The sequence below is a fragment of the Diceros bicornis genome, assembly GCF_020826845.1.
Source record: "Diceros bicornis minor isolate mBicDic1 chromosome 32 unlocalized genomic scaffold, mDicBic1.mat.cur SUPER_32_unloc_2, whole genome shotgun sequence".
Lineage (NCBI taxonomy): Eukaryota > Metazoa > Chordata > Mammalia > Perissodactyla > Rhinocerotidae > Diceros > Diceros bicornis.
This window is the reverse complement of record NW_026690908.1, coordinates 80,216-145,036: the sequence shown is the minus strand read 5'-3', so window position 1 is coordinate 145,036 and position 64,821 is coordinate 80,216. Positions and strand designations below refer to the sequence as shown.

Below are 64,821 nucleotides of genomic sequence, written 5' to 3'. Positions count from 1 at the left end.
TAACATGGTTCACTGAATACTTTGAGCCCACTGTTGAGACTACCACTGAGAGAAAGAGCTTCCTTTCAAAATATGACTGCTCACTGGCAAGTGCTGTGATTCCCATGGAGAGACTGATGCTGGTGTGTGCCCCCCTCCACACACACACAGAAGTTAGGAAAAGTCTTATGACTCACATAATAGAGGTCTCCGAGGAGAGCAGGGCCAGAATCTCAAGCAGCTCTGAAATGGCTTGAGAGAGCAAGGAAAGGAGCCTGGCTTGGGTTTTTATTGTGGTTGGGGGTTTTAAAGAAAACTATTCAATGACACTTGTCAAAGATGGTAAGGCATATTTTATTCAGAACCACTGTGATACGTAGAGACCACCACGATGGGATTTACAGTGGGGGAGAAACGAGATTGGGCTCGACTCTGAATGCAGCATGGGCGAGTGGGAATTCACGGCGGAGGCAGCATGGTGGGGGTCAGGGGATGGAAAATTACTAAGAGAAAAAACAAGTGTTGGGTTACTGGCTAACCTGACCTAAAAGGATTCTTACCGAACACAGGCCAGAGTGATCAGACAACACCTGAGGGATGGTGGAGGAAGAGGAGGAGCCTGAGCAGATGGCCAGGGCGATCAGACATACGGGTGTGGGTTCTGGTTAAACTGATTTAGCAAGGTTCTTGCTAAAACTGGATTTTACAAGGAAGTGCACAGACAGGCCTACAAGAAGGTTCAGGACCCTGACTAAAGTTTGGTCAAAGCAAGAAATCTTTGCCAGGGGTGAGACCAGGGCAAGAGTTCTGCACACAGACAGGGGATTGTGTGGTTGGATCCAAAGCCAATGCCAGAGAAGGGAGCCTCTGGACTTTCTCCTCAGCTTGTCCAGGTGTGGACACGAGGGGAAGAGGGAGAGGAGAGGCGTAAGCTGTCAGCACACATCAAAACGTGTGGAGTCTGACCGCTCATTACAAGGACTAACATGCGTACAAAAATATGCATTCTCAATGGCTTGTTTTTATATAAACATTTTTTTTGGTTTTCATATAAGCATTCACAATGGCTTGTTTTTATATAAAGAAACACCAACAGGAAGCTCAAGAATGATCAGAACTGTGTACTGGGGGTGGCTGGAGTAACAGCGCTGGAGGGGACCCAGAAGTGTTGGCAGTGACTCTTCTGAAGTTAGACTTTTCTATCTTACAGATTTATCTAATATAAACAGAAATTTACACATACCATGTTTTCCCATTTAATAGTTTTTCTTTAATTTTAAACTTTTGTACATAGGAAACCATTCTAAGATTTAATTCCTTTAGCACACTAACGGTTACAAAAGAGTAAACCAGAGGAAATGAAATTTTCATATCGCTTGCTAACTAAAAGGGCAAGGTGCATCCTAGTTTGTCCTTCCACTGTATCTCACACAGGCAGTATTTTCAAGAATCAGTGGCATATTACAACGCAACAGGGGTTTGGGTTTAGCTCCTTAAACATAGTAGGATTAGTTTGATTAGTTTTCTTCACATCAATTAAAATAGAAATTCCATTGCTTTAGTTTTTTAAATCTCAGTGTTCTCTAGGGACATGCACACGCAAACACTGATGTAAAGACGAAAACTGCACCTGAAAACTTCAACATATTCATTTCACATCTTGAGAGTCTCTTGCCTAAAAGGGACAAAAATTCTATTTAGTTCCACAATTTTCTTGCCTTACTGACGTTAGATCTCTCCATCAATTCACATTTTTAAGCCCAAGAAACTTGAAATGTTATTTGTTATACAGGAAATAAAATTACAAGGTGCTAAGGGAAACCAGAGGCACAGGGCTGCACTGTTCAATCGACACAGGAATTAAAGCAAAGAAACACAAATATTGGATTCAGCACAGATAAGCAGCCTGCTTCCCAGGGACAGAAGGAAAGCCACATTCAGAAAGTTAAACACATTCTAAACTCTCCTGGTGGGGACAGAAGCCCTGAGTGGGTCAGTCCCTGGTGCAGGAGGGTGGGGACACATGAGCAGCCACAGGAATGGACTCTGGGAGCTCACACACCCTCCTCTGCCCGGGGAGGAAGAGAAGGGCTCCCTCTCTCAGCTTCCACTCTCACAAGTGAGGAGACTCTCGGCAGGATGCAGTTTAAGGTTGTGACCCAAATGAACCCTAAATTCATAAACCCTAATCCAGACACAGAACACCTGATTTCACAGACTTTCCCAATGTGCATAAATTACCCTCTGCAGGCACCTGCACTGTGGGTGCAAAACTCCACCCTACGTGTACAGGCCCAAGGGGAGCACAGGGACAACCTCAGGAAGGGCAGCAACTCCCTCCCCCTGTGCAGGTGCCTTCCCAGCTTTCCAGGGCTCTGCAGCTTCTCTCAGCAGAAAGCCTCCTTCTGCAGTGGGTATGACCAGGGAGGACACCCAGGAAGAACGTGTGGGCCCTCAAGTACTTCCCTGTGCAGGCTCAAGGGGGCTTAGCTTAGAGACCCTGACCCCAGGCTTCTGCTCCCAGTCACGTCACTTTGGACCACAATGATCTTGTAAATGGCACAACCCAGTGTTTGAACAATCCAGCAAAGTCACACAAACCCACAGTTTATGTGGAAAGGAGGGAAGAAAGTTACAAAGCATTTTTCTGGTACAATGAGAAAAACCACATGTATTTATTACTTTCAGAAAATAATATTAATTGTTATTTCCATGGCAAAACACTGTTTTATAAACAATTAATCATACTTAACACTTTTGCTGTTCAAATGTAAGCTCTGGAATTCCATTTGGAACACCCCATCCCAAAGAAAAGAACTGACCTCAGAACAGGACTACACACTCTCAAGGGGGAAACAAGAATTTTTAACACATTCAATGTAATATTAGAATCTTTATTTTTTTCTGAAATACCTATTTCTTGCCTCTTTGGAAATATTTTATACTGCTTTTCAAGGCCACTGATTACATAAACTTTAACTTTTGAAAACCTGAGGCTCCACTAAGTGAGTAAATCTTTTCAAGGTGACAAACCCTGGGAGGAGCAGTGCTGACAGGCCAGAACACCCAAGAAAGATTGCAGAGAGGAACCTCCACTCCAAGGCCTTCCGTAGGATGTCTGTGCCAGGAGAGAGCCTGGGAGGGGCACAGGGACTTCATACGAAGGATTCCAGGCGGCCATTCTCTGCTCTCTTCTTGTGGAAAAGAGCCACAGACTCCCCAACACCCCGCTGCCCCCGCCCCAGTGGCCAGCGCCCCAGCCCCGCCGGCGCACCCCCTCCGCTCCCCTCCCCAACGCCCCGCTGCCCCCACCTCCCCGCCCATGCCCCAGCGGCCTTGGCCTGTCAGGCCTGCGCCCCAGCCCCGCCAGCGCACCCCCTCCCCTCCCCTCCCCAACGCCCCGCTGCCCCCGCTCCCCCACGCCCCAGGGGCCTTGACCTGTCAGGCCGGCGCCCCACCCCCGCCAGCGCACCCCCTCCCCTCCCCTCCCCAACGCCCCGCTGCCCCCGCCCCAGCCCCGCCGGCGCAGCCCCTCCCCTCCCCAACGCCCCACTGCCCCTCGCCCCCCCCCACCCGCCCCAGCGGCCTTGGCCTGTCAGGCCAGCGCCCCAGCCCCGCTGGCGCACCCCCTCCCCTCCCTTCCCCTCCCCAACACCCCACTGGCCGTCGCCCCCCCCCCACCCGCCCCAGAGGCCTTGGCCTGTCAGGCCGGCGCCCGAGCGCAGCGGGCGGAGCGGAAGAGCGTCCAGACCTGCAGGGAGCGGGCTGTCAGAGGCGCCGGTCTCACCACAGGCGCCGCCACCCGCTCCGCTCGAGGACCATGCTCCGCCCCGCGGCCCTGCCCCAAACCGCGCCGGTCAGTCCTGGCGGCCGAGGGCCCAGGCGAGCGCAGCCTCCCAGGCCGCCCCGCCCAGGCACGCCCTCACCCGCGTTCTTCTTTCCGCTGCCCGGGAGAATGAGCGCCACGCGACGGGCAGCCGCTGGGGCCAATCCGGCCGAGCAACGCGGGCCAGGCCGGAAGTGCAGGCAGAAGTGCGTGGGTCGCCATCTTGGCGTACGGCGGGTCCTTGCGCAGAGGGCCTGCCCGCACAGTCAGCTCCCCCGCGGTCTGGGTCGTTCGCTCCGATCACCCGCGCAGCGACCCATGGGGGCAGCGGAACAGACGCGTTTGGGCAGCGCGACCCTGGGCGGGCGCGTTGGCCGGCATTTTGCCTAGGCTCATGGGCGCAGCCATCTTGCTTTACAGCCGACGGGCAGGCGCGCGCCGCCATCTTGCTGTCCTGCAGGCCGCGGGGATCAGCTCCACGTCCCACAGAGTGTCGCCGGGAGCCCTTACCCTTGTGGCGGTCCCGCTGTGGGGTGGCGAGGAGGGGGCCGGAGCATGGTGGCGCGATAGTCTGAGGCCCGGGATGGTGATCCCTGCGCGGCCGCGAACTGCTCCCATCGCCGGGCAGCAGGAGAAACCGCTGTCTCCTTCCACAGGTAACCGGCAGCTGCCGCCCAGTCAGCACCCCCGCGCGGTCCAGCCCGAGGCGTGCGACACTTTGTCCTCGGGCCGGTCCAGCGGGTGAGTCAGCGCCGGGCGCTGTGTGGCCTTGTCTGTGCCACCATCTCTAGTCCGGGCGCCTCGGGCCACCACGGCCACTGGCGCCCACTTTATGGCCTCCACCACCCTCTCATCCCCACCCCGCGGCCACCCTGGTCTCCACTGATTCGGGCTGGGGCCAACAATGTCAAGAAACAGGGTGTTCTGGAAACGTTCTTCCTTAGGTCACTATCTTTTTGCATTTGCTGTGACTTTTCTGCTTTTCTGATGGCATGGAGTCTGCCTTGATCTCTGCGATCAGGAATGCGGCTGAGCAAATGCAGCTTGTACCTCTTTGATGGACATGCCTCCCAGACGCTCTGTTGCTAGAAGGGTCCTGGCAGTGCAGGGAAAGGTGACTCTGTGCTGGAGGTGAGTCCTGGAGAGGCATCTGACAGCATCCTGGGTGGAGCAGGGTGCAGCCCACTCCTCGTGGGGAGGCTGACCCTGCTGGCCAGGCTGACCCTGTGGACTGGGACTCTGCATGTGACAGCATCCTGGGTGGAGGAGGGCACTGCCCACTCCTCACGGGAAGGCTGACCCTGCGGGCCAGGCTGACCCTGTGGACTCGGACTCTGCATGTGACAGCATCCTGGGCGGAGCAGGGTGCAGCCCACTCCTTGCGGGGAGGCTGACCTTGCGGACTCGGACTCAGCATCTGACAGCATCCTGGGTGGAGGAGGGCGCGGCCCACTCCTTATGGGGAGGCTGACCCTGCAGACTGGGCATCTGACAGCATCCTGGGTAGAGCCGGGTGCAGCCCACTCCTCACAGGGAGACTTACCCTGGGGGCTCAGGGAAGGGGCTTCTCTCTCCACTATCTTCCTTGGGCTCCCACAGCGGGGTGAGGGGTTTGCCTTCCCCCTGGCCTGGCTCCCTTCAGGAGGGCTTCTGGAATTCAGCCAGGTCAGCGAGTCCTTTGGACTCCACACTGGAGGTCCCAGAACAGTGCACTGAAGACATTCTACTTTGAAAACCTCCTGGCAGATCCTTTTGTTTCGTGTTGCAGGTTGTTATTGAAGTTTGAAAGACCTGAATGGCACTTGTTGTCTGTAATCTTATTGAAAGTTTACCGTGGTTTGTTCTAAGTCGGAAGTTGTTACAATCTATCCAAAGAACTAGTAACATGAGCTTGTTTCAGAGGTCAGCCACCATGCTTTCTTGACAGTTTCCTTCAGAGCCTGTGTCCCAAAAGTTTTGTTACTGTTTTTGGGAATGAGGCAAAGCACTGCAGAGAAGGCTGCTCTTGGCACGTGTGGTGGTCTAACGTGGTCTGGGGGCAAAGGAGGTGGGGGTCCTTTGGTAACTAGTCACAAAGCATTGAGAAAGGCTAGAAGGTCATGTTGCTTGAAACTCCCTGAGGACCTAGTATCCACCTGGTCTGGTCCACAGCGGCCTCAGGGGGCTAGATGACCTCAGGTGGAGCGGACAGCCCTTGGGAGAGACCCCCTCCACCCCCCCCACCCCCGCCCATGTGCACAGTTTGGTCTAAATAGAGATTTTACCTTAATGAGAAGAGATGATGAAGTGTCTTGGTCGGTGTCTTGCAGAGGCTGCTTGCTTTGTACAGGGAGCAGCTTTCCTCCTGGTAGTGGAAGGACAGGAGGAACACGGAACTGCAGCTCTTGGGGCTGACCTCCTCTTGGCGGCGGTCTTGCATCCTCAGCTGCTTGCGCAGAGCTGGGGCCAGGCGCCCTGCTGAATGCCTGGGAGGCTCTGCTGGCCGACACCTGGCCTGGCTTTGAAATGGGGGGACCAACCCTCTCTGTTTTAACACCCCAAGTCCTGCATCCCAGGGACAGCAGGAGGGTTGGGCAGCCATGAGCTTCTGGGAACTATGTCCGGGGCTTCCTGAAGCCTTTCCTGTTGTCTTGATGCCATCCTGTGCTATCTGCCCGAGCATCTGTGTCCCTACAGGGCACTTACCACAGCCTGGGAGGAGGTCCTCCCCTTCCTTTCTTCTCTGCCCTACAGACGGTGAGCTCCTTAAGGTAGACAGTGGGTCTTTCATCTTTCTATTCCAGTAATAACTTGCAAGCAGAAGGTGCCTTAATCTTTACTAAAGATTCCTTAAATCTTTACTAAAGGTTTAATGGGCAAAGTTGCTACAGGTTTGGGTGTCCGCAGAAACACTTGTTTTGCTTTTATAGTTGATCATTTTAGGGCAAGACATTTAATTCTTTCTTTCTAATTACTTTTCCTTTATCCTTGCAGGCTCTGCATAAAGAGCTCAAAATGTGTGGTCCAGTGGTTAAAAGCTGTTCACAGGGATGACTGGACCCCACTAAGCATTCTTTCATCTGTAGTGAACATTTCACCAAAAAAAGCTCTCGGAAAGGCTGGAGGATCAGTACTACGTGCTCAAACCCGCGGCCGTGCCCTCCATCTTCCACCTGACTGAGAAGAGGGGGCTGAAGGCCCTGGCCGCCCCAGGAGGAAGGACACCAGGAAGGCCGCCGGGGGCCTGAGGGAACATGCGAGTGAGGCAGATGGGAAAGGAGCTGCAGGTTCATCGTCGTCCTCGAGGGAAAACCTGAGGGCCTAGCCGGGGTCCCGCAAGTTGAAGCGAGCCCCTCTGCAGGGTGAACCCGCAGCCAGGGCTGCCCGGGAAGCCGCCAGTCAGGATTGGGCGCAGAGTCTCTGGAAGGAACCCCAGGAGACAGTGTGGCCTCCACAGCATCAGGCAGCCAGGGAGATGCAAACACGTCTGCTGTAGATGCTGGCGATGAAACCCCCTCTTCCCAGCGAGGGGCTGCTGGGTAAGAGTGGCCTTTCCGTGGGTGACTTTACCCCCAGGATCTGGGGCGTGCAGATTTATTGGCTGGTTTCCTTCTTACAGTTTCTCTTCAGTGTACACTCGAGAGAGGCCATCTGTCCCCCAGAGCCTGTCGAGCGAAGGAGGCTGAAAGAGAGACGTGGAGCCCAGCTGCAGCGGGACCAGCCTGAGGCCTAATGAGGGCTTGGCCCAGAGCCCCCAAGTTCATCATTCACAATGATGCCTCAGAAACCCTCCCAGAGCCCCTCCACTCCAACAGACGTCACCTCGAAGCCAGCTGCAGAAGCTGTGCAGGGCGAGCACAGCGACACCGGCCCCACGTCCCTCAGCGGGCTCATCCTGTCAGCACTGGGGGCCCAAGAACTCCTCGACTCGCTGCACTCCTCCAGCTTCTGCTCCCGGGGGAACAGGAGCACGGGTGCCGCCTGCGGGAGCAGGTGGGGAAGAACGGCGAGCTGAAGAGGGGCAGCCGCCGACAGCCAGGTGCACACGCTGCAGGAGGAGCTGGACGAGCTGAAGGGAGGGGGCTCCCTGCCTTAGCAGCCTGCTGCCCCCAGCCAAGGTCAGTCCCGGGGCTCGGGGCTCCCCCACTGCCTGCTCATCATGAGGGGTTTCCTGCTCCGCAGCACACGGCCCCTGAGCACTTCTGTGTGCAGCATGCCTGCTGCTGTCCTGGGAGAAGGCTCTGCTGGTAGCCGCCCCTCGCAGACAGGGAGCCCAGGCTGCAGAGCTCACCCCGCTCGCTCTAGGGCGCTCGAGAGGCAGCGGTAGCTGCCGGGGTTTAGCAGGTGGGAAAGGAGGCATTGCAGGTCAGCTGTGAAAGCCAGACCTACGCAATGAATGGTGCCTGGATGGTTGGTTTCCACTTGAACAGGAGAAAGTCAGCTTCTGTTGCATCCCTCAAACAAATGTAAATTCCAATGAGTTAGGATCTAAATGTGAAATAATATCGACATAATAAACTATTAGAAAAGTTATGGGAGACTCTTAAAGTCATGGGGAGGTTCTTTCCATTCATGTTTTTAATTAATTTATTTATTTTATTGATGTTTTAATAGTTTATAACATTATGAAGTTTGGGGTTGTACATTTTTATTTGTCCATCACCATATATATGTCTCCCTTCACCCCTTGTGCCCACCCCCCACCCCCATTGCCCCTGGTAACACAATAAACCGTGTGTTGGTTTATATTCCACATATGAGTGAGATCATACAGTGTTTGTCTTTCTCTTTCTGGCTTATTTCACTTAACGTAATACCCTCCAGGCCCATCCATGTTGTTGCAAATGGGACGGTTTTGTCTTTTTTATGGCTGAGTAGTATTCCGTTGTATATATATACCACATCTTCTTGATCCAATAGTCAGTCGAGGGACACTTAGGTTGCTTCCACTTCTGGGCTATGGTGAATAATGCTGCAGTGAACATAGGGGTGCATAAGCCTCTTTGGATTGTTGATTTCAGGTTTGTTGGATAGATTCCCAGTAGTGGGATGGCTGGATCATAGGGCATCTCTATTTTTAAGTCTTTGAGGAATCTCCATACCGTTTTCCATAGAGGCTGCACCAGTTTGCATTCCCACCAGCTGTGTATGAGGGTTCCTGCTTCTCCACATCCTCTCCAACATTTGTTGTTTTTGTCTTGGTGATTATAGCCATTCTAACGGGTGTGAGGTGATATCTTAGTGTTGTTCTGATTTGCATTTCCCTGATGATTAGTGATGTTGAACATCTTTTCATGTGCCTGTTGGCCATCTGTATATCGTCTTTGGAGAAGTGTCTGTTCATTTCCTCTGCCCATTTTTCGATCGGGTTGTTTGTTTTTTTGGTGTTCAGTTGTGTGAGTTCTTTATATATTATGGAGATCAACCCCTTGTCAGATGTATGTTTTGCAAATATTTTCTCCCAGCTGGTGTGTTGTCTGTTCATCTTGATTCTGGTTTCGTTTGTCTTGTAGAAGCTCTTTAATCTGATCAAGTCCCACTTGTTTATTTTTTCTTTAGTTTCCCTAGTCTGGGTAGGCATGTCATCCAAAAAGATTCCTCTATGACCAATGTCAAATAGTGTGTTCCCTATATTTTCTTCTGCGAGTTTTATAGTTTCAGGTCTCACCTTCAGGTCTTTGATCCATTTTGAGTTAATTTTTGTGAATGGCAATAGCAGATGGTCCACTTTCATTCTTTTGCATGTGGCTGTCCAGTTTTCCCAAAACCATTTATTGAAGAGACTTTGCTTTCTCCATTGTATGTTCTTAGCTCCTTTGTCGAAAATTAGCTGTCCATATATGTGTGGTTTTATTTCTGTGCTTTCACTTCTGTTCCATTGATCTGTGTGTCTGTTTTTGTACCAGTACCATGCTGTTTTGATTACTATTGCTTTGTAGTATGTTTTGAAGTCAGGGATTGTGATGGCTCCAGCTTTGTTCTTTTTTCTTAGGATTGCTTTAGCTATTCGCGTCTTTTGTTGCCCCATATGAATTTTAGTATTCTTTTTTCTATTTCCGTGAAGAATGTCATTGGGATTCTGATTGGGATTGCATTGAATCTGTGGATTGCTTTAGGTAATATAGACATTTTAACTATGTTTATTCTTCCAATCCACATGCATGGGATATCTTTCCATTTCTTTATGTCGTCATCGATTTCTTTCAATAATGTCTTGTAGTTCTCATTGTATAGGTCTTTCACCTCCTTGGTAAGATTTATTCCTAGATATTTTATTCTTTTTGATGCAATTGTAAATGGTATCATCTTTTTGAGTTCTCTTTCTGTTAGTTCATTATTAGCATACAGAAATGCAACAGATTTTTGTAGATTGATTTTGTACCCTGCAACTTTGCTGTAGTTGTTGATTATTTCTAATAGTTTTCCAATGGATTCTTTAGGGTTTTCTATATATAAAATCATGTCATCTGCAAGTAGTGAGAGTTTCACTTCTTTGTAACCTATTTGGATTCCTTTTATTCCTTTTTCTTGCCTAATTGCTCTGGCCAAAACCTCCAGTACGATATTGAATAGGAGTGGTGAGAGTGGGCAGCCCTGCCTCAGTCCTGTTCTCAGAGGAACGGCTTTCAGTCTTTCCCCATTGAGTATGATGTTGACTGTGGGTTTGTCATAAATAGACTTTATTATGTTGAGGTACTTTCCTTCTACACCCATTTTGTTGCGAGTTTTTATCATAAATGGATGTTGTATCTTGTCAAATGCCTTCTCTGCGTCTATTGAGATGACCATGTGGTTTTTATTCTTTGTTTTGTTGATGTGATGTATCACGTTGATTGATTTGTGGTTGTTGAACCATCCCTGCGTCCCTGGTATAAATCCTACTTGATCATGGTGTATGATCTTTTCAATGTATTGCTGTATTCGGTTTGCCAATATTTTGTTGAGGATTTTTGCATCTATGTTCATCAGCGATATTGGCCTGTAATTTTCCTTCTTTGTATTGTCTTTGTCTGGCTTTGGTATCAGGGTGATGTTGGCCTCGTAGAATGATTTAGGAAGTGTTCCATCTTCCTCTATTTTTTGGAATAGTTTGAGAAGGATGGGTATTAAATCTTCTTTGAATGTTTGGTAAAATTCACCGAGAAGCCATCTGGTCCTGGACTTTTATTTTTTGGGAGGTTTTTGATTACTATTTCAGTCTCTTTACTTGTGATTGGTCTATTCAGATTCTCCATTTCTTCTTGGTTCAGTTTTGGGAGGTTGTATGAGTCTAAGAATTTATCCATTTCTTCTGGATTGTCCAATTTGTTGGCATATAATTTCTCATAGTATTCTCTTATAATCCTCTGTATTTCCGTGGTATCCATTGTAATTTCTCCTCTTTCATTTCTAATTTTATTTACTTGAGCCCTTTCTCTTTTTTTCTTAGTAAGCCTGGCTAAGGGTTTGTCAATTTTGTTTATCTTCTCAAAGAACCAACTCTTTGTTTCATTAATCCTTTCTACTGTTTTTTTGGTCTCAATTTCATTTATTTCTGCTCTGATTTTTATTATTTCTCTCCTTCTGCTGACTTTGGGCTTTGTTCTTTTTCTAGTTCAATTTAAGGTTGCTTATTTGGGCTTTTTCTTGTTTGTTAAGGTGGGCTTGTATCGCTATGAGTTTCCCTCTCAGGACCGCTTTTGCTGCATCCCATATGGTTTGGTATGGCATATTTTCATTTTCCTTTGTTTCCAGATATTTTTTGATTTCTCCTTTAATTTCATCAATGATCCGTTGGTTGTTCAGTAGCATGTTGTTTAATCTCCACATTTTTGTCACTTTCCCAGTTTTTTTTTCATGGTTGATTTCCAGTTTCATAGCATTATTGCCTGAAAAGATGCTTGTTATGATTTCAATCTTCTTAAATTTATTGAGGCTTGCTTTGTTTCCCAACATATGGTCCATCCTTGAGAATGTTCCATGCGTGCTTGAGTAGAATGTGTAGTCAGCTGTTTTTGGATGGAGTGCTCTGTATATGTCTACTAGGTCCATCTCATCCAGTTTTTCATTTAAGTCTACTATTTCTTTATTGACTTTTTGTCTGGATGATCTATCCATTGATGAAAGTGGGGTATTAAGATCCCCTCCTATTATTGTGTTGTTGTTAATGTCTCCTTTTAGGTTTGTTAATAGTTGCTTTATGTACATTGGTGCTCCTATGTTGGGTGCATATATATTTATAAGTGATATGTCTTCTTGGTGGAGTGTCCCTTTTATCATTGTGTATTTCCCTGCTTTGTCTCTCTTAACCTGTTTTATCTTGAAGTCTACTTTCTCTGATATGAGTATGGCAACACCTGCTTTCGTTTGTCATTAGCTTGGAGTATTGTCTTCCATCCTTTCACTCTGAGCCTGTGCTTGTCTTTAGAGCTGAGATGTGTTTCCTGGAGGCAGCATATTGTTGGGTCTTGCTTTTTAAACCCTGCCACTCTGTATCTTTTGATTGGAGAGTTCAATCTATTTACATTTAGGGTAATTATTGATATATGAGGGCTTAGTGTTGCTGTTTTGTCACTTATTCTCTGGTTCTTTTGCATTTCTTTTGTTTCTTGTCCCATTTGTTTCGGACTGCCAATTCAGTTTGGTTGTTCTGTCTTATGACTCTTCTAGTTTTCTCATTGTTTACCATATGTGATTTTGTGTTGATTATTTGTTTAGTGGTTACCTTGAGGTTTGTATAAAAAATCTTGTGTATGAGATAGTCCATTATCTGATAGCCTCTTATTTCCTTATACTAAGTCAATTCAATCACTTTCCTCTTTGCCTTCTAAGTCGTTCTTGTTATACCTTATTCTATCTTGTGTTGTGGGTGTGTGTTTACAGTGATAAGGTTAAATTCATTTTTGGTGAATTCCTTCCTTTGATCTTTGATTTTGGTGTTTAAGTGGTTGCTAAGCTATTCTGGTAAAGATCTACTATTTTTCTGAGTTTGTCTACCTATTTTTCTCCTTGCTCCAAGCTTTGTATTCCCTTTCTCTTTTTTTTTTTCAGGCCTGAGGGCCTTCTTGAGTATTTCTTGTAGTGGGGGGTCTCGTAGCCATGAACTCCCTTAGCTTTTGTTTATCTGGGAAAGTTACTATTTCTCCATCATATTTGAAGGATATTTTTGCTGGATAAGAGTATTCTTGACTGAAAGTATTTGTTTTTCAGTATTTTGAATATATCATTCCAGTCTCTCCTAGCCTGTATAGTTTCTGTTGAGAAATCTGCTGAGAGCCTGATGGGAGTTCCTTTGTACGTTATCTTTTGTTTTTGTCTAGCTGCCCTTAGTATTGTTTCTTTGTCATTGACTCTGGCTAGCCTTACCACTAGATGTCGTGGAGTGGGCCTTTGCCTGTTGACGTATTTAGGTAATCTGTTGGCTTCGCTTACTGGTATTTCGTGCTTCTTCCCCAGATTTGGGAAGTTCTCAGCTATTATTTCCTTGAATAGGCTCTCTTCCTCTTTCCCTCTCTTCTCCCTCAGGAATGCCTATAATTCTTATGTTACATTTCCTAATAGAGTCAGATATTCCTCAGAGACTTTCTTCATTTCTTTTTAGTCTTAGTTCTCTCTCCTCTTCCATCTGGAGCATATCTGTATTCCTATCCTCTATAATGCTAATTCTTTCCTCCATGTTGTCAGCTCTGTTCTTTAAAGATTCCAGGTTCTCCTTTATCTTCTCCATTGTGTTCTTCATCTCCATCAGCACTGATTGGTTTTTCTTTATTATTTCAATCTCTTTTGTGAAGAAACTCCTAATCTCATTGAATTGTTTGTGCTGTCTTGTATTTCATTGAGTTTTTTAATGATAGCTATTTTGAAATCTCTGTCGTTTAGGTTATGGATTTCTGTGTCTTCAGCTTTGGTTTCTGGGTGCTTGTCATTTTCCTTCTGGTCTGGTGATTTCATGTACCATTGCATTGTGGTTCCTGTATTGGCTTTGTTTTTCCTCATCCTGGAAATATCTGGTTGCAATTTCCACCCGCCGCCACTGTGTGGGGGTAAAGGGCTGTGTAATCTGTGCCCCCTGCACTCTGCCCTAGCTGTTTGCTGTGATCCGCAGGGTCCGGCTTGTGGGCGGGGGAGGTGCTCTCTCTTTTGCCCTCTGGGTCTGTGCCATGGGGGGCTTCTCGTTCGCCCCTCGGTATCCGCTCTCCTGGGGTGCTCAGATGTTGATGGTACCCCGTAGCAGTTCTGAGTGCTCTGTGTGGGAGTTTCCCATTGGCGGAGAGAGCCAGAAGGGCTATGGTTTCCCCGCAGAGGGCCGCCCCTACCCCCTCACTGGGAGCCATGTGGACTGGGATCGCTGATCTGATGGGGAGGGAGAGGAGTTCTCCTTACCTCTCCTCACTTCCTCCGGGGGCCTAGCACATTCCTCTCTCAGATGTGCAGCAGTGTGGATCTTTCTGATCTTGCTTTTCATTGTCTAGGATTCTGTTGTTGGTCTGTGACTGTTCCTTTTGTTGTATCTTATCGGGGGAAGAGTTTACGGGAAAGCTCACTCCGCCGTGATGCTGACGTCACTCCTCCCATTCATGTTTTAATGAACATCCTTGAACTGAAGTCATTTTGAATATTTTAATAATTTCTTTAAAATTTTAAATATCTGAGTAGAATACGTTCACTTTTGTAAAAATTAAAACTACAGAAATATATAAACTAAGAAGTGTAAAAACTCCTATTTCTCTCCTATCTCCCAACTTTTGTCCTTGTCCATGGTAAAATTTGGTGTGTCATCTCCTAGACTGTTTCCTGTGCTTTACATACATATTTCTCCACCTGTACAAATAGGTTGGATATATTTTTGGTGTATTTATTGGCTATGTTTCTGATTTTCCCACTCTTTTACAGTTTAGTAGTTGTAAACGTTGGTTTCTCGATATTCCTTACATACTGAGGGTACCATCTTTTGCCTGTTATACATCCATGGAAAACATTTCCCTACCACATTGTTTATTTATTTATTCATTTGTTTCTTTCTTTCTTTGTTTTTTTGCTAACATCTGTCAATCCTCCTCTTTTTGCTGAGGAAGACTGGCCCTGGGCAAACATCCATGCCCATCTTCCTCCACTTTATATGGGATGCCACCACAGCATGGCTTGATAAGCAGTGCGTCGGTGCGCGCCCGGGATCCGAACCCCAGGCCAACACAGCAGAGTGCGTGCACTTAACCCCTACGCCACTCGGCCGCTCAGCCACATTGTTCATTTAATCTGGATCAGTGCTTGTCTTTCCAGATGTCAGTAACACTTCAGGTGGAAAATGGCTCTATGTGACAGGTTGTTCAGGACCTCCTGGACCCCCGGGGCAACAACCATTAGGACAAGACAAAGCAAGAAACAAAACCTATCCCACGTGTTTCCAGATGCATCCTGGGGTAAGGACAGCTCCAGCTGAGGACCGCTGATGTCCTGGTCAGAGTTATCTGCTATGGTCTCCTATCACGTTAAAGCTGTTTCTGTAGTTTGTCGTACCTGATGGTACAGTTTGGTGCCTTTGTCTGTTCTTCTTGGTCAGACTGTGAAGTTTTCTCACTGTTACAGGTCTTTCCAGACAGCCAGCCCTTGACTCCATTGCTCAGGTCTACGTTGTTGTTCCTGCCTCGTGAATCCTTGCTTCATTCTTCTGTCTTTGGTTTTATTGTAGTGTTGTTCTGGCTCCTGGAGGGAACTGCTGAGCTTCTTCGTGTACAGGTGATATTCCCTGATACCTGCAGTGGAGGCTGTGTCCCTTTGTCTGTCCCTTTGTCCCCACACCATGGATTTGCCTCATGCTGCTCTCCTTGCTGTTCATTTCTAAAGAGTTTGTCTGTCTGCGTGGATCCCCCTTTTAACCTGAGAGATTTAGAAGAGTGTGGACAGATTTTCAAGTGGATAGGTTGGGGGAGGGGAGCCAATATTTTGTGATTATTTTTTACTTTTATTGCTTGAAGGTCCAGTAATATGGTCATTTATAGATTTCTGCTTTGTGGACAATTTAGAGATTTTATTGTGGCTTAGCACACATTCCATTGTGGTGATTGTTTCATTGTGGTTTGAGGAGAATGCATCCTCTCCACTAGTTGCTTACGTTGTTGTCCCTCGGGCTGAGGCCAGATCTAGCTTTTTTGTGTTCGTCAGCAGATCTGTTTCCTAACTTACTGTATCACTTGACCTGTGGATTTCTTTTTTTTTTTAATTTTATTTATTTATTTTTCCCCCAAAGCCCCAGTAGATAGTTGTATGTCATAGCTGCACATCGTTCTAGTTGCTGCATGTGGGACACGGCCTCAGCATGGCCAGAGAAGCGGTGCGTCGGTGCGCGCCCGGGATCTGAACCTGGGCTGCCAGCAGCGGAGCACGCTCACTTAACCGCTAAGCCATGGGGCCGCCCCATGACCTGTGGATTTCTAAGAGAGGTAAGGTAGGTTTCCCTGTGATTCTGGAGGTGCCTGTGTCTTTTTGTTTGTCCAGTTTTGCTTTATGTTTCAAGACCATATTGTTAGGTGCATAAGTGTTCCTGACAGTTATCAACACAGAAAACCCCGTTTTGTTTGTTTAAAGTCTTATTTCTTTATCGCCTCATTTTCAACCATATTATATCCCTTTATTTTATGACTATATTTCAATTTGAGAGCCTTCGTCTTTTTATAGAGCAATTTTATCGATTCACAATTGTGATTATTGATAAATTGGAAGTTGAGTCTACCATTTAATTTAATTTTTAATTTGTTAGGCTTTCTCATGATTTTTCTATTCTTCTAGTGGGTGTCTTTCAGCTTTTAGGAACAACAGTTTCTGCCTTTCTTTCTGGAAATGCTTAGAGTTGATCAGTTCCTGTGTTCTACACTCTCAGCTCCTCACCTTCCACTCCCCAGCTTGAGACTGTCTGATCTCAGTTCTGTGTTCTTATTTTCCCCATCAAGCAACCATGATTGGATGTAAGTATACGTTTTATCGGTTACTTTGTTCACCACTATTTATTGTATGCAAATTTTTCTTCCGTTTTGGAAATATTTGATGCTATTTTGGAACTCATATGACAGTGAAATTTTGAGAGGAATCGAGTCTGAGATACTTCTTAGGTGCCGATGCTGGGGAGCTAGCACCTAAGCTCTTAAAGTTGCATCAGTGTGTCTTCAGAGTGAGGATAAGGTCAGAGATGTTTAAAAACGTGGAATTGAATGAGGTTTCCTGGAGACACTGCAGCTGTGGAAGGGCCCCGGGCCCAGCCTAGGAGCAGGCAGTGTTTGCAGAGGTGTAGCTGAAGAGGGTCCAGGAAAGGGGACTGAAATGGTGGAGCATGAGGTTGCAGAAGCCACGAGGGGAAAAGGGTATTGCAGAAAGGAGGGGTGCTCAGCTGAGTGGGATACAGCTCCGATCAGAATGGAGAGAAGATGGCTGGACTCGGCCACGTGGGATCACTGGTGACCTCAGTCTCCTTGAGAGGGTGGGAATGAAGCTGGGTCTGGAGTGGGGGAAGGGGGGCCATGGGAGGGCAGTAGGGATGAGGCACTTTACTTAAGAGGTTTAGCCATGAAGGGGAGTCGGGCAAGTGGACAGTAGCCAAAAGGGAGCATAGGTCCAAGGGAGAGTTTGTTTGTAAGGTGGAGATGAGCTAGCAGGTGCTGCAGGGAGGACCGGATAGAGAGGAGGAGGCTGAGGGCCCGGGAGGAGCGTGCTGGGCCCTGAGGAGGTGCAGGGCTGGGCTCCGCCGCCTGGGGAGGCGCAGAGAGCAAGAGGACAGCTGTGCTGGTGGAAAGGGCGCCCTGCGCCTCTGCTCCTGTATTCCTGGAGCGTGAGGTGGGCAGTGGCTGGGAGTGGAGGGGCGATGCAGGAGGTGTTAGGTGAACGGCAGGGGGAAGAGGGGGAGGAAGAGAGGGCACCCAGGCTGGGTCTCCATGGCCCACCCGGAGCCCCCCACTGGGGTCCCCGGTCACCAGCTGTTGTCTCTCTTTGATGTCTTCCTCAAAATATCGGCTCTCTTGATGGTTCCCAGGGCTATTATGAATTTGTTCATCAATGAAGGAATCTTTGTGTCATTTTTTAGGGATTTTATGTCAAAGGGGCTCTACATATGTTTATTCAGTCCATCATCTTTACCCAATCACTTTGTTTTTGGACAGAGTCCGTACAACAGAGCAGCTGGGCCAGTGGCCTGCGGGTTCCAGGGTTCGGGGGGTTTGCCCTCCAGAAAGCCGGTGCTGATTGGCATTCTCACAGGATGTGGTGCTCTGTCCCTGAGCCCACTCTAACTCTGGGTGTCTCGACGTTGTAAATCCTGGGGCAGTTCTGTCAGGGCCCATCGTTGGCATTTCTGTGACCAGTGAGGGCGAACATTTTCCGTGTTCATTATCAGTCACTTCCCTGACTGTGCTGTCGCCTGCCTTGCTCACTGAGCTCCAAACCTTCCTGGTGGAACCAGGACGTTCACTCTCTATCCAGTGTGATTGCACGTTCCCTCAGTGTGCCCCTTGAATAGTTGCTTCAAAAATATCTGCTTTCTTCACATTCTTTGATTCCTTGTATATATAATCTAGATTTAATCTGGAGCTTTAAAAATGTTTTATTGTGGAAAACCTTGAACATTCACAAATTAAACAGAAAAGTGTGATAGCCCCCCATGTCCCTATTACCCAGCTTCAACATTTGTCAATATTCGGATATTCTTGTTTCATCCCTATTTCTACCCACTCCCTACTTTCCATTGATTAATTTTTAATTAATAGATTGTTTTTTAGGAAAGTTTTAGATGGACAGAGAAATTCAGCAGATAGTGCAGAGCATTTCTCCCTCCTCCCCCGCAGTTTCCCCTACTGTTAACATCTTGCATGACCACCTGTGTTAGTGCGGTTCATTGCTCACAGGTGAGGAGTTGATGCTGCTACAGTGTTCATAACCAAGTCCGTAGTGTACGTTAAGCTTCGCTGTCTCGCTGTCATGTACTTGGATTTTGACAAATGCATAATCTCATGTGTCCACCACGACAGTATCCTACAGAAGAGTTGGATTGCCCTAAAAGTCCCTGTGCTCTACCTCTTTGTCCCTTGCCTCCCAACTCCTGGCAACACTGATCTTTATAGTGTTTCCATACTTTTGCCTTTTCTAGAATGTCGTGTAATTGGAATACATGAAAACTATGGAACAGAGTATATAGCCTTTTCAGGTTGGCTTCTTTCACTTATCAATATGTATTTAAGGGTCCACTATGTCTTTTTGTGGCTTAATAGCTCATTTCTTTTTTTTTTCCCCTTTTTGTATATTGAGTTAAAATATACATAACAAAAAAGTGTGCCATCTTAACCATTTTTAAGTGTACACTTCAGTGGCGTTAAATACATTTACGCTATTGTACAGTCATCACCACCATTCATCACCATAACTCTTATAAATCTGAAACTCTATACCTATTAAACAATAACTCTCCCTTCTCCCCTCCCCCCAGCCCTTGGCAGCCACCATTCCACTTTGCATCTCTTATGATTTTGACTACTCTCAGTTCCTCGTGTAAGTGGAATCATACAGTATTTGTCTTTTTGTGACTGGCTTATTTCTGTTAGCATAATGTCCCCAAGGTTAATCCATGTGTGGGATATTGCAGAATTTGCTTCCTTTTTAAGGCTGAATAATATTCCATTGTGTGGATATACTACATTTTGTGTATCCATTCATGCGTCAGTGGACACTTGGGTTGCTTCCACGTTTTCTATTGTGAACAATACTGCTATGAACATGGATGTACAAATATCTCTTCAAGGCTGTGCTTTCAGATCTTTTGGATGTATCTCCAGAAGTGGAATTGCTGGATCACGTGATAATTCTATGTTCAATTTTTTGAGGAACATCCATATTGTTTTCCATAGCGGCTGCACCATTTTACATTCCTGTCAACAGTGTACCAGGGTTCCAATTTTGCCGCACCCTGGCCAACACTTGTTGTTTTCTGTCTTTTCCATAGCACTCATCTTAGTGGGTGTGAGGTGGTGTCTCATTGTGGTTTTGATTTTCATTTCCCTAATAATTAGTGGTGTTGAGCATCTTTTCATGTGCTTATATGCCATTTGTAAGTCTTCTTTGGAGAAATGTCTCTTCAAGTCCTTTGCCCATATTTGAATTGGCTTGTTTTTCAGTTGTTTAGTTTTAGGACTTCTCTGTATATTCTGGATATCAGTCTCTTGTCAGAAACATGATTTGCACATATTTTCTCCCTCTCTTGGGTTGCCTTTTTACTCTGTGGACAGTGCCTCTTGATGTACCAACTTATAAAATTTTCATGGAGTCCAATTTGTCCATTGTTTTTCTTTCGTTACCTGTGCCTTTGGTGTCATATGCAAGAAATCATTGCCAAGTCCGGTGTCGTGAAGATTTTGTCCTATGTCTTCTTCTAAGAGTTTTCGTGTTTGAGGTCTTACATTTATGTCCTTCATCCATTTTCAGTTAATTTTTGTATATGGTGTTGGATGGGGTCCAGCTTCAAGCTTTTGCATGCGGATATCCAGTTTTCCCAGCACCATTTGTTGAAAAGAAACCTTTCTCTGTTGCGTGGTCTTGACACCCTTGTGAAAAATCACTTGACCGTATATGTGAGGCTTTGTTTCTCGGCTCCCTATTCTATGCCATTGGTCTCTATGTCTGTCTTTATGCCAATACCATACTGTTGATTACTGTAGCTTTGTAGTAAGTTTTGAAATCAGGAAGTGTGAGTCCTCCAGTTTTGTTCTTTTTCAGGATTGTTTTGGCTATTATGAGTCCCTTGAGATTCCATGTGAATTTTAGGATGGGTTTTTCTATTTCTGCAAAAAACATCATTAGGATTTGGATAGGGATTACAATGAATCTGTAGATTGCTTTGGGTAATATTGACACTTTACCAATAGTAAGCCTTCCAATCCATGAACATGGGATATGTGTCCATTTATGTATGTCTTCTTTAATTTCTTTCTGAAATGTTTTGTAGTTTCTATGGTGCAAGCCTTTCACCTCCTTGGTTAAGTTAATTCCTAAGCATGTTATTCTTTCTGATACTATTATAAATGAATTGTTTTTGTAATTTCCTTTTCAGAGAGCTCATGGTTCGTGTATAGAAATGCAACTGATTTTTGTGTTGACTTTGTATCCTGCTACTTTCCTGAATTCATGTTAGGTCAAACGGCTTTTTTGTGGAGTCTTTCATGTTTTCTACATATGAGATGATATCGTCTTCCAACAGAGACCATTTTACTTTTTTCTTTCCAATTTGGAAGCCTTTTATTTATTTATTTTTATTGCCTCATGGTTCTGGCTTGAACTTTCAGTACTGTGTTGAATAGAAATGGTGAAAGTGGGCATCCTTGCCTTGTTCCTGATCTTAGAGGAAAAGCTTTCAGCCTTCCATCATTGAGTATTATGTTTGCTGTGTGTTTTTCATATATGGCTTTTATTATGGTGAGGCACTTTCCTCCTATTCTAGTTTGTTGAGTGTTTTATCATGAAAGGGTGTTGAATTATGTCAAATGGTTTTTCTGCATCCATTGAGATGGTCATGTTTTTTTCCCCTTCATTTTATTGATGTGGCATATTACACTGATCAATTTTTGTATGTTTAACTCCCGTTGTATACCAGGAATAAATTTCACTTGGTCGTAGTGTATAATTCTTTTAATACGCTGTTCCATTCAGTTTGCTAGTACTTTGTTGAGGACTTTTGCATCTATATTCATCGGGTGTAATGGTCTGTAATTTTATTTTCTTTTAGTGTCCTTGTCTAGTGTTGGTATCAGGGTAATGCTGGCATCGTAAAATGAGTTTGGAAGTGTTCCCTCTTTTTCAACATTTGACAGAGCGTAAGAAGGCTTGTTTTTAATACTTCTTTATATATTTGGTAGAATTCACCAGTGCAGTCATCTGGTCCTGGGTTGTACTTTGTTGAGAGATTTTTTTTTAGATTTCTTGAAATATTAGTGACATATAACATATGTAAGTTTTCATGTTCAAGATGATGATTTGTGAAAGGATTACCACAGTATGGTGAGTTAGCACCTCCATTTCCTCCCATAATTAACTTCTTTCTTCTAGTCATCACTTTTTTTTTTTTTGGTTTTTTTTTTCCCCTTTTCTCCCCAAAGCCCCAGTAGATAGTTGTACATCATAGTTGCACATCCCTCTAGTTGCTGTATGTGGGACGCCGCCTCAGCATGGCCAGACTAGCGGTGCGTCGGTGCGCGCCTGGGATCAGAACCCGGGCTGCCAGTAGCGGAGCACATGCACTTACCCGCCAGGCGACGGGGCTGGCCCCCGTCTAGTCATTACTTTTAAGATCTACTCTCTTAACAACCCTTGAGTATATAATATAGTCTTGTTAATTATGGTCATCATGCTATACATTAGATCCCCAGAACTTATTCATTTCACAGTTAGAAATTTGCGCACTTTGACTCACATCTCCCCATTTTCCCCACCCGCGAGGCCCTGGCAAACACCATTCTAGTCTCTATTCCTTTTTTTTTTTTTTTTTTGTGAGGAGGACTAGCCCTGAGCTAACATCCGATGCCAATCCTCCCCTTTTTTCTTGAGGAAGACTGGCCCTGGGCTAACATCCGTGCCCATCTTCCTCTACTTTATATGGGACGCCGCCACAGCATGCCTTAACAAGCGGTGCGTCGGTGCATGCCCGGGATCCGAACCTGCAAACCCCGGGCCGCCGCAGCAGAGCACGTGCAGTTAACCGCTGCACCACCGGGCGGCCCCGAGTCTCTATTCCTTTGAGTTGGGCTTTTTTAGATTTCACATATGTGTGAGAACATATAGTATTTATCTCTCTCTGTCTGACTTATATTGCTTAGCATAATGCCTCAAGGTCCATCTATGTTGTCGCAAAATGCAGGATTTCATTCTCTCGCGTGGCTAAATAATGTTCCATTATATATTTCGTGTATATATAGATATATCTCACATTTTCTTTATCTGTTTATCCATTGATGGACACATGGATTGTTTCTATGTCCTCAGTTTGTGAATAATGCTGAAATGAACATGGGGGTGCAGATATCTCTTCAGAATAGTGATTTCAATTCCTTTGGATATACAACCAGAAGTGGAATTGCTCATTTATGTAGTATTTCTGTTTTTATTTTTTTAAGAAAATTCCACATTTTTTCCATAGTGACTGTAGCAATTTACATTCATACCAAAAGTGCACAGGGTTCTCTTTTCTACACAACCTCGCCAACACTTGTTGTGTGTTGTCTCTTTGAGAATAACCATTCTAGCAGGTGTGAGGTGATATCTCATTTTAGTTTTGATTTCATTTCCCTGATGATGAGTGATTACGAGCATCTTCTCATGTACCTGTTGACCAGTTTTATGTCTTCTTTGGAAAAGTATCTATTCAGGTCTTTGACCATTTTCATATTGTTTCGTTGGTCTCTTTGCTTATGAGTTGTAAGAGTTTCTTATATATTGTGGATATTAACCCCTTTAGTTTGCCGATTGTTTCTTTTGCTGTGCAGAAGCTTTTTAGATTGATGTCATCCCACTTGTTAAGTTTTGCATTTGTTGCTTGCACTTTTGATGTTACATCCAAAAAAATCATTGTCAAGACCGGTTTCATGGGGTTTTTTCTCTATATTTTCTTCTAGTTGTTTCATATTTGCTGTCTTACATTTAAGTCTTTTATTCAATTTGGTATCATTTTTAGAGTGGTGTAAAATAGGGATCCAATTTCATTTGTCTGCATGTGGTTATCCAGTTTTCCCAACACCATTTATTGTAGAAACTATCCATTCCCCATGGAGTCTTCTTAGCTGACTCGTCAATTGTTAGCAAACTGTATGTGTGTGGTTTTATTTCTGGGCCCTTGATTCTGTTCTATTGGTCTATGTGTCTCTTTTTATACCTGTATCATACCGTTTTTATTACTATAGATTTGTAATAAAGTTTGAAATGGAATTGTGATGCCTTCAGCTTTTTCTTTCTCAGCGTTGCATTGGTTATTTGAGGTCTTTTGTGGATCCATATGAATGTTAGCATTGTTTGTCCTATTTCTGTGAAAAATGCCATGGGAATTTTAATAGGAATTGCATTGAATCTTGAGATGGCATTGGGTAGCATGGACATTTTAACAGTATTAATTCTTCTGATCCACGAACATAAGATATCTTTTCATTTCTTTGTGTCTTTGGTTTCTTTCATCAATGTCTTATAGTTATCAGTGTGTAGACCTTTCACCTTCTTGGTTAAATTTATTTATGAGTATTTTACTGTTTTTGATGCTATTGTAAATAGGATTTTTTTCTTTATATCTTTTTTAAATAGTTCATTGTTAGTGTACAGAAAGGCAACAGATTTCTATATGTTGATTTTGTCTCCTGCAGCTTGAGTGAATTTGTTTATTAGTCCTAACAGTTTGGGGGAGAGTCCTTAGGTATTTCTCTATATAAAATCATATCATCTGCAAACAGAGACCACTTTGTTTCTCCCTTTCCAATTTGGATGCATTATATTTCTTTCTCTGGCCAAATGTCTCTGGTTAAGACTTGTAGGAGTATGTTGAAGAGTGGTATTGAGACTGGGCACCCTTGTCTTGTTCTTTGTCTTAGCAAGAAAGCTTTCAACCTTTCACTGTTCAATATGATGTTAGCTGTGGGTTTGTCATGTAAACCTTTTATTATGTTCCTTCTGTAACCCTTGATTGAGAGTTTTTATCATGAAGGGGTGTTGAATTTTGTCAAACTACTTTTTCTGCATCGACTGAGATTATTTTATGATTTTTATCTTTCATTCTATTAATGCGGTGTGTCACATTCATTGATTTGCATCATGTTGAACTTGATCATGTTGTTTGACCCTTTTTTTGAGTTTAGATAGTTTTGTTATAATGTGTCTTGGAGAAGAAAGTTTTAGTTTGAAATTTTAGGGTGACAGATCGACTTCAGGACCTTGGATGTCTAAATCTCTCCCCAGATTTGGGAAGATGTCAGCTGCTATTTTTTTTTTTTAGATCTTATTTTTTTTTTTTTTGTGAGGAAGATCAGCCCTGAGCTAACATCCGGGCTAATCCTACTCTTTTTTTGCTGAGGAAGACTGGCTCTGAGCTAACATCTATTGCCAATCCTCCTCCTTTTTTTCCCCAATGCCCCAGTAGATAGTTGCATGTCATAGTTGCACATCCTTCTAGTTGCTGTATGTGGGACGTGGCCTCAGCATGGCTGGACAAACGGTGTGTCGATGCGCACCCGGGATCCGAACCTGGGCCGCCGGTAGCAGAGCAGACGCATTTAACCGCTAAGCCCTGGGGCCGGCCCAGCTGCTATTTTTTTAAGTAAACTTTCTTTTCCTTTCTCCCTGTCTTCTCCTCTGGTACTTTAATAATGTTTATCTGTTTCTTTTCACGGTATCCCGTAATTCACACTGCCTTTCCCCGTTCCCATCAATTCCTTTTTTACTTTTTGCTTCTTTGACTGGATGATTTCAAATGACACATCTTCTAGTTCACTAATTATTTCTTGTACATGGTTGAATCTGATTTCGGAGCTTGCTATTGAATTTTTCAGTTCAGTCATTGTGTTCTTCAACTCTAGAATTTCTGTTTGTTTTTCCTTAAAGATTTCTGTTTCTATGTTGAACTTCTCACTTGCTCATGCACTGTTTCCTTATTTCATTTAGTAGTCTATCTGTGTTTCCTTATAGTTTTATGAATTTCTCAAAGAAGGTTGTTCTGAAGTCTTTGTCACATAGTTCCTATATCTCCATTTCTTGGTCGGTCATTGGAGTTTTATTCTTTTTCTTTGGTGGTGTCATGGGTCTTTGAGTATTCATGATCCTTGTGGCCTCCATTGGTGTCTGCAAATTTGAAGAAGTAGGCACCTCTTCCACCCTTTACAGACTGGCTTTAGCAAATCAAAGCCTTCACAGTCAGCCCATCTAGGGGTCCTGGGTAGGCCATCTGGTGGTGTCCCGGGGCAGGCTTGCTGCTGGAGTCCTTGGGCAGCCTGGTACTGGGGTGAGTGGAGAGCTTGGGTCCACGGTATTGTGTCTGGCCCTGGGCACAGCTGGGACCCTGAGTTCATGAGTAGCTCCACTGGCGCCTGGTTTGGCAGGTCCTGATTGAGAGCCTGCAGCCACAGGAGTCATCCAGGGCCATGGGAGTTGGCCAGTGCTGGGATGAGCTAAGAGCCTTGGTTCACGGGAGCCTGCCAGGACCCTGACGCCATGAGAGACAGCTTGTGCTGGGGTAGGCCAGAGTCTGGATTCCTGGGAGCCTGCTGGGGGCCTGGGGCCACAGGAGCTGCCTGAGGCTGCAGGAGCCAGCAGGTGCTGGGTCAAGATGGAAGCCTGGGTTCATGGGAGCCTGCTGGTGCCTGGTGCCATGGGAGCTGCCTAGGGCCGCCTGAATCAGCAAGCACCTGGGTGAGCGGGGGGCCTGGTTTTGTGGGAGCCTGCCAGGAGCCTGGATCCATGAGAGCTGTCTACAGCTGCTGGAACTGGCAGGTGGTGTGGTGAGCCATGGGCCTGAGTTCCCAGTAGCCCCGAGGGAGCCTGATGCCATGGAATCTGCCTGGGGTTGCTGGAGCCGGTAAGTGCTGCAGTGACCTGGGGTCCTGGGTTTGTGGGAGCCCACTGCGTGCCCTGTTGCGGAAGCTGCCTCTGGCTGTGGGTGCTGCCTGTGGCTGCCTGGAGTAGGCAGGAACTTGGGTGAGCCAGGGTCTGGATTCACCAGAGCCCACCAGGAGCCTGGTGCCAAGGACACCACTTGAGGTCACAGGAACCACCTTGGGCTGCTGAAGATGGCAGCCCCTAGGCTGAGATGGGGGCCTGGGTTCCCAGGAGCCTGGTGGGAGCCTGGTGTCAGGGATGCTGCTTGGGGCCGCCAGAGCTGGCATGCTCCAGGGTGAGCCAGGGGCCTGGATTTGCAGAAGCCTGCAGGGAGCCAGCTAGGTCCACGGGAGTCAGCCTGGCGCTGGGGCAGGCTGGCTCAGGGGTCTGTGGTGAAGTCGGGCATTCACTTTACACTCCTCTCGTTGGGAGGTGTTTGATTACTGATTCAGTCTGCTTGTTTGTTACTGGTCTGTTCAAGATGTCTGTTTCTCCATGATTTAGCCTTCATAGGTTGTTTCTAGGAATTTATCTATTTTGTCTAGGTTACCCAATTTGTGAGTGTACAGTAGTTCAGAATAGTCTCTTCTGATCTTTTTCTTTCTGAAGCATCAGTTGTAATGCCTCCTCTTTCATTTCTGATTTACTTTATTTGAGTCATCTCTCTTCTTTTTCCTCGATATTCTATCTAAGGGTTTGTCAATTTTATTTTTTTTCAAAAAATCAACTCTTACTTTTATTGATCTTTCATACTCTCTTTCATTTTTTCCCTCTCTCTTCTTGGTGACTTCCATCCTTCTGCTAACTTTGAGTTTCATTTTTTCTTTGTCTAATGCTGTGCGTTGTAAGCCAGGTTGTTTCTTTGACATCTTTCTTCTCTTATAATGTACAAGATTATCACTACAAACTTGGCTCTTAGTACTACTTTTGCTGCATCCTGTAAGTTTTGATGTTTTTATTTTTTCTTTTTGTATGTCTGGAGCTATTTTCTAATGTCCCTTTTGATTTCTTCTTTGATCTAGTGGCTGTTTAAGAGTTTGTTGTTGAATTTCCATGTATTATGAATATTCCAGTTTTCCTTCTGTTATTGACTTCTAGTTTCATGCCATTGTATTTGGAAAAGTTACTCGGTATGGTTTCAGTCTTCTTAATTTTGTTAAGACTTGTTTTGTGACCTAACACTTGATCTGTTCTGGAAAATAGTCCGTGTGCCCTTGAGAAGAGAGTGCATTTTGTTGCTGTTCAGTAAAATGTTCTGTGTATGTCTGATAGGTCCATTAATGTTTTCATGTCTGCTGTTTCCTGATTTTCTGTCTGGATATTCTACCCATTGTTAAAAGTGGGGTACTGATGTGTCCTCTATTTGCAAGTTGTGTAACTGAGAAGGCTCTAATATTGAGATTATATAAAGATCTCTTAGAACTCAATTATAAGAAACAAAGAAGCCAATGAAAATGGGTAACCAACTGGAATAGACATGTCTCCAGGAGATACACAGATGGCCAATAAGCACTAGGTAGATGCTCAGTATCATGAATTATTAGGAAAATGCAAATTCAAAGCATAGTGTGATACTATTTCACACTCACAATGAAGGCTATACTCAACATAGTGGAAAATAACAAGTGTTGATAAAGATGTGGAGAAAGGGAAACCCACATAACATTACTGGTGGGAAAGTAAAATGATGCAGCCACTGCAGAAAACAGCTTGGCATTTTTTAAAATCTTAAACCTAGAATTACCATTAACCTGGAGAGTCACATGGTAGGTATGTCCAAAAGAGCATTGGAAACATATGTTCAAAGAAAAACTTGTCCATGGACATTCAAAGCAACATTATTCACAAGGGTCCAAAGGTGAAACAAACCCAAATTTCTATCCAGTTATGACTGCATAAACCAAATGTGGCCTATTCATAATATAGGATATTATAGAGCCATAGAAAGGAATAAGGTACTGCTACATGCTCAGCCATGGATGAACCTTGAAACGTGTGCTCACTGAAGCCATCCACAAAGGCCACAGATAGCATGATGCCATTTGAATGCACTGTCCAGAATAGGCAAATCCATAGGGGGAGAAAACAGATGAGTTGTTTCCATGGGCTTGGGTTAGGAGAAAATAGTGCGAATGAGTATGGGTTTGTTTGGGGGTGTTGAAAATGTTCTGGATTTAGATAGTGGGGGATAGCCACATGACATAATCATTGTACTAAAAGCCACTGAACTGTATACTTTAAAATGGTCTCAACGGTGTATTCTGTGTTAAGCAGATTTCCTCGATAAAAATTTTAAAGTTTTTAAATTAATCAGGGTATTGATTAATTTTAATTTAGTTAATTTTAAGTTGATTGGGATATTTAATAAGGGTAATTAATGGAGTTATTAGGGGTAGGGCATCTTGTAGCCAAGAGAGTAAACATCCCATGAGGGCTATAGAAACAAGTCCTATGATTGTACAAGCAACAGTCTAAAATCCAGTCCGTTTCCATTGTCCCCAACTTGGAGAGACCAGCCATGAAAGTAGGTCAGTGATCTCAGGGGCCTTGGGTATCTGTTCAAGATTTGGGTAATATTATGCAATATTTTAACCTCTTGGGCCATCTGGTGGTGGTAGGTTTGGACTTGTGTGTTGATGTACATTCAGCAAGTGGTTCCAGGAAAGGCACAAACCCCTCCTTCCTTAGCTGGTATAGACACTCTAGGGCCAGGCCGTTTTCTAAAACCATTTAGGCAAGAGACTCATGAGACTGTTGTACAAGGGCTAGGATAAGGTCTTACGGAGTTGTTGTCCATGTTGGGTTAAGGTTGTCCATACTTCTTGGTTGCCTCAGTTTCCTGATTTTGTGTGGGTAGGGCCACCGCAACTGTGCCCAGTCCAGTCAGTCAGTCCTAGTAGAACTGAACACCCAGTGCTATAGCACTGACAGTGTCTGTATGGGTTGGTGGTAGCCAGTCAGGGCAGGAAACTCAGGGGAAGTTTCCTGCGACCTGAGGGAAGCAGGCTGAGAGAGAGACAATAGTGCGTTGCAGAATACAGCCTGGAGAAATCTGCTCAGAGGGCTGGGGAAGAGAGACGCTCACTGGGTGAGAGCCTTGTGATATCAGCCCACAGTGAAACCCAAAAGTGGATGCTCCTGGTGTCAAATATTCATTAGCGGTCTTGGAGGTAAAACCAGTAATTTGCATCCATTGACTGGTTACCTGTGCTATATGATTTCAGGGGTTATGGTTAAAGTGTTTGTGGGCTGAGGGATGTTTGTGCCTGGGCACAAAATCACCAAGGTGGCCTCAAAGGCTACCCCAAAATGACCCCTCAAGGAGCAGTTGGGGCAGAAAGTGGGTGGAGAATTTTGAAGAAAGCCTGGGGCAAAGATGATGTTGTTCGATGGAGTTGGCTACAACTGAGTCTCTCCGCAGGGTAAGCACTTCAGCTGGGGTACAATAGGTGATTGGAGGCCAAGTGACAGACCTTGCGACTCCTGATTCCCAGTGCACGGGCAGCCCACTCAGCCCATTGGACATAAATGGTGGTGGTGTTTGTGAAGCATCTGGCTGGCAGTGTGGAAGGTATAGGGGACGTGTGGTGGGAGACGTCACGATACTGTCGGGAGGAGCTGTGTGTGAGATTACGGTGTTGAGGGGGAAGGACTGGAGGCAGGTGCAGTGGGTGTGTGACCAACAATGGTCAGTGAGGGGACAGCCGGGGGGTAACTGGGGAAAGCAGGGACCAGCAGAAGTCATGTGTTTAAAACAAGACACCAGGCCCAAATGGAGCCGCTTAGGCTAAGCCCCATGTCAACAAGCTGAGACTTAATTAGACTTTTGGCCCTCCCAGGAATGGAATCTTAAACCAGTCAGTGGGGAATCGCCTGATGAGCAGCAGGTAGGTCATCTTCCTGATGGAACCCTGCCATCCCCTAAAGGAAGGTAACCTTGCAGTAACCAACCCGCTGTTGTGTCTAGTGTAACTTCCTTGTTCCTGCTCCCTTCTGCCTATAAAAGTCTTTCATGTTGTCCACCTCCTTGGCGCTCCTTTCTCTCTGCTAGACTGGATGCTGCCTGATTCATGAATTGTTGAATAAAGCCAATAAGATGTTTAAAATTTACTCAGTTAAATTTTGTTTTGTAACAGTTTGGTGGCAGCAGTGGGATTCAAAAGACTCATCTGATGGCTTCGGAGATGAGAAACACAGGCATCAGTACCCGCAAAACCTTTGAGTTCTCCATCTTTTTCGCTGTTTCCGAGGGCCGTGGGTAAGTTCTTCTCAGATCTGAGATCCACTGTCTTTGTGTTGAGCTCCCGATCTAACTGGCTTTCCAGTCCAGGGTCAATGGGTCAGTCTAGACTGACAAGATGCTCTAAGAGAGCATCAGTCTTAGCCCTTGGTTAGTCCACAGTCCCCATTTGTTGGGGTCTGCTGGTTGAGTCTGCTGGCCCCTTGTGTTAGGGTCTGCTAGTTCAGTCCGTGGTTCTTGCTAATGGAGAGGAGTGGAAGAAATGTGTGCTCCATGCACACCCAGTCCTTGAAAACTTCCCACGTGCATTTTACATGCATTTTGCCTTCTGTTGACTGTCGATGGGTTCTAAGGAAATGGTGAAGGCACAGTGAGGAGGAATTGTGGGTTTCTGCATGACTACCTCGAGCACTCGTCAACCTGAACAACCGCCCGGCGCTACCAGAACTGAAAGACATCCCATCACCATGGATTGGAAGACTCCTTATTGTGATGGTGTCAACATTATCCAGAAAGATCAACAAGTGCAGTGCAGTCCTTATCAAAATCTCAAGGACATTTTGTGCTGAAATAGAAAAAAACCCATCCAAAAATTCTTATGGAATCTCAAGTAAGTCCAGATACCCAAAACAATCTTGAAAGGAGGTACTAAGTTGGAGGACTCATTCTTTCCTGATTGAAAACTTACTATAAATCTACAATATCAAAACAACATTGTCATGGCATAAAGACAGACATGTTGACCAATGGAAACAGAATTGAGAGCCCAGAAATTAACCCTCACCCATATGACTAAATGATGTTTGACAAGGGTGCGAAGATTATTCAATGGGGAAAAGACAGTCTTTTCAACAACTTGTGCTGGAAAAAGTGGATATCTACATGCAAAAGAATCAACTTGGACCCTTATCTAACACCATATACAAAGCTTAATTCCCAGTGGATCAAAGACCTAAATGTAAGACTATAATAGCCTTAGAAGAAAACATAAGACAAAACTTGACAAAATAGGATTTGGCAATGATTTCATGGATATGACACCCAAGGAGCAGGCAATAAAATAAGAAGATACACATGCTGGACTTCATGAATATTAAAATGTTTTGTGCCTCAAAAGACATTATCAACAGAGTAAAAGCACAAGCCACAGGATGGGAGACCATATTTGCAAACCATGTATCTGACAAGGGCTTACCATCCAGAATAAATAGGGAACTCCTAAACTCAACAATAAAAAACAAACAACCCAAATCAGAAATGAACAAAGTACTTGAATAGACATTTCCTCAAAGAAGATCTGCAAGTGACCGATAAGCATATGAAAAGATGCCCAACATCAGTAATCATCAGGGAAATGCAAAGCAGAAACACAGTGAGAGACCACCTCACATTCATTAGGATGACATCTATCAAAAAAAGAAGAAAAAGAGTAGAACCAGTGTTGGCCAAGATGTGGAGAAGTTGGAACCCTTGTGCACTGTGGTAGGAATATAAAATATATAGTTGCTGTAAAAATCAGTACAACAATTCCTAAAAAAAATTAAAAATATAATTATATAGGATCCAGCAATTCCACTTGTGGGCATATACCCCCGCCCAAAACAGTTGAAAGCATGTTCTCAAAGACATATTTCAGCACCCATGTTCATAGCATCATTATTCACAACAGCTAAAACATGGAAGCCACCCAAGTATTGTAACCGAGGAAGGGCTTGCTGCCCAATGCACCCCTTAAGCCAAACATGGGATACCCACTCTTGTAGAAGGGAAAAAGCTTTATTACGTGGTTGGCCAGCAAGGAGACAGGAGACAAAGGTTAAATCTTTCTCCCCGATGGGCTGTTGAAAAGGGCTTTTTAAGGGCAAAGCAGCAGGTGCAGGAAGGTTGGGGGCAGTCCTAGGTATTTTCTGCAAGCGCAGAAGATTTTCATGTTCTGTCACACATCCCCCGTTCAAAAGGCGGTGTCCTTAACATCATCAACAGGGGAGTTCTTGGTCCCCCAGGTCATTCTCCAGTCACTTGTGCACTCGTGGTTTGAGTCTTGCCAGCCGTCTTGTGGTCTCATTGGCTCAAACCAGTTGAAACTTGCTCAAGGAGCAAAAACGGAGTTTCTGAAAAACAACTCACGGCCCAAGATTAGATCCTTAGTAAACATCATATGAGACGTGGCTTAAGAAAGGAGTCTCCAGGGGACAGTTGATAAAAATCGGGCTGGGGCCCCATTTTATTTTGGGCTTGCTTTTGGGCCCAGTTATGGTTTCTGTCCAGGGTTGTATGGATAAGCAAAATGTGGAATATACATACAATGGCATATTATTCATCCTTAAAAAAGGAAGGAAATTCTAAGATACAGCACACAGTGGATGAACCTTCATGATATTACTCTAAATGAAATAAGCCATTCACAAAAATACAACCTTGTGTGATTTCTCTTCTATGAGGTTCCTGAAATCGCTAGATTCAGAGAGACAGAAAGTAGAATGGTGTTTGCCAGGGGCTGGGAGGGGGAGGAATGGGGGGTTATTCATGAATGGGTATAGAGTTTCAGTTTTGCAAGATGAGAAGAGTTCTGAAGATGGATCATGGTGATGATTGCACAGCAATATTAATGTCTTCAATACACTTAAAGCATACTTAATGTATCTATGGGGCCTGATGACTTGTCCTGGCCGAGCACATGCTTGTGCTGTTGCACATCTTACCCCTCACTGTACAGTTGGTAAGTGAGTACCTGCCCAGGAAGAGGCAGGTACTGGCCCAGACCACAGGAGGTGGTCAGGGTCCCGAAGACTATAGAGAGCTCTAGCTTCCTTGGCCAAGGCTCCACCCCTTCCCTCAGGTTTCCTTTGGCAATGAGAGGCATTAAGATCCTAGGGGATTGCTGCCCACCCCTCTCTATATGGGGTCATTTTCCCCTCATCATCGCATGTGCACCGGCACACCCACTCTCACTGACTTCTCATGTGGGGACCACGGAGGTGCAGTCAAGAAAGAGCCGACACTGGGGAAGTGACAAGAGGCAGGAGGGAGAGAGGTTGCAGGCAGCTCTCCCACGGGGCAGTAACATCCGTTTTCCTAGATACGTGTCCAGGGGCGCAGAGATGGGCAGAGGAATGTGTAAGGTTCCTAGGTTTCTACCTGTTCCAGACCCATCCCTGGCCCAGCCTGGGGAGCACAGGACTGGGGTCCTGCAGTCCACCTCTGTGGGCACCGAGAACTGTGATGAGCCCATCCTCCCCTAGTGTAGGCATTGGGAATAGGAGAGAAGACCTCAGTGAGGGTCCTTCTATATAAAGTGGAGTGCATCCCGCAGGTGACTCCAAGCGTTCCATGTGCTTGCAACATGTCTGTTGGACTGGGTTCTCCGTCGATGACCTACTGTCATCAATGCTGAGAAAATGCTTTCCACCCCCTAGAGATCCTTTAGAACTGAGGAGGGTTGGGGGCTTGGGTGGATGAGAACTGGGGATAAGGAAGAAGATGCTAGAGCACTGGACACCAAGTCCAGAGTCCAGGGAGAAGACCAGTCCTTGTTGGACCGTCGGGGCCCTCATCTGGAGGGAGGGGAGATTCATTGTCCTGGTTGAGGTTGGATGCCTCAGGAGTGAAGAGGACACCTGGTGCAGGACAGCAAGATGGGGGGAAAGGTAGGCTCCCGAGATTGCTCCCACTCCCTCGAAGCCGACAGGTCCTGCTCCTTTACCCCTGGGACCCTGGAGAGCCTCTGCCTTGAGGACACCTGAAGAAAAGTTCCTTTCTGTTGGGTGGAGTTTTGGCAAGGGCTGCAGCGCTAGTGCTGGCCACCAGGGGGCGGGCAGCCTCTTGTGTCAGTGGTTGCCAGTGAGTTTTTGTTTTTATGTTTTTTCAGGTCTACTGAGACATACTTGATATACAGCACTGTACAAGTTAACACTGCTGTGTGGTATATTTGAAAGTTGCCAAGAGAGTAGATCCTAAAACTTCTCATCACCAGGATAAAAGCTTTTATTTCTGTTTCGTGATGGATGTTAACTAACCTTATTTTGGTAACCATTACATAATATATATATCAAGTCATTCTGCTGTAAACCTGGAATTTACACAGTGTCCACTGAACTTTTCTTGAGCACCTGGAGCAGCGAAGAGTCAAGCAGAGGTCTTTCTGGCTGTCCCCCTGCCTCAGAAACAACTTGTACCTCCTCTTACTAGTGTTCATCTCCACAATCAAAGTTGGTCATAAGCAGAGGGAGGGGTGCAAGAGCTTCCCATGTACTCATTCAGCAGCTGTGCACTGAGCACTCATCCTGTGCCGGGTGCCCTGGTGGGCCGAAGTGTAGGATGAAAATGACCAAGTGGTCCCTGCCCACCAGGAGCTCACAATCTAGAGGGGAAAGGGACAAAAGCAAAGACATGAGAAAGAAAAGAGCAAGTGCTATAGAGAAACACAGCAGGGGGTGTGAGGGAGGGCTGGGGGTCACTGGTAGGAGGGTCTGAAAGGCCTCACTGGGGTGACATTTGCTGGGACCAGAATGACAGGGGGGAGCCAGCCGTGCACGAGCCTGGTAGCAGTGTGTCAGGGAGAAGGTGCGACTGATGCAGAGTCTTGCAGGCAAGAGTGAGTTTGGCCGGAAGAGGTTAGAAAGGTGGCCAGTGTGGCTGGAGGGACCCTGGGAGGAGAGAACAGGAGCTGGGGTGGAAGGTAGGGCCAGGGCCTGGTGGGCTGTGTCAGTTACCTTTCCCTCTCTGACTTCATTGCCCCAACCTTGCATTTCAAAACTACAAATGTTGACTATCTCACAATTTGTGTGGATCAGCAATCAGGCACGTTTTAGCTGGGCGCCTCTGCCTCAATGAGTTTAACAGGTTGGGGCTGTGGCCTCAACTGAGGCTCGACGGGGGGAGGACTGGCCCCCAAGTTCACTCTCAGCCTTCAGGGTTCAGTTTGGACTGAGAGCCTGAGTTCCCTTCTGTCTGTTGGCCTGGGCACTTCCTTGCTTCTCTCCTCGATGGGCCTCCACATTGGGCAGCCCCAAAACACCAGTATTTGATTCCTCAGTTCCAGGGATTCGACAGAGTGAGAGAGAGACACGGAGTAAGAGAAAGTGAGAGACTTTTTTAGTTAAAATCTAGACAAGACATCCCATCACCTTGGCTGTTATGTTCAGAAGCCAGTGACTAACCACTTAGTGGTTCCACGGGGAGGTGTATAACATGAGTGGGGCTTACTGGGTACCCCTGTGGAGGCTGTCCACCTCATAGGCCAAGATGAGGCACTTGGGTCTGATTCTACATAAAGCAGCAAACAATTGAATGGTTTTATGCCACAGGATGGCAATATCTGAATTTCCATTAGTTTCAACCCCCTCATGATGCTGACCTGAAAATGAGGCCAAGTTGGTTGTGACTGTCCCAAAATCACATCCCTGGAACCCAGGCCTGTTTTGAGTGGTGTTCTGTGCTGCGTGTCACCCCTCATTATTATTCTTCCATCTCTAAGTTTGGGCCTTAGGTACATGTGACACCAGCTCACAGGGGTAATAGATATTATCTCATATACACTGGGTGACGTCCCTAGGAAGTAGATTCTAGCCTGATCCCCATGGTACAGGTTTGGAGACTGGGGAGGACCTGAGAGGCACAGTGACTTTCCCAGGATGCAGAACTGGTAAGAAAAAGGAGGTCTGCATTCATCTCTGTCTCCTCAAAGCTAGGATCCTAGTGAGGTTTCCAGGGAGCTGTGGCTAGGGCTGTGTGGGCTCCTTGTGTACAGTTCAGGAGATGACATGGGGGAGGAGGGTGAGCAGCCTGGGGGCAGGGAGCAGCTCTGGGCAAGTCTGATTGAGGGAAGGGGCCCAGGTAATGGAATCTTGAAAAATGACCTCACTTCTTTGGTCATAGACCTCAACAGATCTTAGAACTCTGGTAACCAGGCACCCACAGACCCCCATCCAGCTCACTTGACTGGAGACGGTCAACAGACAAAGATGTTTAGTTGTTGTGTCCCGATTTTTGGAAGATCTGGGCTCAAAAAAGCCCGGAAAGAGAATCTTTTTCGTCGTTGCCGACGTTGGCTCAGCCCTCATCCCTGATGCCTCTGGGCATCTGGCAGGAGGCAGCGAAAAGTAACAACGGGGCAGCCCAGGAAAGGCTAGTGCAGGCCAGGACACAACTGTGATCCCACCTGATCAGCCCCACACTCCTTGCCCCTCTTCGTGTGTGTGTGTGTGTGTGTGTGTGTGCATGTGTCTGTGTGGAGGGGGGAAGACAGGGCATGAGGGGTGGGTCATTCCTAGGCAGGAGCTGGTAGTTAGGTGTCGGAAGCCTGGTGGGTCTGTCATGTTCATACAGGGTCATGGCTGGCAGCGTGAGAAGGTGAGCTCCTCTACTCATATGTTAGCGAGCCCTAGAGGTTTCATCTCTTTCCCTCCCTGACCACAGTTCTTTGCAGGGATGCCCCTCTGTGCCTGAACTGAGGAGCAGACTTTCTCTTGGGGGTCGGCCCCAGTGGCAGTGTGCAAGCAGCTGATTCCTTCTGGCCCTGCTCCCGGGCAGTCTTTGCAGAACTCCTCTCAGGAGGTCGTCGAGGAGCTGCCCAATGGTTTCGACTCCACCAACTCACTAGACAAGGGGCAGGTGCACGAGGCCACCCGCACCACCAGTGCTGCTCTGAGATGAGAGCAGGAGCAGAGGGCCTCCACACTCAGGACCTTGAGATGCCGGGCTTGGACCAGAACTAGGGCGGGACCAGGCTGGGGCTGTCCCTTTTTCAAGCAAAAGGGGATGTACATGCAGGTCACCTTACCTGGTTCGGAGCTGAGCTGCCGTGACCCTCTTTCCCTTGCCCGGTGTGAGCTTCTGGAGGCTACTGAGGCAGAGCCAGATGGTAAGGGGGACTGCAGGCTGGGTATTCCCGGAAGGGAAATGGGATCTTTCCTGTGTTTAGAAGGACACGTGGAAAGTCAGCTATGTGGGTGAACCTTTCCCTTTATCCCGCTGCAGCGCCAGCTGCAGAGATCCAGCCGGTGGCAGAAGCAGGGCAGTGGACAGTGGTGGAGGTAAAGCTGGCTCCAGCTCCGTCAATACCACCCCCTCTAGCGCTGGAGCCAGCGTCCCCTCCCTCAGCAGTGTTGGAGCTGGAGCAAGGGCCCACGTCGGCTCCAGCAGGAGTGGGAGCTGCTGAGCTGGAGTCACCTGGACCATCACTTCTAGTGGGAAGTCCATCTGCACCTGTGGCCATTAAGGAGCGTGAGAAGAAGCCTAACCTCACGGCCTTTCCTCCTAAGCTGGTGGCGGAGCAGCTGACGGTGACGGATGCGGTGAGCAGCTGGGCTCTCAGGGCGGAGGGGCAGGCCTTCCCTCTGCTGTCAGTGCCCCAGACCTGATCCGGACTCCTATGACCTGGGCCCAAATCCTGGCGCTCCCCCTTACCAACCGTACGAGCTGGGCAACTTTCTGAACCCCCAAGGCTTTGCTGTCCACCTGCAGAGCGTAGAGGTGGACACTAACAGGACCTGCTGCACAAAGTGGCTGTGCCGGCTCCATGAGGTAGAAGAGACGGAAAGCTGCGCGGAGCCTGGCCCATCAGTGGGGGAGGGGAACTCACTGTGTGCAGCCAGGTCCCTGGTGGCCCAACCGGCTGCTCAGGAGGCTCAACAGCCTCAGCATTTATTAGAGACCTGATGTGTACTTCACTACAAGGGAGACAGACAGAGCTTGTGGTTGTAGCTGCCGCAGGGGAATGTGCATCAGAATCGGAGTGGGACCAGAGCGGGCATCAGGGTGGTCGAAGATGCCCCCTTGGGATGAGCCTAGTTGAGCCACAGTGTGGAGCTTGGAGTTAGCCAGGACAGGCTGGGTGCAAATGCCCCCTCCCTTCCCTGCCAGTATTGGGTCCTGGGTCATCCTGTGCTGGGTGCCCGCAGTGGAAGGAGAAGAAAACCCAGGGACTCTCACAAGGCTCAGACCACATCCTGAGCTTCCTGAGCTCCAGCTCTAAACCGTGACCCCTGTGCGGCACTTTGGGGGCGGTAGACACGGAGCTGGGGTGTGGCAGGGCTGGGTGACACTCCCCCTGTTCCCCAGGAGCTCTTCTGGAAAGTGGTGCCCTCTCAGTGCCTGGGCTCCACCTGGGGCAAGAGGAACAAGCCCGGCAATGAGCACCTGGCACCCACCGTCCAAGCCACCGTCGACCACTTCAGAAGGGTGGTCTGCCTCGTCGTCACCACCTGCCTCAGGGACCCGAGCATGACGGCCCAGGACAGGGCGAGGCTGGTGGAGCACTGGATCCAGGTGGCCCAGGTGTGCTGCGGGAGGCCCAGTGGAGCCCCTCTCTGGAGCCTTCTGAACCGCCTTTCCACCTTTATCAGCTCCCAGGATTGCAGTGTGTGGTCTAAGCCCCTGCACAGTCCCTAGGCCCTTCCTGCCAGGGGCCTGCTGACCTTGACTCCAGGTCCCAGTGCAAGGATGCTCACTTCCTCCCTGGCTCCTTCCCTGGGTTGAGCTAAAATCCTCCTTCCTGTGAGTGTTACTCTCTGGGTCCTAAATGTGCCCTTCTGGGGCTCCCTGAGCATCTGTCTCATCCAGGAGGGGAGATTTAAATAGAAGGGGACTGAAGCTAGAGCAAGCGGGTCTCCAGCGCCCCACCTCACAGCTCATTCTCTTCCCTTCTCCAGGAGTGCGAGATCCTGAAGAACTTCTCCTCGCTCCGTGCTGTCATCTCTGCTCTGCAGAAAACCTCCATAAGCCACTTGAAGAACACGTGGGCGGATGTTTCCCGGTGGGTAGGCCCCTCTCCATAGGAGGATCAAGGTGGATGGGGGATCTCTTGTATGTCTGCCATTGCCCCCTCAGTCAAGTGGGAACTCCTGGGAGGCAGCAAATGCTGGGGACAGGGCCTGGGCCTCGGTGGGGGATCTCTAAGCCTCCCTGGGTCCTTAGTGCACCAGTTCTGCTTCAGGACTCAGTTTCCCTAAATGCCAGGGTTGAGCCACATTGGAGATTTTCAAATGTTTATGGCAACAGAAATCTACGCCCAGTTGAAACTCAAAGCGGTCAAAACAGAGGTGCTTTGTAGAGCTGGGGAATGGAGACCCCAGTGACCAACAGAAGAGCCCCTGCCCAGTCCCACGAGACCTTAGCGCTCAGAGGAGCCCAGTGAGAACACTCCTCCAGGCAGGTTGCATCTCTTGGGTTTGCAAAGAAAAGGGATTTGCACTCAGACCCCTCACATTATCCCCCAATTTATCCTTCCTTCTTTCCACTCCCCTCAGGGAGAGCTCAGAAAATCTTAAGGAGTTCTGTAGCCATGACAAGTCCTTGAGAAGAGAACTGATGACCAAGGTAGAGTGGAGGCTGGAAGTCTGGAAAGAGAGGAGGGGCGAGGGGGAAAGGGGGACTGGGCAAGGCTGTGGTTTTGATAGTTTCTCACTGGAACGTTCTCTGAAACATTCCCGTCTGTCTTGTCCAGATTAACAAGCAGAGGGATCTGTTTGGTCCCCGGGCGGGTGGGGTGCCGTTTGTGGGCACGAGGCCCTGGTCCTGGGACTTGATGGTGTTGGCTGGGCTGTTCCAGGAGGAGTTGCCGAGCTGGCACCATCAGCAGGTCTGTGGCTTCCAAGCACGTCCATCCTGCTGGATGTAGCTTCTTCCAGGCTGTTGGGTGGTTGGGGTGGGTTTAGCCCTCAGCCTAAACCTGTCCTCAAGAAACCAGGCCCCTGCCGCTCCTTCTGTCTTCACCATGTCTCCAAGGGGAGGCCACCCTGCCTGCCCCAGGTTCGGGCATGGCAGGGGATTCCCGTGGCCCAGGTGGACAAACAGGCTGCTCAGCCTTGGTTCTGAACGTCTGGACCAGAGACAGATGTGTGTGCATTCTGGGACCGCCCCCGAACCCCTAGAGCAGTCACTGGAGCCAACCACAGGAGTCTCACCTGAGTGCCCGGTTGGCAATGACATATGCCCCAGGTGGCTTATGTGAAGCGTCTAGGCAACTGACGGATTCTTAGTGGATCTTTCTGAAAGGATGTTGGGAGCTTCATGTAAACAAGGAAGCAAAGCGTCCTGTCACCCCCTTCCCTGTTGATCGGAGGTGGCACCTTGGCGGTCCAGTTCCTGAGTGGATAAAGAAAGAGTTCATTGCAGGGTAATGTCCTGAGGGCTTTCTTGGGGAGGAGTAGGCTTTGGCACGGCCTCTGTCCCAGCCTGGGGGCCAGACACTCCATGGGACTGGGGCAGGCAAGAGCCACTCAACCGGACTCCCAAGACACCTCGTCTTCTCCATCCACAGCTCGGCCCAGGACCATGCTTTGAGAGCTCAGGGGACAGTACTGTGGTCAGTGGTGGGGCGGGGGTTAGGTGAGGACGTTGGAACAGGGCCTCTGGCTGGGAGGGGCAAGCGGCCTCTCCTCTGCGGGCCCCTGAGCAACTCACTGCCCCTGTTTGGGCCTCTGCCTCCTCATCACGGAAGTGGAGGGATGGTGATTGTGTGGTGCAGACCTCATACGGTGGTGATGAGATAAGAGGGAGGAAAGGAATGTTGGAGCTTTCTGCCTGCTCCACACGGAGGGGTGAGGGCGAGGACAATGATGACAGTCATATGTCACTGAGTCCTCAAGAGAACCTCTGACGTGGCTGGAGTTCTCACACTTTCCAGATGAGGAAACAGGCTCGGGGAGGCCAGGCCACAGGCCCAAGCTCACACCTAGAGTGCGAGTTGGAGCTGGGTTTGTTCTAGAATCACAAGACCTTGGAGGTTGGAGTGGCATTGGTACCAGTTGACTCGAGTCAGATGTCCAGGGTCGGAGGCCAGTGGTGCTGGAGAGAAATGGGGTGAGGGGAGTATGGCCCGCTGACACTGTCCTCGACCCTGGCAGGAGGGGCCCTCCACGTTTGCCCCCCGGAGATCATCCCCCAGAGAGTGCAGGAGAAGCAGCAGCAGCAGCAGCAGCAGCAGGTGAGTGTGCCTGTGGGGGAGGGGCTCTGCCCTCCCAGCTGGAGGCCTCAAATCAAGAGAGTAGGGCCCTTCCTCCTGGTGCCACAGTGCTTGAGTCCCCCAGTAGAAGTGACCAGGAGGGGGCCCTGGAAGAGCTGGTGCAGGATGGGTTGTGGGGAGGGCCAGGGACCGCACATCCTGTGATTTGCCAGAAGCCGGCCCTGGGAGGTGAGGAGGAGGAGTGTGGGTGTTCTTGCGGTGTGAAGGGAGGAGGAATTGAGGGGAGGCTGCTGAGGGTCCTAGGCTGCTCCCCGTGGGAACCCTGGGGTGGGCCAGGAGGCTGAGGGTGAGGACTTTTCAGGGGAGGGTCTGCACAGGGACGACTTGAGAGCAAGGGCTCATCTCACCCGAACCCCCATGTGACAGGGTGTCGTCCCCTATCTTGGCACTTTCCTCGGTGACCTGCTGATGCTGCACCTGGCGATGGGTGATTATCTCGAGGTGGGTGAACATGGGGACCAGGCAGGGAGGACCAGGATCCTGAGCCTGGGGATGCAGGAGCCCCCGCACTGAGCTCTGAGCTCTCAGCACTTGGCATATCTCTCATGAGAGCCTCGCAGCCGCCCCTGGGAGCTGGGGCAGCAGGCCCATCTTAGGGATGAGTGAACACAGGCTCCGCCTGAGACACCCATTCTGGTTCCCCAGGCTGGGGAAGATCAGAGCTGCCTGATGGCACAGCCGCGTGAGGTTTTATCTGAGCTGGACTCAGCCTCTAACTCCCATGCTGCCCATGGAGGGAGAGAGGAGTCGGGTCCCCCCAAGTCAGGCAGCACATAAGTGGCTGAGCAGTCCCCTCTGCCTGAGGCCTCAGCCTCCAAGTCTGTCATCAGAGAGGGTTGTGCTGCCAGGTCCCTCAGCCTCACCCCCCTGTCCTCCTCCTCTGGAGCCCAGAGCCCAGCCTAGGTCCAAGTCCTGTTTTCTCTGCATGCCCGGCCCCCTCTGGGGACCTGGCAGTCGTGCACCATGAGAAGTGGTGGGCATAGAGGGCTAGTCAGGCTGGGGGGGCTCTGTCTGATGGACTCTGGCTGTCTGCCTTCCAGGGGAGTGAGATCAACCTTCAGAAAAGGACTGAGGTGAGCAGCTGTGGCACTCCCTGCAGGGGAGGGGAAGGAGGTGGAAATCAGAGACCCTCTGGGCAGAACAGTCCCTGGCTCCACCCCCCTGTATCTTACATTGAGAGGAAGAGTTTGATAACAGAGAAGAGGGAGAGCCATCCGATTGGCGGGTGGGTTGAGGGGAGGATGGCGTCAAGGAAAACTTCCTGGAGGAAGGGCTGATTATTCCCATTCTGAGAACAGGTAGAGCCTGGATGGGACTGGAGGGAAGGAGGGTTCCCAGGACTGGTCCCCTGCCCCACTTCTCACCCCCGACAAGGCCGCTGCAGCATCCCCCACCCAGGCCCTGTCTGCATCTTCTCCTTCCCTCTGGCCCCAGGAATACCGAGTCATGAGGGAGATCCTGCTGCTCCAGGTGGCTGCAAAGAATTACAACCTAGAGCCCGAGGAGCAATTTGGGGCCTGGTTCCAGGACATGGAGCTGCTCAATGAGAATGATAGGTGAGGCCGAGCAGGAGTTGGCTGAGGGCAGAGGTGGACCCTCCCTGTTGGCCAGTCCAGAGAGCCTGTCTCCGTGGCCCCCTGGTCAGCCCCAGGCCTTATCGTGTTGCGACCTCTGGGACACCCAGACTCCAGCTGCTGGGCAGGCAGTGGGGGGGCACCTGAGGTGTGGCTCCTGGTAGACTCACAGGTGCTTCTGTGTCCTGTAGCTACAGCCTGTCCTGCCAGCTAGGGCCCCAGGCCTAGTTGGCCAGCAGAATATTCAAGGCCAAGAAGAACCGGCTATCATCAAGCTCAGGGGTGAGTGAGTGTCTGGGCCGGGGTGACTGACTCCTAGGGGTTCAGTAAAGCTTCGGGCTAAGCGTGGCCTTTGGGAGTCGGACAGCTGGCACTGGGATCCCAGCTCCACTACTGAGCAGTCCTGTGACTAGGGTGACTCTCTCCAGCTTCCTGAGACTCTGTTTCCTCCTCTGTAAAATAGGTGGTACTAAATGATGGCTCATGTGACAGGGACAAATGGGGTACTGGTGGCTGACAGCACTGAGCACAGGGACTGGAGCACCCAGTGCAGTGGGGACAGGGTGTGGCGCCATGGTTCTGAAGGAGGCCCCCCAAGATAACCCGACTCTTCTACTCAGCCCCCAGGCCCCAACACCGAGCCCCGTACCAGTGGCCAATCACAGCCGCATCCTCAGCAGCGAGGACACAGCTGGGACGCTTGCGATGCACCGGGCCAGCTCCTCCCACCTGATGGGTAGGGGAGCATTGCAAGCTGATTCCTGGGGCCCCGCGAAGCCCAAGAGAGCGGGGACGACCCCACCCCAGCTCCCTGACATGTCTACCCCAGCATCTAGTCACCCATTGGGGAGGGACAGTAGTTATGTGTTGTAAATAATAAATGCCATATTTGAATATTATATTAAAGTCCTGTTCCCTTTATAGCCTGGGAGTTGTGGTGTGGTTCTGTCGCTTTCTGTAGGCATGTAAGGGAGACATATAATCTCACATTTCTCCTTGAATCAAGAACTCTTCTGGGTCATCAGCTTATTGTATGTGGGAGAAGGGAGAAGGGCCAGCCCCTTCCCTGGCCAGTGGGGACACTCCCAAGTCCCCCTAACCCAGAGGACAAGTTCATTTCAGTATCATTCAGCTGCTCCAGGAGCAGACACGGCCCGCTGCCCATTCTCTTGGGATTTAAAGGTTGAAGGTACTTTCATAGGCAGAGCAACAACCACTGAAATGTGGATGTCTTTAAAACAGCACTACCCAGGACCATGTCGTGCCACAGGCAGGAGCTGCCTTTCTACATTCTGGAGGAAGAGGGAATAGTTTTTGCTTCTCTTGTGGAGGTTTCTTTTGATCACATTTTAGGAACTTGTAGTTTTCTAGTTCAACCTCTGGAATTGCATCAGCTGTAAGTGGGGAAAACGATGTAAAAATATCAAAACGTTGTTATGAGAGGTTCGGGGATTCGATCGGAGATGTAAAAGACATTTTCCACTCCAAACAAATGGACTGAAGGTATATTTTATTATATAGAGGATAGTAAAGGCAATAGTCCGCAAACAGATCCCAATAGGTCAAATAATAAGAGGGAAAAAACACCAGCTCGACTGGAAAGGGAAAACATCCACTTTGGCTGAGATAGCAGCAGATCCGAATAGGTCGTATAATAAGAGGGAAAAACATCAGATCGATCGGAAAGGGAAACACCAGATCGACTGAAGGGAAATGACACAAATCAACCGGAAAGAGAAACACCAGGTTGACCGAAAAGAGAACACATCAAATCAGTTACTTCACAGTAAATCAATTACTCACAACATCCACGCCCCACTGCCGGGAGAGTCCTGTCAATCGACACGGCTGGGCAAGGATCACACATCCCGGGCAAGGCGTCCCTTCCACAGGTGGAACGCTCACCAGGTCTCAGCTTCCAGCAGTTTATATAAGCAGTTACAGAGTTTACAGAGCAAGAATCTAGTGTTCCCATGCACAAAACAGTTATCAGTGGCATATGTGCACTGAGCCCCTTGGCTAACGTCCCAGCCCAGTGGTTGTGTACGTGCATTGTTTTCTTTGGTTATCGTCTTAGCCCGGCACAGATGGCCAGTCCATCCCGTGCTACGACGCTCCAAGAGCCTTGAACTGTTACAACTTGCAACTCCCTCCATGGGAGAAAGGCCAGTTCCCGGGAAAAGGCCAGTTCTCACCACACAGAAAGCAGCTTTGTATTTCTTTGTGTGCTGGTGGCTATAGGTCAATGGAGCAGCCAAACATGGCTGTACTCATGTCAAGACAAACGTGCACGGGGAGAGGACAAGGCCTGAGGAATGTCACTTGTAAATGGTCTAAAGGCAGGCAGGACTTTCCCTCCTCAGGCCCCTCTAGGGGTTCCGTGTTCACCCCTGACCTAGATTTGAATCCTCCTGGGATCCTTGTCCAGGTCTCTGACTTCCTTTTCCTGCTTGTTTTCTATCCACAGGCGAAGATTTGTGATGCAGCTTTTAAGGCTACATCTGGGCCTCCTTCCGTCATGTCTATGCTGCCTACACACTAGGCTCTCCAGCATCCCTGCACGTACTTATGTAATGCTGTTTCAGGAGGAAATGTCCTGGAGGCCCCAGCCTCTGTCAGGTACATTGTGGCTACTCTTCCCTGAGGGAGTTGATCTGGTGGATCAGGGACGGGTTTTCATTTCCCAGGCTATGGGTCCCTCTATTTGGCCACAGAAAACCGCCACCCTCTCCGTTGCATGCCAAGGTGACTTCTGGGTTTGTGTGGTTCTGAAGTCCATGGTCTCTGACATTCGCCAGTTTACACATTCAGTCATGATTTTACTGACGTGTCCTAAAGGGCTAGATGGGCCTGAACCCATAGATTTTGTAGCCCCCTGGGATGGCTGTGTTATTCACCACAGCCTTGTGCTGTGGTTATGTGTCATGGGGGCTGTGAACCTTTCCTGTTGGGAGCTTTGAAAGATGAGGCATGAGAGGGGAGGGTGTAGGCAGGTCCATTGAGGGAATGCCACCACACTGATGATCCATGGCCATGAATGGACACAGTCTTACCAATCAAAATACTGAAGTGCTTCCCATCTGGTGGTGAACAGACACTGCTCTGAGCTCACCCTGAGAACCCACCCCATGACCAGGAACTAAAGGGTTCCCACGTGGCTTTTTGAACATCACGTCTGGAAACACCCTGTAAGACAAGGCCCAGATGAATTGCTTGGCAGTTCTGAGCTATCCTCCTCCATCAGAAGGCTGCAAGTGTCCTTCAGACACACAGCAGGCTGGACTCTGCCAGGGAGGCCTTTACAGTGCAAGCTGGTGTTGAGCATACATCCTGGTTCCCAGCAGCCCAGGCCCTTCCTGACATGGCACAGCCATCCAGGAAAGTGATTTGCTAAAGGAAAGATAAGGAAGACTATACTTTACCTCCAAATAGAAAGAGAAGCGCCAGCTCCCATGTCTAATCAGGACGAGGAGGTAGTCAAGGGTGCCCGCAGGGTTTCTACTGCAGGACTATGAGGCTCCTGAGAACTGATCCTGCATGTAGCAACATTTAATAACCCTTGTGCCCAATGATATAGCAGAAGGGCGACAATTTATTGCACCTTTGGGCATCCATTTGTCAAAAGTGCACTTACAGTCATCCATAAGAGAATCACGTTTGCACAACGGTACATATCACTCAATCTTTTACTGCTTTTTTAAACTTATGTAAATTTAACTAGTGTACAAAATACACAAAAGTACTCAAACTTATTCATACCTGAATAAGGAAGAAATATAACAATCACTCCATGTTTTTGCAGGTAGTCACCCTTTCATAGCTGGTATTTATAACTACCTTCTTCCATTACCCACTTCATATTCCCTTTGCCTCAGCAAGCACCTCAGCTGGTTGTGGTTCTTTGCAAACCCTTTTCAATTTCAGTGGTAGAACCTGACCTTCATTCCTGAAGGGTCACAGCCATTCGTAGTCCTGCCTGGACTGGTTTCTTGTAGTTTTCCATTGACATTAATCACAGGGCACGTGATACTAAGAAAACCCTAAGGAATCTCCTGTATTCCTTACCTCCATTGTGGAGCAGCAGTCCAGTTTCCTCTTGGTAATCAGGATCAATCACCGCGGCCTGCATGGAAACTCTCTTCCTTTTGCCTGTAGAGTCAGAGGCAAGAGGAGCCGTAAGGGGCTGGGTGGCAGTCCTAATTTCCAGTCCAATGAAATCAATGTGTTTTCTCCCTTTGGAATGAAGATCCCTAAACCAGTAGAGCATAAGGTCACATGAACATGAAAAAAAATTATGCTAGTGGATCATGAGGGGTAACAGTGGTAGTAGTGAACGGTGCCCCTCGCATTTCCACCCTTGATTGCTGGACTTGTGAATCCAGATGGTAGTTAACAGGAACGTTGTGTGAAGGGAAGGCAAATCTGTATCAGCGTAGGTGTCTAACACACTAAGAGCAAAACACTGCCCCTTCCATGGTAGAAGAGGTGCATTGTAATCACCTGCCACCTGGTTGCTTTCTGATCACCCTGGGGAATAGTGCCCTATCAGGGACCCTGTTTTGGTCTAGGATCCTGGCAGATTTGGCACTCAGCAGTGGCTGTGGACTCATCAGCCTCGATGAGTGGAAGTCCACGATGCTAAACCCATGCATAACCCCCATTCCTGCCTCTCAGCCACTTTGTTCACGGCCCCCTTGGGCCCCGATAGGAGTGGCTGGGAAGAGAAGCTGGGCAGCACCCACACAACAGGTCATCTTGTCCATTTGACTATAAGAATCCTCCTCTGCTGAGGTCACCCTTTGGTGCGCATTCTTATAGGAAACAAAGACATTCACCTTTTTTGCCCATTCAGAGAAGTATAGGCACATGCCTCTTCTCCACACCTCCTTGCCACCAATGTTCCTATCACATTCCTTCCAAGCTCTTGACCAGCCAGCGAATCGTGCCTCTGTGAACTGAAATTGACTCGTTATCTCTGGCCATTTCTCCCTCCAAGCAAAATAAACCACCAGGTGCATTGCTTAAGTCTGGGCCCCCTGGGAGGATTGTAGCTTGTCACTTTCTTTCAGGGATGTCCCACACAGACACTGTAATGCTTCAGCTGTCCACTTTTGGGTGGCGCCTGCCTATCACATAGAACCATATATAAAGCAGACCTGAGTCTTCTCTTCCTCAGTCAACTTACTGTAGGTATTCTCCGTGAGGCCATAGATGTGGTCTGGGAGAGTGAAGGGAATGTGTCAGGGCTGGGGGTCACGGACATTGGGTACACACACTCATGTGACTTGATTGTGCCTGAGGGCCTGCTCCAGCCTGACCTCGTAGACACCACTTCATGGGACGGTGGGGTGCAGCCTCACCTACTTCATGACGGGCACCCCAGGTCACGGGGTAAGTTGGTGGCCCATGGTTATGCATTCAGTTCTCCTAGCGCTCAGCAGCAAGCCAAAAGCTGAGCGGTTGTCTTCAGTGGATAGTAGGGCTTTGCTCCAAAATCCTAAGGGTCTGTGCTGTGATTCATCTTAGGGGGCTGTTAAAGGCACCAAACAACATCTCCAAATGCCACCAACACTTCAATCACCATTGGATCTGCTGGATCACACGGCCCTAATGCCAGAGTAGCTTACATAGCAGCCTGCACCTGCCCCAGGGCCTTCTTTGCTCTGCGCCCTGTTCAAAACTAGCAGCTTTTTGGATCTTGTGGTAAAAGAGCCGGAGTTGCCCACCAAAATAAGGAATATGTTGCCTCCAGAATACAAAAAGGCGCGCTAGGCAGTATGCCTCTTCTTCATTTGTAGGAAGGGCCAGATGCCGCAACTTATATTTAACCCTAAAAGTGACACCTCAGAATGCCTGACACCACTAGACTCGCAGACGTGTCACAGAGGCGAGAGGCCCCTGATTCATTTCATTTATTTCCCACCTTCTGACCTGCAAGTGTCTTCCAATAAAACAGCTGCTACTTTTGCTGACTAGGTTGAATGAGCATGATGTTAAAAATGTCACGGAACAGGGGCTGGCCTGGTGGTGGGTGGTTAAGTTCACACACTCCGCTTTGCTGGCCTGGGGTTTGCGGGTTCGGATCCCGGGTGTGGACCTACGCACTGGTCATCAAGCCATGCTGTGACGGCATCCCACATATAAAATAGAGGAAGATAAGCGCAGATGTTAGCTCAGGGCCAATCTTCCTCACCAAAAAAGCTCCCCCAAAACAGAAAAGTAATGGAACAGTGTTATGCCTCATGGAAGAGAAAGGTGATCAAGGTCCCTGTAGACTAAGTTATGACATAGAGCTTGAGAGCTGCTACACCCTGAGGTGGGACATTGAAGGTTTATTGCTGGCCTTGACAGGCCAAAGCAAACTATTTCTAGTGTCTTTCCTAACAGATAAAGAAAATACCATTTACCAGATCAAAAGCTGCATACGAGGTATCAGGACTCAAGTAATGAAACTATATGTGGGAAAGCAGCTGTAGTTGTAGTTACCATCTGGTTAAGTTTATGACAATCCTCCATCCTTCTCCAAGATCCATCCGTTTTATACACAGGCCATGAGATGACCTGAATGCAGATGTAGTGGGATTCATCACCTCTGCGTCCTTCAGTCCTCGGTGGTGGTCCTAATCTCTGCAGCCCCTCCAGGAATGTGGTATTTCTCTTATTTTACTATTCTCCTAAGTAGAGGCAGTTCTAGTGGGTTCCATTTGGCCTTCCCTACCGTAATTGCCCTCACTCCACCGGTCAGGGAACCAGTCTCATGATTCTGTCATTTGCTGAGTATGTCAATTACCACTAAGCATTCTGAGACTGGGGGAAAAGCTATAGGATGGGCTCAGGGACCCACTGGACCCACTATGAGACAGATCTGGGTTAACCTACATTGATCACCTGATCCTATAAGCCCTACTCTGATTCATGGAGCACAGTGATGTTTTGGGTCTCCTGGAATTAGTGTGTCACTTCAGAGCCTGTATTCAATAATCCCTATAATTCTGATTATTTCCTTTTCCCTAATGTATGGTCACCATCACAAAAGGCTGTACATCCTTTGGGGGAAGGTTGGGAAAAGATTAACCGTTTTAATTTTAAATAGTATATCTAGATCCTTACTCAAGGGAATCAGCCTCCCCTTCACACCAGGGCTCCTGTATCTGTCAAGTGGCTCAGGGGTGGGAAATGATTGAAGGGCCATGACTGTTTCAGTGATTCAAGTTAGACTTCTGTTCACTTGATCTAGAACTATTCTTACACAGATCAAGAATTTCATCGACTGCCTTCTCTTTCCCTCTACAGACACTCAGATCAACTAGCTACCACCATAGGTTTCTGTGAGTCAAATGGATTCTCATTATTGTCTTGACTCCACTATCCATTACAGAAACCATAACCACCTTGTCTCTTGAGATTCAGTGCCTCTGCTTGGTCTCTGCTGCCCCGGGATCCAGGTGTCCTCACTGCATATCAAGATCCCAGGTCACTGGCAGCAGTTCCACTGTAATGTCTGCCCTAAAGAGGAGAGTGGCCACAGAGCTCTTCACGGACTCGGGGGCTGCCCTCATGAATTTATTTCCACAGTAGTAGTGCAAGTGTGTCCTCTGGACCCTGTTGGGGTGGGTAGGCATGTCTTACATGATAAATACACTCTAACGTTCCAATCACCTAAGCCTTGGATACCTTCTTCTATAGGAGACCAAGGAAGGTCAGCCTCACTTAGTGTATTCCCGGCAACCAATGACACTGCTGGAACTCTTTGTGCCCTCTCAAGACACAGCAAAGAGTAGAGAATCTCTGCTTAGTGGGCCCATATCAATAAATTAGACCGGATCCAACTTTATGTTCCTTCCACCATTATCCAAACCCCTTAATAGCCATTTGCACACAGTTTTCCTAGATTTGTTTCTGTATACACTGGGGAAAGGATGCAGCTATTTTGGAACGTAGCACAACTCCTCATGGGTCATATTTTACACTTCAGTCTCTGGGACATGCTGGGAATTGAGGCTACTAGGTCTAGTAGCAAATGGGGCTGGTGGGTGTAGGTCCTCAGGAGAATCAGCAGTACTTGCAAGGCAGCTTCCCAAGGGAGACCATTACAGAGTCCTTAGGAAAAGCAGAGTTCACCCCCTCACGCAGGGCTGGGAGGGCTTCTTCGTTGGCAAAGAAGACTGTACAATCTTATAATCATTTTTATTCCCATAGAGTCGGTAGTAATATCCAACTTTCATTTCTGGTTATAATAATTTTATCCATTTTCTTTTTTGCTGGTTAGTCGAGCTAAAAGTTTGCCAATTTTATTGCTTTTTTCCTAGAAAACACTTTTGATTTGACTGATTTTCCCTCTTGTTTTCCTGTTCTTTATTTCACCCCTGCTCTTATATTTATTATAGCCCTCTTTTTGCTGATTTCAGGGTTGGTTTACTCTTCATTTTCTATTCTTCAAGGTGTAAAGTTAGGTTATGGGTTTGAGATCTTTCTTCTTCTAATGTAGGCATTTACAACTATAAATTTCCCTGTGAGCGTTTCTTTTTCTGCATCCCATGAGTTTGGTAGGTTGTATTTTCATTTTCATTTTATTCAAGGTATTTTCTAGTGTCCCTCATATTTTCAACTTTCATCCACTGGGTGTTAATGCTGTATTGTTTAATTTTTATGTATTTATGATTTTTTCCAGTTTTCTTCCTGTTCTTGATTTCTAATTTCACTCCACTGTGATTAGAAATTATACTTTATTTGATTTCAATGTTTTAAAAATTTGCTAAGACTTGTTTGGGGGCCTAAAATATGGTCTATCCTGGGGAATGTTCCATATGCACTTGAGAAGAATACATATTCTGCTGTTTTGGGTGGAAGGTTAAGTCTAATTGATTATGGTGTTGTTCAAGTTCTTTATCTCCTTAGTGATTTTCTGTCTGGTTGTAATATCCTTTTTTGAAAGTGGAGTATTGAAATCTCCATTATTGTTGGAGAACCGTCTATTTCTCCTTTCAATTCTGTCGATTTTGCTTCATATGTTTTGGGAGCTCTGCTGTTAGATATGTGTGTTTAAAATTGTGACATCGTCTTGATGGATTGTACCTTTTATCAATACATAATGCCATCATGAATGAGAGAGACCTGATCGCTTCCCTTGAGGAACTCACAAGCAGTCCAGGGAAGAGACTGAGAGACCATCACAGCAGGAGCTGCGAGAGAGGCCTGTGCCACGTGCTGCAGCAGGACCTCATCTCCTTAGGTGTCCTGTGTCCCGGGAATGGCAAATGCACATAGCACGTGCTCAGTAAGCACTGGCTGGATGCAAATGAGGAGCACTGACTGTGATGGCAGCACTAGCTCTCATTCAGGGAAACTGAGATTTGTGCTAGTGGCAGAGCTCAGATCAGAACCCCGTGTTCCTGATCTTCTCGTTCCCACTTGTCCGTGATGCCAGTAGTGATTTCAGTATTGAATTCATGGCTGAAAGACTCATTCATCATAGCCTTGTTCTTTTACTCATTCCAAGATCTTACCACGTTACAGGCACGTACTTGGTAATGGTGAGTAAAACTGGAGAAGGCCTCTTTCTTCATGGATCTGGGAGAACAGTGAGAGGTGCGAAGACAGTCATCAGATCACCACAAAGTGTCACATTACAAAAAACAATAACTGATATTTATGGGGAGTGTAAGACATGTCACATACTAGATTGACAGTGTTTGAATGCATAAACTCGTTTTGTCCTCAGAAGAATTTTGGATGTGGTAGGTATCACTCCCTATTTATATATACGGTAAAAGGAGCACAGAAAGGCAAAGTAGTTTGGCGGATGTCACACAACTAGAAATTGGTGGTGTGGGGATCCCAACACTCTGAGTCCCAGTTTCCTCAGTTTCTGAAAGCAGAATGACAAAGCTTAGTTGTGCGGATTAAGTTAAAAGAGGAAAACACACCTAGCAACATGACTGAGTTTACAATAGGTGCTCACTAATGATTACTGAATTTCAGTGGCTGTGGGACTCACGAGGTGGACAGGACTTCCCTCATCGTGTTGGTGGGTCCTCATAGCTCTTGCGCAAGCTTTGTGAGTGACTTTGAATGGTCAGACTTTGAACAGGTCTCAGGACATCACAAACCTTATGCTTGAAATGTGAAGAATTTGGGTAAGCCCTGGGCCTCTCAGCCTGGCATTCTGGCCTCCTCAGAATGGCCTAACCAGCCTCCAACGCTCTTAAACTCAACACACCAGATGGATCACCCTCCTCAAACATGCCCAGGGCTTTCCTCCTCCCACACCTCTGCTCTTCTTGTCCCCCACATAGAATGCCTATCCACCCCATCTCTGCCTCCTCAGACAGGTGGATTTCCTAGGTGACTCCACCCTGTCAGAAAGAATCTGTGTGTCTTCCACGTGACCAAGGCGAGGTCACTTCTGATCCTTTCCTCATCCCAATGGCCAAGGGAGAGAGAGCTCAGTGTATTCCTGCTTGCCCTACCAGATTGGAGGAAGGGATCATAAATTACGTTCTATCCCATGCACTATAAGACATAGAAAGGAGGAAGCAATGGGAATCTTGTTGGGTTGAGGCCATACTTCTTCCAGAGAAAAATAGAGCCACACAGTTAAAAGGCCCTGATGTAGATAATTTATCACCTTCTTCAGTAAAACAAAGTTCTGCCATGTAGTCAAACTAAGTGCTTCTTAACATGCAACTCCCTGAGGCTGCTCCTACCCATGAATGGTGGAAATCATTGGGCAAATTTTGATCAACAGAACTCTTCACTAGTACTGATCTTTTTGCCGAGGGAGTGAAATAGGCCTAAGACTTGATCACTCAGCCCAGCTGAGCTCAGCTCGTGGCCAGCCCCGAGTAGTCAGTGCTGTATGCCATCTGCATGGACAGTGGTTGTGCCGTTCTATCACACTGCAGGGGACAACTTCTGGGTAGTCTGCATCTTCTCTAAGGGGCAGACATCCTGGAGTGGCCTTGGAGCAGATGCTGGAGGACAGTGTCAACTCTTGAACCATGTCTGCAGAATCTGGGTAAATTCACAGGAACCATGGCCTGGTTTTGATTTTCTGAGGATGACCAGTCTAGGGTTATGGATCAAAGTCTGCAGCAGGAGCCACCTCATCCTGGACCTAGCTGAGAGGCAGGAACCTAAGATAGAATCAGAGTAGATGGACCAGGGGAAGAGGCAGCTTGTCTCTGTTCTTCTCAGAGGCTGTTGGAAAAGCTTTCTGGGTGGTGTGACATGTGAAAGGAGGAGCTGGACCAGGACTCCCGGGGACATGAAGATGGCTGGAGGGATCTGAGGTTGTCCCACAGAGCTGGGTATCTACAGTGTTAGGAACAGAAATGAGCTGAGTCCCGACTGGCACTGAATGTCCACAGATAAGACATGGCTATGGGCTTCCAAGGAGAAGTCAGAGCAGAGGAATAGGGGTGGAAGGGGTGGGAGGAGACAGTATAGAGCCTTGAGGGGGCAGGAGTTGGTGACCTAGAGAGCTTCTGGTGAGCAACAGGGCAGATTAGGCAAAACTGAGCCCCATCTTGGAGGGCATCAGGCCTGCAGCCTGAAATATGGACAGAGACTCCAAGAAATGGGGGATGGAGGACTCAGCTAGCAGAGGTAGAGTTCATTTCCAGGAAAAAGAGAAGGGCCTATTTGGAAGGGCAAGGACACAAGGCTTCAGGGGTCCCATGGCCAGGCTGACAGGGGGCTAAGCCTCCTGATCTCCCAGGTAGAAGGGCTCCCAGGGCGTGGAGTGTGGAGAAAGGGGGCAGGGGAGGGGGAACCTGAAGCATCTCAGGGATACCAGGGAAGTCAGCGTACTTGTGTCCTGGAGTTCAACCCCAGTGTGGATTCAAACAGCAGGCATTACCTGCTGACTGATTTAGGCCCCAGTATTTGACAGCCTGTGGCCTGCAATCAGGATGCGAGAAAAGCTGCTGAGCATGGGTTGGTGTGATAATGGTCCACATAGAGCCCCCAAAATCCCAAAGGCAAGCCAAGCCAGGCAGTAGGTCACAGGCTGGCCCAGCATCAATTTGTTCCTAAATGGTGCCTGTGTCTTTGCTGAGAATCTAGAAAATGAGGTACAAAAAGCTGGAAGGGTTCATAGAGATCACATTCTAGTCCATCCATCTTGTGAGGAATTTGAATCTCAAAGGGGCTGGGAGCTGCTGTGGCTAATAGAGAGAAGGCATCAGTCACATGACAAATGGACGACTGCATGAATAGACGTGGGCCCGAAGTAGAAAAACTACCTTTGCTGCACAGAAATGGCTGATTTTGAAGTATTTCAACTGAACAGACCATTTTTCTTGACTAAATAAGTTTCCAACTGACACCATTAAATCTAAGAGGCATTCTTTCTCAAAAATGTCTAAGCCATGCATCCATAAATTAAACTTCTAATTGTTCAGCTCGAATCCCGCTACCTCTCTCTGCCCTCCATTACACTTCAAAGGTCTGTCAAAAGTGCTGGTTACTTAGTAGACTTAAACTCCCTTCTAACCACTGGGTTGAATGTTTTTCCCACTCAGATTTATAGCCTCCACGGGAAGATAAGCTCTGAGCACAAGTGAAGAGTGTGAACTGTGAACTGCTGATACCTGACCTCCAGGCAGCTTCTACAAAGGTGCAAGACCAGCCCTCCCCAGACGTGTGGCCAGTTGGGATGGGCCACTTACCCATGTCTGCTCCCTCATAGCCATTCTGCATGATGGCCTTGTCTACAAGGGCAGTCAGCCATGTGCCCTCGATGCAGTTGATGAGCAGCCTGGAGAGGCAGGCCCCCAGGCCCAGCATCACGTTGTAGAATGTGAAGTAGTTGCAGCTGTGGAACACTTTCTTGTGAAGGGACAGCACCCTTTCTTATGAGAAGACGGCGAGGCAGGCCGGCTCAGGACCTCCCCAGACTAGTGCTCAAATCCTAACTCCCATATCCTAGCTGTGTGACCTCGTGCTCTAAGCAGGAGCTGATTATCCCCACCTCACAGCACTGGTGTGAGGACCGACTCAGACACAATGTAGAGGGTGCTAAGCAGGACAAATGTTAGCAGGGACTGTAACATATCCTGGGATCCTTGGGTTTTGAAGTTTCTTGTACCATAAGAAATCTCACGTGGTTACAGCTGGTTTTGTTGTTATCATAAAGACTGTGGCTTTCCCACTGTGTGTTGTAACAGTGACCTGCCCCCAGCTGGAACTGCTCAAGTCCTCCAGAGGAAACTTCCCAAATGACCACCTGATCACATGGTATCCTGTTGCCTATGGGATAAAAGCCCAAATTTTATCCTTAGTTTATGGGTCCTCTTACAGAGGGGCCGATCTGGCCTTGTTGCTTTGTGCCCACTCCCTGCCCCTGATCATCTAAGGCCACTACATGGCCACCATATTAGATCCCCTCTCTTCTTCTAACATGCCCTGCCTTCCTGTCTTCATCTGCACAGTGGGGGCTCTCTCCTCATCTCTAACTGTAGCAATCCTACCATCCTACTGACCTCAGCCCAAATGTCCCATCTGCAGTTGAGTTACCTCCTGCCTCTCATCCACCACCCTGCCTCTCCTACCTCATTATTTGTGTTTCTCCTATAATCTTTTCACACCCTCTGGAGTCTACATGTCTGTGTCTGTGGCTCCAGTGACTGTGAGCTTGTCACAGCACGTCCTATGGCGACATCTCTTTATCCTCATATTGCTTGCTCAATGAGTGAATAGCTTTGAATGAATGAATCAGAAAGGATTACCATCTGCCAAGTAGTATTGTTTCCTCTTTGAAGTAGCACAATTATTCGCAAGGTTCCTAGATGATGAGTGAGTTTATGCATGGTCACAATGCTCTAATGGGTGGGGCCAGGATTTGGAAGTCTGGCAGGCAGTCTGGCTCCAGAACCCACTCCTGAAGCTCTGTCCCACCCTCTCTCAGAGACCATAAATCACACCTAGGAACCTGCCAAGGATGAAGGGCCAGCACAGACAGACAGCTGAAGTGGAAACCCTACAATTCCACATTCCCTCCTTTGCCCCCAACTGTTAAAGAGAGCACAAGGCTTCTGCTTGTGAACTGTGTCCAGGTTTGGCTGCAGGAAAAAGCCCAATTAAAGTAATAAAATAAATCTCCAGAAACTGATCCTAAAGAAACAGGGATCTATGAATTGCCTGACAAAAAATTCAAAATAATTGCCTTAAAGAAGTTCAACATGCTACATCAGAACATAGAAAGACACAAATTAAATCAAGAAAATGATTCATGAACAAAATCAGAATATCCAACAAGTAAAGAAATATAAAAATGACCTCAAAAAATTCTTGTGTTGAACAATATAATAACTGAGTTGGACAATTCACAAGTGTGGTTGGACACCAGAGTTCATCAAGCAGAAGAAATAATCAGTGAACTTGAAGATAAGTCATTTGAAATCCTTGAGTCACAGGAACAAAAAGAATAAAGAAAAATGAAGAAAGCGTAAGGGATTTTTGCAACTTCATCAATCAGATCAATACACATATGGGAGTCCCAGAAAGAGAAAAGAGAGAGAAAGGGGAAGAGAGCTTCTTTGCAGAAATAATGGCTGAAATCTTCCCAAATCTGAAGAAGGAAATGAACATCCAAATTCAAAAAGCTTAAAAGGCTCCAGCTAAACACGTTATAGTCAAACTGACAAAGATCCAAGACAAGAGAGAATCTTGAAAGCAGCATGAAAGGGACCTAGCAGATACAAGCGAAGACCTATAAAACTATCTGCAATTTCTCAGCAGGAGCATTACAGGCCTGCCAGAGGGGAGTGGGATGATATATTCAAAGTGCAGTCAGATTTTAAAAACCCTGCCAACCAAGCATACTATATCAAGCAGAACTGTCCTTCAAAAATGAAGGCTTGATAAAGACCTCCCCAGATAAACAAACCTGAGGAAGAGCATCACCAACAGAACTGCCTTACGAGAATTGTAAAAGAGTCCTTCATCTTGAAACACAAGGACACTAGAAAGCAAAATGAAAACATGAAAATAGAAAGCTCTCTGGTAGGGTAAACATATAGACAAATACAGAATCCTGTGATAACGGTAACAAAAATCACTTAAAATTCTCGTATACCATTTAAAAGGTAAAAGCACAGAGGGTAACTATAACAATAAAACTATGTTAATAGATACAAAATATAAAAATATGTAATTTTGAAAGTGATAACATAAAGTGTGGGGTGGAAATGTAAGGGAGTAATGTTTTTGTATGCAATGGAAGTTAAGTTGTTATCCATTTAGAATAGATTGTTATCACTATAAGATGTTTTATGTAATCCCCACAGTAACCGAAAGGATCATACCTATGGGGATGACAGCAAGACAGTGCATAGGACGTTTCCTCCTCTTGTCTCCCCATAGCAACAATAATTTGGCAGCCATCTACGGACAAAAGTGCCTTTTTGGGAGCTTCGAGTTCCAAGTAGGCAGCTGTGAAACACTGGTGGAGCCCAAGACCGGGGAGGGACTTTTCTTTGAGAAGGCAACCCCACAGCCATGTCTCAGGCTTGCTGACCATATCCCTGGCTGCAGCCATGCTAAAAGCCTCGTTTCCTTGTTGAATTGGCTACAGCCCCATTTGGCTTTGGTCCTGCCATCAGCACCAACCACCAAGAGACCCAGAGGGAGTTACGCCTCTCTGTCTTAGGTAACAGGCCTGTCTGCCTTGGTCCTTGCTGTGGACCCTGAAGTGGCCTATGACCAAGCTACAGCTTCTCTCAGCCACGTTCCAGGAGCAGACAAGTTTCTACAGAGACCCAGTGGGAGAGACACACATCCATGTCCCCAGAGGATGGCCCACGGACATCATTCCAAAAGTGGATCTTGAATCAGCCCTGTAACCTGGCTCCCATCCATCCAAGCCACACTCCCGTAGCAGTTATGCCTGTTCAGGGACCTGCTGGGAGACACGCCCATCTGTGCCCCTGGAGGCAGGTCCACTAACCTAGGTCCAACCATGGGTTGTGAAGCAGTCCTGTAACGTGGCTCCAGCCCCTCTCAGCAGCAGTGAGGGAGCAGACATGCCCACCCAGGGACCTGGTAGGAGGCTCCCCATCTGTGCATTCTAAGGAGGACCTGAAGACTTCAATCTGGCTGCAGATCCGAAGGAGCCCTGTGACTTATTTAGAACACCTCTAAGCTGTGGCACTGGGCTAGTCCTGCCACCCAGGGATCCACCTAGTGTCCTGGTGGGGCCATCCCAGGAATCTGACAAGAGATTTACCATTTAACCATCCACACACCTGGAAACAGGTCCACCTTCTGCAGACTCAAATGTGAACCCTGAAGTGGACCTTTGTCCCAGCCAGCCCTGTTGACCAAGGTCCTGGATGCAGTCCTATCCACTGAGGGGCCAGACAGGATTCAGCTTGCCCAAAACTCTAGTAACAGGCCCACAAATCATGGACACCACTGTGGACCCAGCCACAACCACGTGACCCATCTTCAGTAGGCTTGACTGTGACCTTGGAGGCAAACCCATCAGACCACGGACCTGATAAGAGAAGGATTTTTACCAGTGGAACCCAGTCTGTAAGGCTTGAAGAAGTATTTGCTTCTTCACATGTACTAACAACAGTACAGAGCTACACAGATCATAAAGAATCAGGAAAACATGACACCATCAAAAGTAACAAAGTTCCAGTAACCTAACTCAAAGAAATGGAGATCTGCAAACTGCCTGACAAAAAATTCAAAATAGTCATCTTAAAGAAGCTGAATAAGATGCAAGAGAACACAGATAGACAACTAAACAAATGCAGGAGAATAATGAATGAACAAAATGAGGTGATTAATAGAGAAATAGAAATCATAAACAAGAATCAAACAGAAATCCTAGTATAATGACAACACCAAAAATTCGAGAGAGCTTCAACAGCAGATTTTATCATGCAGAAGAAAAAATAAGCAAACTCAAAAACGTCATTTGAAATCATCTAGTTAGGAGATCAAAAAGAAAAAATAATGAAAAAGAGTGAAAAAGTGTATGAGATCTATGGAACACCGCCATGGGAAGGAATACGCATACTAGGAAGTCCCAGAGGGAGAAGAGAGAGAGCGAGATGGGCAGAAAGCTTATTTAAAGAAATAATGACTGAAAAGTTCCTAAATCTTGGGAGGGATATAGATATTCAGGTTCTTGAAGCTCAAAGGACCCCACCAAGTTCAATATGATGAATATTACCCCAAGACACATTATAATCAAATAGTCATAAGTCAAAAACAAAAAGAGAATTTTGAAATCAGCAAGAGAGAAGTGACTCATCACATTTAAAGGGGTTGTAGTTTTCCCAGCAGAAACCTTGCAGGCCAGGAGGGAGTGGGGTGACCTATCCCAAGTGCTGAAAGAAAAGCACTGCAAATCAAGAACACCTTATTCAGTAAAGCTGTCCTTCGGAAATGAAGATAAGATGAAGACATTCCCAGACCAACAAAAGCTGAGGGAATTCATCAATACAAGACCTGCCTTACAAGACATTCTCAAGGGAGTTCTTCAAGTTGAATGAAAAAACACTAAGTAACAACATGAAAGCATATGAAAGTATAAATCTAACTGGTAATTTAACATATAGTTAAATTGAGAATATTCCAACACTGTAATGATGGTGCATAACACTTTTAACTATGGTATGAATGTTAAAAGCAAAAATATTAAAATAACTATAGCTACAGTAATTTGTTAGTGGATACACAATATAATAATATGTAAAATGTGACATCAGTAGCATAAAATGTGAATGAGGGGAGAAATAAAAGTGTACAGATTTGTATGCAATTAAAGTCAAGTTGTTATCACTTTAAGTTGCACTTCTATAGGTAGGAGATATTTTACATAAGCCTCATGGAAACCACAAAGAAAAATTCTCTAGTAGATACACAGTAGATAATGAGAAAAGAATCAAATCATAGAACTACAAAAAAATCAACAAATCACAAGAGACGACAGCGAGAGGAAGAAAGAAACTACAAAACCACCAGAAAATCCAAAAAAGAGCAATAGTGGAGCTTGCCTGGTGGCGTAGTGGTTAAGTTCGTGTACTCTGCTTCTGGTGGCCCGGGGTTAGCAGGTTCAGATCCTGGGCGTGGACCTACACGCTGCTCATCAAGCCATGCTGTGGCAGACATCCCACATAAAGTAGAGGAAGATGGCACGGATGTTAGCCCAGGGCCAATCTTCCTCAGTAAAAAAGAGGAGGATTGGCAGCAGGTGTCAACTCAGGGCTGATCTTCACACACACACACACACACACACACACACACACACACACACACACACACAAAAGGGCAATAGTAAGTCCTAACCCGCCAATAACTACTTTAATGGTAAATGGATTAAATTCTCCAATCAAAGACACAGGATGGCTGAACAGACAAAATAAGGTATAACATTGTGCTACATACGAAAGACTGATTTTAGCTTTTAGGACATACATAGAGTAATAATGAAGGAATTGAACTAAATAACATGCAAATGGTAACCAAAAGAGAGCAAGAGTGGCTATACTTATGTCAGACAAAATAATCTTTCAGTCAAAATCTGTTCACCAGAGACAAGGAGGTCACTATATATTGATACAGGGGCAGTTCATCAAGAGGACATAAAAACTGTAAATATACTGCACTCAACATCGGAGCACCTAACTATATAAAGTAAAAATTAACAGAAATGAGAGGAGAAATCTAGAGTAATAAAATAGTAGGAGGGGACTTTATTCCCCCACTATCAACAATGGATAGATCATTGAGACAGAAAATGAATGAGGAGACAGCAGAAGTGAAAAAACACTATTGACCAAAAGGAACGACAAGTCTTGTCTAGAGCATCCCATCCAAGAGCAGCACAATACACATTTTTCTTTTCCTTCCTTACACATGGATGATTCTCCAGGATAGACAGAATGTTGGGCCACAAAACAAATCTTAACAAATTTAAAAAAACTGAAATCATCCCAGCTATCTTTTCCAAACACAAAGGTGTGAAACGAGAAAACAGTAACAGGAGGAAAACTGGAAAATTCACAAATATGTGGAAATTACACAACATACTTCTGAATGATCAATAGTTTAAAGAAGATATCAAAAAATACCTTGAGTCAAAGAAAATGGAAACACAACATACAAAAACGTATGGGATGCAGCAAAAATAGTTCTAAGAGGGAAGTATAAAGTGACAAATAGCTACACTAAGAAAAAAGAAATCTCAAACAACCTAGCTTTATGCCTCAAGAAGCTATAAAAACTAGAAAAAGGAGAACAAACGAACCCAAAGGTTAGCAGAAGGAAAGAAATAATAAAGATTAGAGCATAAATAAATGACATAGAGCCTAGAAAGACAATAGAAAAGATCACCAAAAATATGAGTTTGTTTTTTGAAAAGATAAAATAGACAGACCTTTAGCTAGACTAACCAAGAAAAGAGACAAGACTCAAATAGGTAAAATTTAAACTAAAAAGGAGGCATTACAACTGATAGCACAGAAATACACAGGATTATCAGAGACTGCTATGAACAATTACATGCCAGCAAATTGGATAATTTAGAAAAAAAGGAACCTAAGCAGAATGTAAGCCCCAAGAGGGTGGAGATGGCTGTCTGTTTTGATCACTGCTGTATCCCTAGCACCCAACAGACCACCTGATATACAGCAGTCACTCAATAAAAATTTACTGAGTAAATGAATCAGTGAATGAATGCCCCAGGCACTGAGTTCAGCACTTTACATGGATGATCTCATTGAGTCCTCACAACACTCTATGCTTTAGCCAGTGTTAATACCATTGATACTTCAGCTAGTATGTCTGACTCAATGGACACTCCCAAGGGCCTTGCTTTGAGCCTCAGGTCCAACTGCTCTAACGCAGCACTGCCCAACTCCCTTGGTTTTCCCCAGGGTCCTCCCAAATGGACCTCTTGTACAACACATAGGCTATATTTTAAGTCAGGTCACCCCAAATATATCTCCCAATTTGGTGAAAATATGCCCATCCATTTTCCCATGATGTAGGAACAGAAGAAACTTAAATTTTTAGAAGGCTTTTGATTTTATTTTTATTATTCAAAAAAATCTCCATTTTTAAATCTAGCTTTCTGACTGTGCTTGTGCCGTCGACACTTTCTCAATGATTTTCTGTTCCTCCTTTAGAAAAGCATACTTGATCCTGTCACAGACACATTTAGCAACCATGGAGGCACCACAGGCCCAGATGATATGTTTTTTTGTTTTAGACAATCTCATAAGAACTTTAGGTCTCACGGCATGAACTCCTTGAAGCTGACCTGGGCACACGTGACATGTGGATTCTGGTGTTGTCTCTCCCTTCTTGGTATAAAGATAGACAATTCTAATACCAGGGGCTCAGGACAGCCTGGCATTGCTGGAAGCTGTATTGTAAGATAGCCTACAACAGTATGTCAAGTGCTGGACCATTTTGAATGCCTCTAGACACTATCCCCAGAAAAGGAAAAGAAAAAGAAACTTAATTGTATTTATAGAGATTAAAAAGAACTGTGTATTAAAAACATTAGCCCTAATCCTTTGTCATACATTTTGCCAATACCTTCCATTATTTTCATTTGCCTTTTAGTTTTATTTACTGTATTTTTTTTTTACTTGGAAATGTTTTCCCTTTTTTGTAGCAAAATCTATCAGTCTTTCCTTTATGGTTTCTTTCTTTGCTATTATATATAGAAAACTTTTGTAGTTTAAGTAGGCAAATAATCATACATAATAACCACTTCTCTGTGGAATTGTCTGGAGTTGGAATAAAAAACCCTTGGCTTTCCAATGTGAAATCAGGGTGGTGGTGCACAGAATCCCTCCATTTCCACATAATGGCACCAGATTAGCTTTGCAACAGCTCCAGGGTGATCTAAACCTCTCAGGGCCCTGGGGTGTCGAAGTTCTTGTCTCTGGAAGAGAAGATGGAACCATCAGTTCTGTTTCTTCTCCAGCTTCTATAGACTTGGCTCTCTGCAAAGCATCCATCATCACAAACACGACTTCAGTTCCTTGGGCTCAATAACTTTGGGCATTACCTAGCACCTAGGCAATAAGGGAGTATGTTTGCATTACTATGTGTATATTCATACAACTTTCCTCATTAATCTTCAGAGGACTGAAGAACAACAACAATTAAATAGTTTCAAAACAGTCCTCTACAGTAGTTGAAAGTTATATAAGGAAGGAAAAGAAAAAAAAACTCAACCAAATGTAATACTATATGTTAAAACATGGAATTTTCTATGCACGTGAGTGAGAATTGGTTAGGAGGAAGAAATTTGCACCATAAAATGAGTTAACTGGTAACGAGTAATGAATTCTAAGTATTCATTGAATTCCAATGAATCCCAAGTAAAGGGCCCTGCTTCCAGTGCCTTGCAAGAAAACCTGGAGACATATAACCTTCCCTATGAGACGGTGGGAAACATATCACAGGCTCACTGTGAGACACTGGTCTCCCAAATACACAAGCAGACCAACATTGTTTTGGCTCTACATTGAGCGCACTGGTTGTCTGGAGACAGTTATATCTTACAGAAATAACAGCAAAGGTAGTGTTGTTCTCTGTGCTATATAATTATCAAAAGCAGCTTCAGAACTTGTTGGAGCCTCCCTCTGTCTTATTTGAAGAAATAAAGTTACAGCAGCAACATGAGGGTTGTGTGATGACAGGGTGCAAT

General features: G+C 46.8%; 1 long non-coding RNA gene and 2 pseudogenes across 2 annotated transcripts; 2 read left to right on the top strand and 1 right to left on the bottom strand.

Annotated features, from left to right (window-relative positions):
• The first annotated feature begins 4,199 nt into the window (after positions 1-4,199).
• On the top strand, positions 4,200-7,517 carry LOC131402208 (peroxynitrite isomerase THAP4-like; annotated as a pseudogene).
• Positions 7,518-7,524: 7 nt separating this feature from the next.
• On the top strand, positions 7,525-39,626 carry LOC131402225 (uncharacterized). Of its 2 annotated transcripts, XR_009218434.1 has the most exons (5): positions 7,525-7,902; positions 30,196-30,243; positions 30,493-30,614; positions 39,248-39,351; positions 39,597-39,626. It is a non-coding gene; the product is annotated as an uncharacterized LOC131402225 (long non-coding RNA). The 2 variants fall into 2 exon arrangements; XR_009218433.1 differs by lacking the exons at positions 39,248-39,351; positions 39,597-39,626 and adding an exon at positions 34,465-34,652.
• A 23,336-nt stretch (positions 39,627-62,962) lies between these two features.
• LOC131402216 (large ribosomal subunit protein eL34-like) overlaps positions 62,963-64,821 on the bottom strand; it is a 17,050-nt pseudogene continuing 15,191 nt past the window's right edge.